The sequence below is a fragment of the Equus caballus genome, chromosome 15 (genome assembly GCF_041296265.1).
Source record: "Equus caballus isolate H_3958 breed thoroughbred chromosome 15, TB-T2T, whole genome shotgun sequence".
Lineage (NCBI taxonomy): Eukaryota > Metazoa > Chordata > Mammalia > Perissodactyla > Equidae > Equus > Equus caballus.
In genome coordinates, this window is record NC_091698.1 from 90,751,320 (window position 1) to 90,822,651 (window position 71,332).

Genomic DNA, 71,332 nt, shown 5'->3' on the forward strand with positions numbered 1-71,332 from the left:
TCTGTGTAACCAGGCCCTGCTGGAAAGTCCCCATCTGCAAGGAGCCTGCCTGACCCTCTCAGCTCCGGGCTCCGGTCCTGGGGCCACTTCACATGCATGTGTCCCTGCTCCTCTGCTAGTCTCTTAGAGCTTGAAGGCAGTCATACCTCACACACCTCACCCCTTTGGTAGCCCTCCAGCACAGCTCAGCTTGGCATAGTGCTGGGCACACAGTGGGTCCCTGCACACAGAGAGGCAACTCTCTAATTTAGTCCAAAGGCTACTTAGAAAGAGAGGGCTGGAGGCTCAGGGTCTGACGGGCCCTGCTCTTTCCTATCCTCCTTTCCCTTGTCCCTTCTCTGCCCTCTGTGGCTTTTGCTGAGACCCTGTGTGCTTCACCATGCTGGTCACCATGCTGGGATAGGCAGGCCACACCTGGGTGAAAGGACCTCAGCCTCTCAGGCTCACAAACTGGGTGGGCTCACCTATGCTCCAGCAGCTCCAACACCAGGCACCCTGTGCCCGTGGCTTGTGCCCCTCTTGCAGAGGGCTCATGGTGAAAAGCCTTGTGTGTAGTTCCGGCTCTGCTGCTTACTGGCTGCGCACACTTCAGGTCCTTTTCCTTTTCCAGTGTGGCTTCCCATCTGTAAGTTAGGAGCAATTATTCCTGAGCAACCAGGTTCCCTGACACGAGGTAGGTGCTCCACCAACAGTTCTATTGTTGTTATTGAAAATCATGACAGCAGGGGACCAAAGACACCAGCATCCCTGGCTTCCTGGGGCTAGGATAGGGGAGGGGGACGGGTCCCAGAGCCCTGTGGAGATGTTTCATGGGCGTGCAGGCATCTTTGGCCCTTGGGAGAGGTCGGGGGTATTGGGAGGGAACCAGAGGCCAGGGTGCTCCTAGCCCCACTCAGGCCATGGCTGGGAGAGCCAGTGCCGCCTTAGCAAGGCTTCTGGTCAGGTGGAGGCTGGCTTGGGTGGTTATGTGAGGGTGCAGGAAATATCTGGAATCTATGGGAGTGGGAACTGAGGTCAGAGGTCACCTCAAATTAAAATTTAAAAAGCGCTCTGTGTGAAAGGAATCAAAGGAACTGAAGACATTTGCTCTTCCGGAGTCTCCTGAACGCAGATGTTAGCGGTTAAAATTCTTGTGGGGCCAGACTATGGACACCGAGAGCAGCTCTTGGGCCCCGGTGGGCAGGAGCTGCCCAGGAGACCGAGTGTGATTCCTCATGTCCCCTCTGAGGTAGTGACCCCAGGATTTATGGAGCAAAGCTGGGTGCTGTGGGTGGGGGGACAGGGCGCTCTCGAGTCTAGGGCCTCCAGGCCCCTCACTCTGGGCTGGCTGCTCCCTGGAATGAAATAGGATCCGGGATCCCACTCTGGTCTCAGCTAAGGCAGCTCATTAGCTGGAGGCTGGGCTCCTTCAGATTTATGGTCTGGAGGCCCTCATCTGAGGGCCAAGGTCTTTTGATCTGAGCCCAGGGTTAGGGGCAGGGGATTCCCGGGTCTTAATTGGCATCAGCCAGGCTGATGCTGACCAGGTCTCCATCCCAGCCCCCAGCCCCAGCCTCCATGACTGATGCTGATTGGGGCTGAGAGGGTCTGGGAGGAGGACTGAGGGTGTGCGAGTTTTTTCTGTTCTGTCGCCTCACAGGAGTAAGACCAGGAATTAACAGCTCCAAAGGAGCCCCTCTCTGTCGCCCCTCCTAGCCTTGACCCATCCCTGACCCTGACCTCTTCCCCTTCCCCCTCTGACCTCACCCTGACCAAATGCACATCCTTCTTGAGGGGTCGCTGTGTGCCTGGCCCTGTGCTGGGCACCGTGAGGATGCAAGGCGAGTCCAGGAGAAGAGCAAGCTATGTGGCCGGTTGGAAATAACAGAGGAAATAATAGGCTGTGCTTTGAAGTCTTTGACTTGCTCAGCCCAGGGGTGTCCGTTTGCATGAGGGTTTGATTATGTTTTGTTTCTGTCTTTTGTTTTCTGGCTGAAGGAGAAGGGAGGAGGCATATATGGGACACCGGAGACAGTAGAGGGAGACAGAAAGACGTTATGGAGAGGAAGGGGAGGGGAGAAGGAAGGAGGGAGGCACACTGAGGTGGAGAGGAGCAGAGAGGGAGACAGAAAGAGAAAAGGCTGCAAGAGGGAGATGGAGAGAGGACAGGCAGCTCTAGAGAGACTCCTGTCAATTTAAGGCCAATTGTTCTGTGATGCTCTGGTGTTGTATTTTGTCAAATCCTCCTTCATTTTCCCTGATCACTCAATGTCTTATCTCTGTTAAGTACTGGACACTTCTTAAGACTTCTCTAAGTAGAGAAATCTTTCCGTGTGTATATGGCTGGGCAAGATATAGGTTGCATCCCAGATCATATTTTCCAATGTGAAAATACAGTAAAATTCACCCATTTTCAGTGTACAGTTGGATTAGTTCTACCATACGGAACTAGCCGTATACTTATCACCAAACAAGATACTCAATAGTTTATCTGCTGTTAACGTTGCAATCAACCCCCAACTCCCCCTTCCACCTCAGGCAACTGCCAAGCTGCTCTCTGTAGCTACAGTGTTGCCTTTTCTGGGGTCGGCCACGGGACTCGCAGAGTGTGATGCCTTTTGTGTTTCCTTCTTTCATTTAGCTGCTACATGTTAGCAGGACGCTCTTGAGAGGCACTGTTGTTGGATGTATTGCTATTTCGTTCCTTTCTGTTGCCGAGCATCATGCGATTGTATGGGTGTGCCCCAGCCTGTCCACCTCCAGCTGATGAATGTTGTTTTCCCCCATTTTTCTGAGATGATGAATAAAGGAGCAGGAAGGCAAGTGTGTGTGTCTCTCACACTGAGGGGCCCTCTTCTCTCTCACTCACCCTGCTCAAGAGGGGTGGGGAGGGGCAAGGGCACAGCCTGAACCCACAGCATGGGACAGTGACAGCAGCTTGTGACCCCAAGGAAGGGCGGGGCCTTGGAACCTGAGGGTTGGGGCGTCGGAGAGACTTCTAGACATCTTTAGTAATAACAGCCCCCTTGATCAGAGGGCCTACTATGTGTGAGCATCTCCAGTCCTCACTGAGACCACGCAGGGAGGGGTATGGCCCACTTGACATCTTGAGAAATCTCACTCATAAAGCCCAGGTGACTTGAGATCACAAAGCTGTAGGTGGCCATTAGGATTCAGGCCTCAGTTTGTCAGCCTCCTGAACCTCCACCTCCCCATGCTGCCTTCCTGGAGGAGGTGGGCTTGTCCTGGGAGGGCAAAGGCAGTGAGACCAGCCAGGTTGGGGAGGCAGGGGAGGCCCTGTGAGGTTGGTGAGGGCCTGGTAAGCTGGGTGGTGGGAAGGCTGTCTGCAGAGGAGGGTGGGAAGCTCCCCCATCTCCTGAGGGCTTGGGGGGTGCTCTCCCGACTGTCCTGGGGTATCTGAGGTGAGCTCTGAATGGGGAGAGGCAGCTTGGGAGGAACTGTGGCACTGAAGAACGGGCAGGGGAGACGGGAACTGACCCTGTGGGGCCTCTCCAGTGCGCTGCTGGGCCACTGCCTTTCCCACGGGAGGCACAGCCTCAGGAGCCTGAGGAGCAAGGCCATTTCCCGTGGTCTGAGAGCCTCAGTTTATGACTCCTTCCCATGCTGTTCCATTGAGGCCAAGGGACAAGGATGGGCTGGGAGTCTAGAAATCTGAGTGAGGTCCCGGCTCTGCCACTATCTGACTTTGTGACTGCTCCCTTCCCCTTTCTGGGCCTCAGTTTCCCCATCTGTAGAAGGAAGCAGTTTTAGAGACCAGAGGATTCCGAGTCCTGCCACATCTGATTCTAGATCTTTGTGAAGTAAATGGTGACTCAAAGGAGCTGAGAGCAAGAGGACCCCCAAGGGAGGCACAGGATGCTGTCCCCTCTCTGGACACCCTGGGCCTCTCCTGGTACAGCCTCTCTAGCAAAGGGGCTTTTCTGGGGACCCCTCTGAGAACACCCCCTTTGCTCTCTTGCCATGGCTCCCAGGGGCCATGGTGAAGGCCGGCTCCTCCAGAAAGTGGGTGAGGAAGGGAGGGGAGAGGAGGCAGCAGAGCCAAGCTGTGCCAGAGCAGGAGCCGCTTCATCGAAACCAGGTCAGCCTCTACCAGTTCCCAACTACCATCCCAGCGAAACTGCGAGAGCACACACCTGGGGCCATTTGCTCAGTGTCCTGGTTTTACGATCAGCGCTCCTGAGCTGAGGAAAGAATGAGCTCATTCCCACTGCCCCCGCCTCTCTGAGCGCCAACCCCACGTGGCCCATGCCAGGCCCCACGGCCTCTGCAGCCTGGCCCGGGGGCACCACGTCCATGGAAAGCAAGAGGAGGAATCCAGCCCGCCCCACCTCAGCCTGTGGGGTGCGGTTAATGGGGAGAGGCTGCCAGCACCTTGTCCTGGTCTATTGTGGGCTGGGGAGGGCTGCCGAAGTGGAGGTAGACACGAGGGCAGAGCTGGTGCCCTCCCATCGTGTTGTCCCCAGGACCTGTCTCAGAGCTGGGACATGCAAGGCACTTTCTTTTGCAGACTGGACTTAAAGTTAGAAACCGGTCACAAGATGATTCCTACCTCTCCTCGTTTCTGGTACGTTCCTTTGGAAGTCCTTGAATACTTATAAAAGGTGGCTTTCCCTACCCAGTCTTCCTCTCTTTCTTGGGCTCTGACTCCCGGTTGTTGCATGAAAGCTCCCAGCCTGGTAGGACAGTGATGCCACAAGGACAGCTAGACTTCAGGGGAAGCAGTGCCAATAAGCTCTGTGCTCATCCTGGCCCTGTGGCCGCCCTCCTCTTGGGGACAGCTGTGTTTCTCTGACTTGTCTTCAGACCCAAGATGCTCTGTGGTGCACAGAAAGCCTTTCTCCCAAGCTGTACCCCAGCCTCGGCCAGCTGCTCCAGCATGACTGTCTTCAGCCTCCAGTTCCTCAGTCAGGACTTGGGAGAGGTTTCTGGGCCCTAAGACACAGGGAGTGGGGTGGGGGCAGCAGGGTGAGATGGCAGATGGTAGGACTGAGGCTGTGGTCCTGGTTCCGGGTGGTGAGAGGTGGCCGGTTGGATGAAGGGCGAGCAGGGCTGCAGGCACATGGAGCAGCTAGGGTCGTCTCAGAGCCATACTCCCAGGAGAGGAGATTGAATCCAGGCAGGATGTGAGGATGGGGAGTAGGGGCCCTTGTCCACCCTGCCCCGACCCCAGCCAGGACCCAGAGTCCATGAGTGGCCCAGCTCCCTCTTTCCTGGCTGCTGCCTTGGGCTTGAAAATAACTCCCTCTACCCAATCACCCCACTCTGTCCTTCCAAAAGTATGTGTTTGTCACATCCGTGGCCATCCTGCGTCTTTCATACACACTTCTTATGTCTGGAGAATTTTCCATTTTATGAGTCCCTCCTAGTCAAGGCGGAAGCCAGAACTCACTTTCTGCCTCCCGAGGGACAGTCCCTGTGACCAGGCTCTGTTGTTCACACGTCTGTGCATGAGTCTTGTAGGTGTCCTTCATGGGATAGCATGGTGGCATGGGGCTCTGGGCCTTCACGGCAGCAGTGGCAGTTTCTGGGGCCACCATTAGGGCGAGACTGTCTGTGGTGTGGTGGCGCCATTTTGCCTTCTCTGGGCGGCTCCTGCTGTGTGACTTGGCTATTGTTCTTGGCTCCACAGCATCCAAGTCTGACTCTTTGGCCTCCTGAGAGTTCTATGAGCCTCATAATATCTTTTAATAGCTTACCCTTCTGCATAATCCGGCTAGAGTGGATTGTATTGTTTGCAACTAGGATCCCTGACTGGTTTACCTTCCCTCTCACAAAGACCTTACCACTCTTAGAAAAACTCACCCCAGAAGGGGATGGAGAAGGAATCCCATCACTACTAACAGTTATTAACTCTCCAAACTACCTGGCACTCATAAAGCATGTCCATGTCCACCTCTTACTTGCTCCTGCGTAACCCATCTTTGAGTTGCTAGGGTGCCTCCAAATTCTCCAGGATTATAAGGTTAACCTTTTCTGTAATATTTAAGTGCATTGACTTGAGTCCCTATCCCACATAAGGTGAAGACCCCAGAATGTCTCCCCTCCCAATATCTTGGGGACACTTAGGTTTACTCTGGTCTCGTCTGTCTCCAACATTCTGCCTCTGCTTGAAGCCTCTGCTACTCTCCTCTCCTCCCTTTCTGTGCCGCATCATCCCTGCCTAGAACCCCCTGTTCCCCCTGGGGCCCTCTCTTTCCCCAAGGACCAGCAACACAAGGCGGAGGCCACCAGCACAAGGCTGTGGAGCAGAATTCGCTGAAATTTGGGAGCCAAAAAGGGGAGAAGACATCACAAAACAGAACAGTAGACAATCTCTTTTTCTTTTAATTTTTTTATTGGGAAATATATCATGCATGTAGAAAAATACATAACACATAAATATACACTTTAACAAATTATCATAAAGTCAACACCTATGTAACAATCACCCAGGTCAAGAAACAGGACATTGCCAGCCCTCCAGAAGCCTCTTTAAACAATCTTTATTGTGAAATATGTAAATAATCTTCATTGTGTAAATTGTGTAAACAATCTTTATTGTGAAATATGTTGTACATTCAGAAGAGTGTATAAAATAAATACAATTTGGAGAATAATTAAGTATATTATTTAATGTGACCACTAAGTATAGTATTACTCATGCCTTAGAAGTCTTTTGGGTGTCACTCCCTGATCGTATTGCTCTCCCTCCCGTCCACTTGCTTCCTTTTCCTTAGATTTTCTACACGTATATGGACCCCCTCAAATAGCACAGCAGTTAGTGTTTCTTGTGATATCACATGTCTGAAAGCGTCTTTGTTCCCGTACACAGTTGGTCTTTTGGTTGGATGGAGGGCTCTAGTTGGAGACCATTTCTCTCTACCATTCTAGTGTTCTTTCACTGTCTTCTCGTGTCCCAGCACTGCTGAGATCAAAGTCATTCTGATTCCTCATGCTTGCAATGTGACCTGATTTCTGCACCTCTTAGAATTTGTAGAATTCTATCTATGGCCCTGATTGTCTGACATTTGCAAAGATATACTTGATGTGGATCTATTTTTTTCCCTAATTTCTAGGAGATTTCCCCCACTTTACCTTCCAAGCCTTCTATTGCCACTATCATGTTTTTAATTTCCAAGAGTGTTTCGTTTTTGTTCTCAGTATATTCATTTTTTGTATCATCTAGGGTGCGGCTTGCCAACGCTTGTGTTCATTGGAGAGAGATCTGGGTGCTCCATTTCTCAGGGGATCCCCCAGATCAGGGGCTGAGGGAGGCAAAGAAGGAAGAGGAAAGGCAATGTCTGGTACAGCCACGGGCTGAGCACCAGGACACCAGGGTTCTAGTCCCAGCTTTGCCATTGGCTCACTGAGTGACCCTGGGCAAGATCCTCCCTGTTCTGGCCCTCTGTGAGAAGAGGCTGGGACAGCTCCCCTTTCATTTACTCTGCATCCCTGTTGCTCCTTTTCTGCTCCTTCCTCTCCCCTTCCTGGAGACTGCCTCCTCCATGCAGCCTTCCCTGACCTTTTCCTGCCTCTCTGGTTGATCTCCCTTGAGCCACAGCCTGAGCTCCTCTGGCAGCAGGACCTCAAGCTGCTCACTGTCTGCTCTGGGGCTCCCTGGGTAGGGTGGCTCCCCCAGGGCTGGGAGCATTTCTGAGGGGAGGATCACCTCTGCTTCCTTCCTGCCTGTCTCATAGGACCTCTGTAGCCCTACGTGAGGCCTGCACCCAGCGGGACAAAGAAGGCGGGAGCTGGAACACCCCAGAGGGGGTGTCTATCCTGAGAACAGAGGTGGTGGGGCCTGGGGAAGAGCAGGGCTGCAGGGGAAAGCTTCCAGTTCTGGGCTCAGATCTTGCTCAGGCAGACACACATTCCCAATGTCCTGTGGTCAGTGCTGGGATATGGAAAGTACAGGATAAAGTGGGAGCCCAGAGAAGGAGTGACTAAGGCTACTGGGAGTGTGGGTATGGAACAGGGGAGAGTCAGGGAAATGGCCTGGACTGAGCCCAGGCTTGAAGAATGAGTAGCTCTCGGTCAGGAGGGGAATGGGCGGAAGAGGGTCGGGGTTTCAGGCAGGGCCTCTGCTGGCCCATGTGGTACCTTTGTGTGAATTAGACAAAGGTGCCCCCTCTGGGTGGATGCAGCCCATGCCCGTACACACAGCTCGATGAGCAGAGCATGGCCTGGCTTGGAGCCCCAATGTGGCCTCCCAGTCAGCCATTGTTCTGCCTGCAGTGCCGAGGGGCCTGCATGTGCCAAAGCGCAGCGTGATCTGTGACAGGAAGAATAACGGCCCCCAAAGATGTCCGCGTCCTAATCCCTGCAAATATGCTGCCTTACATGGCACAGGGCGCTTTGCAGGAGTGATCCAATTAGGGATCTTGAGATGGGGAGATTCTCCTGCGTTACCTGGGTTGGCCCTACATGCAACCACAAAGGCCCTTACGGGCGGGAGGCAGGAGTGTCAGAGTCAGAGAGCGAAGATGTGACCAAGGAAACAGAGGTCAGAGAAAGCAAGATCGGAAGATGCTACACTGCTGGCTTTGAAGATTGAGGATGGGGCCACAAACCAAGGACTCAGGCGGCATTTTGAAGTTGGAAAATCTAAGGGAATGGATTCCTTCCTAGGGCCCCCAGAAGGAACACAGCCCTGCTGGCACCTTGATTTTAGCCCCTTAAGACTCATTTTTGGGCTCGGACTGCCTAAACTGGAAGATAATCAATCTGTGTGGTTTTGAGCCACCATGTTAGTGGCAGTTTCTTACAGCAGCCATAGGAACTAATGCATGAGCCCTGGTGCTGTCAGGGACCAGATGTGGGACATTGTGCCCCAAGCCCAGAGTGAGTGGGGAATGGGGACAGGCAAGGCTAGACAGGTCAGCCGGGATTCCAAAGGGCCTTCTAAGTCATAGAAAAGAGTTTGCCTCAGTCTGAAGGCGGCCCAGTGGAGCTATGCACAGGGGGGCGACATTTCAGGAGGATCCCTCTTATGGAAGATGGACTGGCAGGAAGTCGCTGGAGGCAGGGACAAGAGGCCTGCGGCAGGTGTGGGGACGATGACATGGCCTGGGCCTGGCTAGTGGCAGTTTGGGGAGGTACAGGCTGCTCCCCCAGAAGCCTGGAGACCTGAGACACAGCAGAGGGCAAATTCCTCTTCTCCCAGCCCTCGTCCTTTCCTTCCTGCCTCACCCAGGCTCCAAAGGGCCCCTGAGATAAGGTAATGACTTCAGAGGAATAGTAAATACTGGAGAACGTTCCTAAGGGCTCAGCCGGGGAAGGGTAACTGGTTTCCTGTGTGTGCACATGTGTGCACACCAGGACAGGTTCTGGCACGCCCGTGGCCTGTCTCCCGTCGGCCTTCTCACAGGGCCTGGCGAGGCGGCTCTCCCTCGGCAGTCGCAGGGCCCCAGGTGTGGCCCCGCGGGGCTTGAGGGATGCCAGGCCTCCAAAGGTCACCGCCTTTTGGGCAACCAGGCTGAGAAGCCAGGGCGTGCGTGGGTCTCAGAGGTCTGAGCGCAGGGTGGAGATGCACGGGGGCCGGGGGTGGGGGGCAGGAAGCTGATTGTGCAGTCACACCCTTGCTCACTGCTCCGGTGAGACTCTGGCCACTTCATCTGAAAGATCAGGATGAATCCGATTAATCACAAAGCCAGCACCTGTGTGCACACACCCGGCCCTCGTCACTCAACCTCTCGAGCGAAGCCCCAGCTGCTGGGAACCACGTCAGCGCTCAGAAAGCTGCCTGCTTCCTCCCCTCTGCAGACGTCTGGCTCTGCTTCTGTCTGGGCGCCTACCCCTTCCTGGTGGGCCTGGTTAACCCCTCTCGGCCCTCCAGGTGTCGCACGCATAAACAGCCGCTCCCTTAGGATCCCCTCAGCCTGCCCCCGGGTCAGGCTCTCCCACGACCAGCCTGCATCAGGCAGGCTCTTCTGGAGCCCGTGACAGAAAGCCCACCCCAAGCCAGGGTGAGCAAAGATGCCACAGCTTGGCTTCTGAACCTGCACAACCCAAGGCTGGACCTGCTACTGGCAAGACTCTCTCCAGGATCCCAAGGAGGGCACCAGGGCCAGGTTCCCGCCCTCCCTGCTCAGGTAGACTCTGCCCCATGGCAGCTGCACGTGGTGCCTGACCACACTCGCCCCTGCTGAACTTTACATTTACATTTAAGTTATTTATATAAACATATTTGTATTTGCATTATTAAGCGTATTACTAAATGCTGTTTATATTTTAAATACAAATTTAATACACGAACATGAAATTTGTATATATCTGTATATTAAATTTATACTTATACTTAGATAGAAGAAAAGAAGCATTTTAAAAGGAAGTGCTACCTTTTTTCTCCTCCTTGGCCCGCCTAGGTTTTCTGGCCACGACAGAAGTGAGTTCTGGTAGGAGATTAGAGGAAAAGCTTTATAAAGCTTGGTGGTATGTTTTTAAGAACTAGACATTAGATGGAGGGCAGTTAAAATTTTAAGTGCACTTACCCTTGACCGAGCAATTCCACTTCTACGAATTTATCCTATAAATATTTGACACTTGTTCAAAATAACGTATATACAAGTTTATTTATTGTAGCATTATTTGTAATAGTGAAGTATTAGAAGAAACATAAACAGCCATTAATAGGTGATTGCTTAAACAAAGTATAGTACATTCCTACAACGGCAAACTGTGACTCTGCACAGTCATTAGCCAGGGATGAAAGCTCTCTACACGGACACGGAATGAGCCCCAAGATATGTTCAATGAAGAAAAAGATGCAGAATATTGTGCAACCATTTACGTAAAAGCCGTGCGTGTGTGTGCATGTGTGCACATGCACATGCAGACGTATTATGCATAAAATATAGTATATCTGGAAGGCACAAAATACGGGGAAGGGCGTGTTCCTCTGGGAAGGCTCAGAGGGCAGCATTGGCACTTTTGGGATTTTGTACAGTTTGTCTTTACTTTCCTATTCTAAAATAATAATAGTTTACTCTTTTAAGCACTTCAAAATAATGAAAATAGAAATAGAAATAAACGAAATGCTTAGAGCCGAGCCTGGCATCTGAGAATCACTAGTGAATTTTATCTGTAGCCCCTCCTCCCAGGCCCACTGTTCTCACTGCATTGTGTACACTCCTCCCTCCTAGCATGATGTGATTGTGCAATAATTGCCTATTCCCATGCCTGTCTGTCCAACTGGACCAAACGTGACTCCAGGGCGGGGATAATACTTTTTCGCTTTATGTCCCTGCACCAAACAGATATTGGCACATAGTGGATTGTTGAGTGAATGAATGACTGAATGAACTTACTAATGGAATGTGTTAGAGGGAAAAATGAAGCTGTAGTCCTTGCTCTCGAGAACCTCATGGGCTAGTAGTGGGATAAGAGTCACTCCTGACACGTTTCAGTGAATGCAGTCCCCATATGACTATGATCTTGTGATCCTGGAGATCTTGGGGAAAGAGAAGGAAAGATTCCCTAGAGCAGAGAAGTGATTACAGTTGCAGGGGTGGCGTTTGGGCCTGCAAAAGATGGGAGTCAAGAAAGAGCTGGTCCAGGACAGATGAAGCAGAGGGATCAGGTCTGAGGTGGTGGGAAATGTGAGGGGGACCTAAGCGTGACCAAGACAGCAGAGCTATGCTCAGTTGGCCTACTTCCCTGTGGGCCAGGCTGGGAGGTGGCTCAACCATCCTGTTTCGCCATACCACAGCCTTCAATCTCAGAGCCGTGCGAGCGCATCTGAATGGCATCTGAGCCTCACCATCTGCTTCTCTGGGCCAGCACTCAGAGATGGAGCTGGGGAGCCAGCCAGTTCCCCTGCCTTGGTCTCCAGCCCTGTGGGAACTGGATTGGGTCTTTTGAAAGCTCAGTTCTGGAATTGACAGCATGTGTGCATCCCTTCCCATACTAAAAACTGGCCCGCCTGCTTGGTATAGATATTAACTTGAGTATTCACTTGCTTGTTAACCAAGCCCTGACTTAACCATGTCAGGTCTTGGGGGCTGGGAGGAAGGTGGTACAAGACTCAGGAATACCAGCCAATCTCTCAACCGGAAGACTGTTTTTGTTATCTGTCACTGCATAACAAACCAGTCCAAAACTCAGCGGCTTTAAAACAACCACTATTTTATTCTCTCTCCTGGGTCAGTGGGTGGACTGGGTTCAGCTTGCTGGTTCTTCTGCTGGTCTGCTCGGGGTCTCTCACGTAGGTGCATCCAGATAAAGGCTGGGGCTGGAGTCATCTGGAGGCTGAACTAAGATGCTGAGTCATCAGCTGGGCCTCTCTTCCTCTCCACATGGCCTTTTCCCATGGTCCCATGAGCAGGGGTGTCAGACATCTTACACGGTGACTCAGGGATCTCAGAAGTGAAGCTTCTAAGAAAGAGGAAGTAGAAGTTGCCATTTCTCTTAAAAGCTAAGGCTGGAACTGGCATGGAATCACTTCTGCCACATTCTATGGAGTAATGTGTGTCACAGGCCAGCCTAGATTCAGCGTGGGAGGGGACTATATCATGACACGAATACCAGGAGGTGTGCATCATCGGGGGCCATCTTCGGAGACCATCTTACCCAGCCCTGCTGAGTGTTAGAGGAGGCAGCTGAGGCACCGAGGAGAGAAGTGATCAGTGGTCAGTGATAGATAGTGATCTGAAGGTCCTCTGAGCTGGGCTGAGGAGGTCCTGGGCTGATCTCAGCTCTCCTTTGCACAGAGGAGCCAAGCCCAGGCAGATGTCCTTGCATACAGCACTGCCCCTACCCCAACCCACTCCCATCCTGGCTGTGCCCAGAGCTTTGGTCCCACTGTCCTCTGAACACATGCCCCTTGACTGGCCACTTTAGCATAGAAGGTAAAGAGGCTCTCGGCGTGGCAGTAGGTGTCTGGTCATTGCAGGGGGAGGCTCCAGTCTCATGCCCAGCTCCTTCCTGGGCTGTTCCACTTGGGTGTCCCAGAGGCTCCTCAAACTTAGTGTGTCAAGAACTGATCCCTAACCTCCCATGCCCACCTCCCCCTGCTGAGAGAGGCTTTGCCCGGGAGCTCCAAGGTCATTTGTCCTTCTAGACAAGTTGGCCCAAGGGACTCCAAGTTGATTCTCTGGCTTCTATTAGAGTAGAGCAGAAAAATCCAGTTCCATGTCTGGAAGTGCTCTTGCTCTATAGGAAAATGAGGATGGTAACCATGCCTGGCTCAAGATTGATCCTGAGCAGCAGACTGGATAAATTATGTGGAAGCGTTAAAAAATGTAGAGCGCTATAACCCAGGGAGGGGCTGCTGTTTAAGGCAGGGGCATTTGACTTCTGTTGATTTATCTGTCTAGTACCTGTTCCCTGTTCTTCTGATAACAGAGCCCCTTTTCCTCTCAGGAAACCCATTCCATGTGGTTTGGATGGGTTGGCCTCCTAGAGAGGTAGGTACATGGCTCAGGCTTAGCCAATCAGAGAAGTCTATATCTCTGACTGTGAGGATCGGTTCAGAAGTGGGCATGTGACCTCAGATGAGACCAATCAGAGTCCTCCAAGCCTTTCCTGCTGGAGCTCTTGGGAGAGATGGTTTCTGTCTGCTTGAATTCCTAGGGTCAGTCTGGCCTTCCGTGTGGCGAGAACCCAGTTGGGTAATATATGTAGAGAAAGACAGAGCCCTGTTGACATCATTCTAAGCCTCTGGATCCAACACTGCCTGAAGCCAGACCAACGCTGACTTTTCAGTTCCATGAGTCAATCAATACATTATCTTTTCTGCAGCCTGAAGAACCTGATTAATTCAGTGTCTTAAAAAAATGTACACATGAAAAACCAAACTCTTTTCTCTTCATTTTCACTATTCCATGACTTTCTTCAAGAACTAGCTCAAGTTCCCCTCTTCCAAGAAGCCTGCTTGAATTACTCCATCATATGGTACATATAGTGCAGTTTACACCTTGTACTGGTTTGTCTGTAACGTTATAAATGTTTTGGGGAGGGAGTGTTTCTGGAACCTACATGGTCCTCCCAAACAGCACGGGAGCTTCCAGAGGGCAGGAGTACCTTGTGCAGGCTGTGAGCATCTGCACGCTGGGGTCACTGCCTCCGGTGGGAGGGTGAGTGTGTGAGGACGGAGGTGCCTGTGCGAGGTCAGGAGGTCAGGTGTGGGTGTGTGCATGTGACCAGAGCAGAGATGATGTGCATGCCTGCGTGTGTGGTGAGCAAGTGTGTCAGCGTGTGAACAGAAAGACAGGCAGCAAGATCCATTCAGAGACAAGTCCCTGCAGGACTGGCAGGAGTGTGTCTGCTTCAGGTCTCACGGTGTGGCCTTGGGCTGAAGCTTCCTTGACCTTCATAGCTCGGCTTTGCCTCTTAGACCACAGAGGCCTGAGCCTTTTCACTGCTGCCTCCCCAGCGCCCAGCACAGGTCCTAGCCTGCATTCAGAGCCCAGTGGTTAGTGTCAAAGGAATGAATGAGGGAATGAATGCTCTGGATCTAGATGATGGTCTCCCCTCCTCCAAACAACCCAGGGAGGAAGGAGGCGAGCCCTTCTGCCCTCGGGCAGGCCGGATGGTCTGCAGGTGCGGTTTTCAGAACGCCCTCACTATGCTCTCACGCCCTCTGGCTCTTTGTATGGTCAGGTGTCCCCGCCTGAGCTGAGATGGCCGCCTCCTCTGCACCTGCCTACTGTCCGTTAAGTCTCAACTTGGACATGACCTCCCCAGGAAGCCTGTCCCTGCACACGCTCGCACACATTCTGGTAGGTGCCCTTCCAAGGGGCTCCACAGCACCGGTCCTGGCATTTGTGGATGTGCTTATCACATTGCATTATAAATGCCAATTAGTCTCCATCGATCCATATATGAGCCCCCAGGGGCTGGGATCACGTCAGATCCTGTTTTAGTTTTATCTCTGTTGCCTGGTCTCCATTTGTTCATTTATTCAACAGCTATTTATTGAACACCGCTAATGCACCAGGCACTGTCCTAGACACAGGAGATCTGGCAGAGACCATGATAGAGAAGACCCCTGCTCTCGTGGAGCTTCCACCTCAGTCCAGTGGGGGAGACAACCAACAAGCAAGGAAACCAACACTCAGAACCGGTCATTTCCATGATGATACGTGCTCGAAATCAAACAATCAGGGGGATGTGGCCCAGAGAGCCGGGGCTCAGAGATGCCTCTTCAAGGAGGTGATGTTTGAGCTGAGACAGGCAAAGCCCTGGGGCAGCGTATTCTAAGCAGAGGGAAGAGCTGAAGAGCTCTCCCTAAGGTGGCACTGTGCCCACTCCCCAAGTTTAGCAACAGGATGAAGGCTGATGCACAGGAGGAGCGGGGACAGTTGAGTCGGAGAGGCAGGTAGGGGCCCTCTTTTGTATGGAATTGCAGGCCATAGCAAGGAACCTAGGTTTTATGCAACTAACAATAGGGGGGACATTATCTTATTTAAAAGCTTCAAAGCTTGCTCTGGCTGTGTGGTTAGAGCGGACCGTAGGGGACCAGAGGAGGCTCCAACAGTCATGTGGGCGAGACAAGGCATTAATGGAGGTGGAGGAGAAAGGATGTGCTGAGTGGGGTTTACAGGACCTGGAGATGAATCCCATGAGTTGAGTTCACAGGTCTTGGTGATGAATGCCATGTGGCTAGGAAGAGAAAGGGGGGAATCCAGGGTGCCTTCCAGTCTGGAGAGACGGAGTGTGTGCTGGTTCCAGTTATCAAGATGGGAAAGACCAGACTGGGGTGGGGACAGAAATCAAATTTTTGTTTTGCCTATGTTAATTTTGAAATGCCTGATAGGTATGCAAATGGAGATGACAAGTAGACAGGAGCCCATAGCTCAGTGGAGAGGTCAGAGTTGAAGATGCAAGCGTAGGAGGCATCAACACACCAGTGGTTTTAAAACCTTGATTAGATCATCTAGGTAGAGTGTCTGGAGAATAGCAGAAGGTCTGTGACCAGGCTCTGACACAGACGACATTTAGAGGTTGACTGAAACCAAGAGAGGAGCCTGAGACCGGCAGAGAGAGAGAGATTGAGAGAAAGGGGGAGGGGTTTTTTGCTGAAGACAAGAGGGGAGACATAGCCAACCACCCCAGCACTGCTGATAGGTGCAACAGGTTGGCAGAGAAGTGACCACTGGCTTCCTCAATGTGAAGGTTGCTGGAGACCTTGACAAGAGCAGTTTTAGTGGAGTGGTGGTAAAGGAAGCCCAGCGGGGTCGGTATGGAGAGAATGGGAGTGGAGGAGTGAGAGCGGCAGGTAGAGAGCGCTTCTTGAAGTTTCACTGGGTTGGAGAGCAAATAATCAGAGGGGTAGGTGCTGCAGGGGGAGGGCATCAAGGGGCAAATTTTTTGTTTGTTTTTGTTTTGATTTTTGTTTTTAAAGAGACGGGAGCTCCTAGAGCATTTATGTATGTCCATGGGAAAGATCCTGTAGAGAGGGGGAAATTATGCTAAAGAAGGGAAGATAATAAGATACTTTCATGAGCAAAGGTCTTGGGAAGGCAAGAAGGCTGGGACCCAGAACTTTAGATAGGAATTGGGATGGCGGCAGGCAGATGGGTACACATGCAAACGGTTATAGTTTTGGTGGTGGGAAAGTGAAGGGATTCTTTCCAATATTTTCTATTTTCTCAGTGTAATATGATCAACAAAATGATCAGCTGAGGGACAAGTGGCATTAGAAGACAGAGAAGAAGGTAGAGTGAAAATGCCAGGGACATATAGGCGAATGCCATGTTGGGTGCCCATTTGAGAATTCTGTTAGTTGGGTGAGATCCGTCAGCCTCATGTGTGTTTCTCTCCAGCCACATTCAACCACACAGGTACAGGCGTACAGGAGGCAGATGGTTAAGACACATGGCCTTTGGGCAACCCAGAACTTGGGCCTGACCAAGAGGATGAAATGTCCAATGATAACATGGCGACTCAGACCCTAGGCCAGGGCTTCCCTGCCTTCCAGGCGCAGACACCCACACTTCTGCCTGTGCCTGCTGATCCTGGCCTCACCAACAGAGAAGACTGTCCCTCCACTGCCACCCCTGGGCGCGTCCAGCACTCAAGGAACATCAGCTCTTTCCGTGGCTGGGGGAACTACCTGGGGGTGGGATGGAGGGAAGGCTCATCCCTGCAGGCCCCACCCTCCTCACATGCCCCCTCCAGCATGCCATAGAGTAACCACCCCCACATGGTGGACCCGTGAACACAAAGGAAACACAGTGTGGGGCTGGATCCTGGCCCTGACAAACAGGCTGCCCCGGGACCCAGCCCTGCCACAAAGAGCTCTCAGAGTAGTTTTATTAGGGTGCCTATGTGTGTCTCTCCTTCGCTGTCAGGTGCCCACTTGCCCCCAGAGAAAGGGCTCCTTCATCCTTCATGTTAGTCATCTGTCCTTGCACAAACAACAGGTCCTTTCCACAGCTTTCTCACCTACCCTCACCAGAGCCTAGCACAGCGGCTGGCACAGAAGATGCTTCGTCAATCCTTATTGAACAAATGAATGAGTGGACACATCAAGGCGCCCATCTGTCCAAGGGAAGGGAACCCTTGCCTTCGACCTGGCTGGACTGAGCAGCCCCTCTCTCCTCTCTTCCCTGCAGTGTAGCTGGATAATCAAGACCAGCTTGGGCAGAGCCAGGAGGTCTCCAGGTTCACAGAAGTTCCTCCCGGGAGGGGAGGGCAGAGAAAGTCCTTGGGGGCTGAGAAAAGAAAACAAGCCCGTTCTTTCCTTGAGTTGGTACAAAAGAGCCTGGTGTCAGTTTGGTTCTGGACACCATGGCGGGCACCAGCTTGACTGCCTTCTCTCATGACCTCCTGGTCCTGACCCCTCAGTGCCATGAGCAGCCTCTGGCACACAGGCCTCAGCTCCTCACCAGCAGTCGTGAGGCTCCTGACCTCTGGCTGAGGGCCCTCTGAGCAGAATGGTCACCTCAGAATGGCTGGTCAGGGGTCATGCGCAAAGGTGTTGCCATTTCCAGCAGGGCTCGTAGTTCTGGGATGGGCTGGGAGGAGTGCTGACGGAGACTTCCTCCAGGGGGTCCAGGCCTGAAGGCACATGAGCCATCATGCCCTTCCTCCTGCTCCTCTCTCTGTTCCCACCTCTCCTTTGTCTCCAGGAGTCTCCTGAACACTCTGGTCAGCTAGATGAGGAATGGGAACCATAGTTGGATTTCTGGAAGAAGTCTGAGAGGCCAACCTCAGGGAATATTAACTGAGCCCTCCTGAAGGGTTCTCAATCTGGCCGGGAGCTAGAAGAAAGAATAAAGCCAAGAGGGCTGAGGGCCCAGCAGCGGTGCAGATGAGGGGTGCCCACACCCAGCTCCGGGCTCCTGCTGAGGGGCTGACAAGGCCCTGCCGGGCAGGCGCAGGCCACAGCTGCCAGGCTGCCAACCAAAGAGAGGCCCTGAGTGCCAGGGACGCTTGAGAGGGCTGACAGCCTGTCTGGGGCTGGCCAGGACAGAGCCACGCTCCAGCAGATGGTGAGGGTGACCCTACCCCAAATGTGAGGGCTGGGAGAAGGGCATGCCCCTGCCCAGCAGATCCTAGGTCCAAGGAAATACCCCCCATGAGGAGGCCTTGAGAGGAGCTTCCGGGACAAGCAAGGCGGCCTATGGTTGAGCCCAGTGACCTCCTTAGTAACTGTGATAGGGTCCTAGGGCCACCGTAACAGAACACCACAGACTGGGGAGCTTAAATGACACAAATTTATTTTCTGACAGTTCTGGAGGCTGGAAGTCCAAGGTTTAGTTTCTCCTGAGGCCTCTCTCCTTGGCTTGCAGACGGCTGCCTTCTCACTGTGTGCGCACATGGCCTTTCCTAGTGTCTCTCCCTCTTTCTCTAAGGGCATCAGTCAAATGGTATCAGGGCCACCCATACGACCTCATTTAACCTTAATCACTTCCTTAAAGGCCCTGTCTCCAAATCCAGTCAGAGGCTGAGGTACTGGGGGTTAGGGCTTCAATGTATGAATTTTGGGGGACAGAGTTTAGCCCCTAACAGTGACCATGGATATGTTATCCTGATTGTGACTGTGCATGTTACAGAGCAGTTGACTGCTGGGCCCAAATAATAATAACAGCAACAACAGGAGCGACAGTTCCTCCCAGAGCCTCAGAGAAGGACAGGCATTATTGGCCCATTTTACGGATAAACTGAAGGAAGTTGCCCATGTCACACAGAAGGCAAGAAGCAGCCCTGAGATCTCTGCCCAGGCTGCCTGGTGTCCTGGGTGCTCCCTGCCCCCTGTCCCACGCTTTCCAGCAAGGTGGTGTCCGAGGATCTCACTGCCCACCTGGAGGAACCCCCAGCATTCAGCTGTGTGTTCTCCACCCCTGTGCTGTAGGAGGACCTGAGGTCGCAGCCTGCTCCCTGGAGGTGAGGTGCTCCATGAGGCCTGTCATTTACTGGCTGATGCAGTAAAGGGTCTTATCTCCCTGCCTCACTTGATTTTCAGGCTCTGGAAAGCTCAGTGATTTGCCCAGGGTCTGACGGGTGCCTGCACCCATAGGTCAGGGCTCCATCGCTGCTGGGCTCAAACCCCCTAGAGGCCCTGTGCAGGCTTCTGGAGGCCTTCCCTGAGCTGGCCTGGACCAGGTCCCTCCTGGCAGAGCACATCTGGCCTTGACTCCACCCTGACAGCCTTAGTCCTGCTCTCTGGGAGACCTTGCCCCTCCTAATCCTGTGCCCCCTTGGCTCACCCTTGTCCCTCCACTTGGATGTGGAGAGGCTCAGCTCCCCAGGAGCCTCCTGTGGAATGATAAGGGCCAGGGCAGGCAAGGTGGGGTGTGGAGGGCAGCCAGGAGGCTGGGATGCCCAGTCTCCAGGACACTGGCAGTGTCTCCTGGAGGCCATGGAAGCTCTTCTTTGAGTTGGCCTCGCCTGATCCCACCTAGTAGGAGAGCCTTGACCAGCTGCCTTCGCCCACTGGCTGAGACCTTGCTTAGGTTTCCTGTTGGAAAGCTTCATCTAGACACTTCCAAGGTGCTCAAGCTCTCCATGCCTGCCCCCATGACCATGGCGGATGGGAGGCCAGAAGGCAAGTCCTAACCTGGCCGTGGCAGATGAGAGGTCCATGGTGGGAGGGCCACGGCCTGGAGATCCACTCATCTTTGACTGTGAGCTTCTTCCAGCAAGGCAGTCTCTTAAGGGGCTAGAGCAGGAGCCCTGGAATGTCCTCATCTGCAATTTTGGGTCTAATCCTGACTGCTGTGACCTCTCCTGCCTGGCCGTGGTTGCCTGTGAGTGGATCAATGGCCACAAGGGCACAGCCCCTGTGACAGTCAGATGGCTTGAGCTATTTAGGATCTCTTTTAATCAGCCCCAGCGTTCAGGCCCGTCCTAGTCCAGTCTCCAGCAGAGGCCAGGACACAGTGACCAAGAAGCACGCACTGCTCTGTCCAGCCCTCTCATTGACAGGGTGGAAAATGGGACCGGACAACTCACTTGCTCATGTGAGATCCCCAGGGCTCTGCAGGGTTTGTCTCGTTCGCTGCCATGTCCCACGTCAACACAGTGCCCGGAAGGTGGTGGACATTCAAGCATACTTGTATCTGTTGAAGGAATGAACAAATTCAGGTCCCCAGGTAGTTCAAATCTCCCTCCCCCAAGCCCACCCCCCAGGGGTCACGGTCAAGGACTCGAGATTTGGTTCATCAGGGCAGGTGGGTAGGAGGCACCTCTGCATCTTCACAGGAGCCCCAGGGGGTTGCCTGGATGGGAAGAGACTGCAGGTCTATCCCGGCTGTTGCCCTGAGCATGTGGCTTTTCAGGAAATAAAGAGGCATTGATTGTGGGAGCCCTCTCCACAGGTAATTGGAACTGACTGATTCCCCTCAGACCAGACCCTGCGGTGCTCCGGGCTCTGAGCCGGGCAGCCGTGAAAGGCGCTGACTGAGGCCTGGCCTGGCTCCAGCAGGAGCGGCGTGGGAACGTGGCCTTCAGCCCCTGCTGGGCCCTGCGTCTGGGGAGGCGGCCGTGGGGGGCTCTCTAAGGCCAAACACTAGGGCGGTCTCTGATGGACTCTTCTGGGTAAACCAGGCCTCAAATGGCCCCAAGCAGCCACTTCTGTGTCATTCATCCCTTTCTATGAGGGATCCCAAGACTCTGTCTTTCGATGGCTGGGGCTTACAGGATTCCCACATTCCCTTGAGTGGACGTGGGCTGTGTTGCCGCCACTCCTCACAGGGACAGTGCATGGCCCATCTGGAGAAGCCGTGATCGCTAGAGTGGAGTAAGACCAGAGAAGGATGGTGGGAGAACTCTGGATCCAACAGTCCCATCCTTCTTTCCTCCACGTCTTTGGGAGAAGGTAGTTTCCTCCGTTTTGACACATCAGTGACTAAGCAAGTGGGGGATGAGGAGTCACGGGGGGAGTGTCTTGTCTAAGGGCTGTGAAGAGTTGCTGCTACTCTGTGAGTGACAGCCCCGGTGGGCGGGTGGCCGCAGCAAACGGGGCTGCTCTGCCGGAAATTCTTGGTCTGGCCCAGCTGCTCCAGAGCCCCAGGCCTGCGGGGAAACCTGCCTTTCCTGTCCTGCGCTCCCGACCCTTGTCAGGCACCCTGGGTGAGGGCAGGGCGCGCTCACTGGTTCTCATACGAAGCTCTCTTGGGTTGGGTTCCCAGCAAACAAGGTCCTGCCCCATCGGGCCCACTCACTTTTTCCTTCTTCCTCTCTGCCTGGTGCAATGGAAAGTGGTAGAGAGTCTTGCATTCAAATCCCGGCTCTGGCCCTTCCTGACTGAGGCCTGGGACAAAGCCACTTATTGTCTCTAAGCCTGATTTCCTCATCTGGGAAACCTGGATGGTGCTTGTGAGAATTACCTGAGAAGAGGTAGGCCAGAACAACCAGCACATCAGAGCCAGTCCCTGGTCCCTAGTACCCATCCCTCCACGCCCCCAATCCCCAGAGTCCTGAGCCCTGAGGCTGCTTGTGCTCTTGGCCTGACCCTGCCAGACCCTCTCCTTGCCCAGAGTCCGGCATGGGCTTTCCAAGCCCTTTTTCTTGTCATCCTGCTCCTCCAGCCAGCTGCCCGTGAACTCCCCTCGGAGGCTGCTGGGCTACACCCCACCTCCCAGCCTCATGCTGGCATTGGACCCTCCTGCAGTGTGGCCGCCCTGCCTCCTTCCCTTCCCCTGCACCCATCCTTCCAGCTCCTGCAGGCCCCTCTCCCCCTCCTCACCTATTCAAACCTCATCAGGACACCCCCCTGAAATGGCGGCTGCTCGCTGCTGGCGGAGGAGTGTCAGTCCTGTGCACCAGCAAGCCCAGGGGGCCCCATCAGGGAGCCCCAACCATGCCCACACTGGAAATCTTGCTGAGCATGCAGGGTCTTCGTAGAGCAGTCCTCCACACTCTCACCTGGGCTTAATCAACTTGACCACAGTGTCCTGCCTCCCATGTGCAGGGATTCATGCTCAAGATCTTGAATCCTCCCAACAACACTGTCAAATGGGTATTATTAACCCTACTTGCAGAGGAGAAAACTGAGGCTCAGAGAGGTGAAGTGACTTTCCTGAGGTCACACAGCTAATCAGTGGCCGATTAGAGACTTGACCCTAAAGTGCATGCACTTTCCACCTAAAGTACTTCCTGGAGGGAAGGAGAGGGCAAGGAGCTTTCTCAGAGGCAGTCATGAAGAGGGGCCCTTCTGAGGGCCAGCTAAGCTGTCAAAATAGACAGCAGCACCCCCAGCCTTGTGGAGTCATCTTCGGAAACCCCCTCGCATCTTTGGGCCTTTAGCATCTGAGGCCGGACTTCTCTCCACAACAGCTAGTGTCAGAGAAGCACCCAGCCTCCACTGGGCACCCACGGTGGGGAGCCCCTTCCCTGACTAGCCAAAGCTGCCAGCCTGCCTGCCACTCTCCCCGTCCTCCCCTCGCCCCAGCCCCACTGATTTGGGTTCTGCCCCATGCAAAGGGGACTGAGGACAGCGTGGGAGGGGCCCAGGTTAGGATACTTATGGACTCAGGGGCCACTTGCCAAGGCCTAGGGTACGTCAGAAACACTTCATGACTTCTAATAAGGAGTTTGCAAACAGACAGATCTGGATTCATACAGTGACTCCGACATTTACTGGTGTGACACCATGAGAAATATGTTTTACCTTCTATCAGCCTCAGATTTCTCATCTGTAAGTGGGTAAGGATTAAATACTGAGAAAGCATTTGCTATTGTGCTTGGCATATAGTAAATGCTGAATAAATGGGGGTGGTTGTAATTAACATTTCTCTAGACCTGGATATTCCAGGTGGAGCCACCCACCCAGGAGTTTAGGGAACTTGTGGATTTCATCGTTGCTCTGCACTGAGAGTTCACAGGTGGGGAGCTGAGATCAGGGCCAATTCACTCGATAGGGGAACCCTCTGCGGGGTCAGGAAGGCCCACAGGGGCACGAGCTTCTGCAGGGGCCAGAGAGGCAGCCCAGAGGCAGTGAAAGCACATCCTGGGCCAGTTGCACCAGCCCACCTCCCGCAGCGGCCCAGAATGCTGCCCCGTCCTTGGACCCCTGCTTGCGTGCAGCCTTACTCCACGGCCCCAGTGAGCAGTAAGGTCTCCTGAGAGTGAGAGCCTCGAGGACCGATGCCAGCAAGCTCTGCTCTGCAGCCTTTGTGGAAGGCCAGCCCAGCCTCTCCCTGCCCAGGGTGACACCAGGTTGGTCTGCATGGGAGGGCCTGTGACAACGATAGGGTTAGCAGGAGGCTATGCTTCCTGTCACAGGGGCAGGGAGCCGGAGAGAGAACCCAGAGGGAAGCCAGCAGCTGGGGGCCAGGGAGCCGTGGGGAAATGGATGGGACTGGCTGGAGTAGGTCTTTCCCCCACCCTGCGGCTTGTGGTCCACATCTTAGGAGCCATCCCTCCTTGCAGGGCCTGCCAGACTGGATTGTGGATGGATACTGAGCTCCCCTGGAGGCGGGACATAGGTCCCCTGGGAGCCAGGCCCCAGCACACTGTGCCCTCCCAGCCTTGGGACTGGGGCCTCAGGGAGCCCAGCTCAGGGAAGACGGAGGACATTTCTTGTGGCTCTGGCTGACTTTGGAACTTCTAAAGCAAAATCACCTCCAGCTTTTTTCTGCATAAAAAAGCTGGTAAGGGGAGGATGTAAGATCTGTCTGCTGGTGGACGGGGTCAAGGGCCTGCAACATTTCCAGCAAACAGCCTGACCCAGAGGTGACCAGGCACTTCCACTCACGTGCCCCAGCAGCTTTGTTGGTCACAGCATGGCTGCAAATTACACGTTATTAGAACAGTCCAGATGATGAAGTCACTGCAGCCTAATCCTATTTATTTCAATGACAGCTTTGGCAGGGCTGTAAATCTTGCTGCCGATCATGTCTCTTGTGGCCAGTTCCCCAAAGAAGCTATCATCAGATGTGACTACAGGAGAGGTTCTTGTTAGAGGCACAATTTGCCACTTGTCACCTTTTTCCTTCAAATGGAAAGTTCTTCCAGGAAAGCCTGCCATGTGGCAGATTGTATTTTGCAACGATGGCCTCCATGGTGTATCCCATCTTACATGTTCTTCTTCACACTCTCCCATTGAGTAGTGGTCTGTGTCCCGTCTCCTTGAACCTGAGTGGGACTTTGTGACTGCCTTGATGAACAGAAGTCACTGCAGAAGTGACACTATGTGACTTCCAAAGCAGGGTCAGAAAACTGCCGTGCCCTTCCACTCTATTTTCTGGGGACTGTTGCTCTTGGAATCTGGCCACCACGCAGTGAGGAAGCCCAGGCCACACGGAGAGGCCACATGGAGGAGTTTTGGCCAATAGCTCCTACTACCCTGGCTGACCACCAGCATCAGCCACTAGCCAGTGAGCAGACTTTCCAGATGATTCCAGCCCCAGCTGGCAGCTGACTGCAAGTGCATGAAGGACCCTGAGTGCGAACTACCTGGCTCAGCCTGGCCAACCTCCAGAATGGTGAGAGATAACAACACAATGATTATAGTTGCTTCAAGCCACTAAGATTTGAGGTGATTGATTACGAAGCAAGGGATCACCAGAACACCCACGAATGATGACAACGGACAATCTTGGCCTCTCGGCTTCTCTGCTATTGAAAAATGGAAGCACCCTCCTTCCTCTCAAACTTTCCGTCTTAGGTTCTAGAACTTTGTAATATCTGGGTGATTCCATGTCTCAAAGCAGGATTTGAAAGCGAGAACTGCAGATTTCAGGAGCTGTAGGACTGCTCTTTTAGTCACTTTCCCAAGGAAGTTCTTCTCTTGAGCATTTCTCCTGACAGAGGCAGACACAATGTCGTGGAAAGATCGTGACTCAAATGTCAGGTCGACCCGGCGTCTTAGTCTGTTCAGGATAATATGACAAAATGCCAGCGACAGAGTGGCTGATAAACAGCAAACATTTATCTCTCACAGTTGTGGAGGCTGAAAAGCCCAAGATGGTGGCACCGGCAGATGTGGTGTCTGGTGAGGGCCCATGTTCTGGTTCATAGCTGTGCCTTCTATCTGTGGTCTCACATGGCGGAGGGACTAGCTAGCTCGTGGGGGTCTCTTTCCTAAGGGCACTAATCCAAATTGTGAGGATTCTGCCTTCATGACCTAATCACTTCCCAAAGGCCTCACCTCCTAATACCCCACTTGGGGGGCCACAAGCATTCAGACCATGGCACCCAGATACAAACCCCAGTTCTGCCACCTCCCAGCACTCTGGCCTCGAATCAGTCACTTCACTTCTTTGTGCTTTAGGAGCCTCAGCTACAAAATGGGAAAACTCATACCCACCTTACTGGATTGGTATGACAATTCAAGATTCTTTATAACCAGTCTTATTCTAAAAGAAGTATTTGGGACAGGTTATGGAGTGATCCGTGTAAATTACCTTGTGTTAACAAGAACTACTGACATTTGTCAAATGCTTACTAAGTGCCAGGCACAATTTTAAGCACATATTACCTGATTTGACGGCCACGACAACCCTGTGAGTTAAACATTATTATTATCTGCATTTTACTGATGGGGAAACCAAGGCACAGAGAGATTAAGTAACTTTCCCAAGGCTACACAGGTAGTAGGTAGCAGAGCTGGCATTTTGCCCCTAGAGCCCGCCCTGCCACACTGCCTCTGAGTGACTGGCTCACTCTGGGTTAGGGGTGCTGATGGCATGACTGTCCAGCCCACCCCCTTCCTGAAGACCCAGTCTGGAGAGATCCAGAGTTTGAACCAAAGTGACATCTGTGGCGGATGCTTAGCGCTGAGTTATACTGATGGGGGAGACAGAGTGCAGGTGAAAGTCACACCCAGCAGCCCCAGGCCTGAGGGGGTAGGAGGGGGTGCGTGTGTGTGTGTGTGTGTGTGTGTGTGTGTGTGTGTGTGTGACAGACCAGGAGGGAAGGAAACAGCTGAGGAAGAGGACACTTTGCAACACCAGGACAATAACACCCATCTGGAGCCCTCAGGGGCCTGAGTCATTCCTGGAGAGAGGCAGCTGTGGGGAAGTGGAGCTGGTGGAAGTGTCAAGGACACTTGACATTGAGACTTGCTCTTTTACGTAGGCCATGGGACCCTCAGTGAGTCACCTGCCTCATCTCTATAATGATAATAAATTGTGCAGCCTCCCCGATGAAAGTGTGTGCACAAAGTGCTTGGGAAGCCAGAAATGACAGCCACCACTCAGTTTTCTAGTTAGCAAAGAATGTATTCTTTTAAGCTTAAGTAAATTTTAACTATTTTGGAGGGAAACTTACTTAAACTGAATAATGTGCTTCCTTAACTACTTCAACAGAGTCTTGAACATCGCATAGCTTTTCTCTGTGACTCAGGGTTAATCATTACGGGCACCCGTTTCCATATTGAGCTGCAAAGTGATGACAGGCTTAGAGGGCACTCCTCGTCTAGGTGTGGCTCTGTGCCCCGCGCCAGATGGCCCCGGGCTGCTGGGCTCTCTGGGCCTTACGATAGGCCTTTGTAGATCATCAGACTCATCCCTCACTAAGGCTGTCAGCTGTCACCTCTCTGTGCTGTCAGAATGTTGGCCCAAAGCAGTTTAACAACACTTTGATTTGTTGCTCCTAATCTGTTGTGGGTTTACGAACCAGATGCCTGCATTTGTTAGAAATGTTCATAAAAACAGGAATTCCTGAGTGCGTAGAACCGAGGGGTTCAACTCAGGGTACAGTGCATGAGCTTTACTGTATGGAGATTGTGACATCAATCTTGGCTACTCACAGACACTTTCTGCTCCCTTCATGGATTTCAACAGCTCCAGGTGGGGGTGTGTGTGTGTGTGTGTGTGTGTGTGATTATAGCTGGTGACCTCTCTGTGACCCTCTTCATTTACTTATTTATTACATAGAACTGTTTCTCTTCCTTCCTGCAATTGGTGTTTATTATCCACAGTAACTTCAGGGCCATCACTGCTCCACCAGTCCCAGAGCCTCAGTCCATGCCCCGCTCACATCCAACCTGGACCCAGTCTCCTTAGGCTACACCTGGCAAGCATTTTCTAAGTGCCCCTATGTGCCTGGCACCCGGCCAGGCCCTCGGTAGGGATGGCTAGGGCAGGCCAAGCCGGGGCCCTGCCTTCCGGGAGCTCACAGTCTGGCTGAGGAGGCAAAGTCGAAGCCCAGGAATAGTGAGGGAACCCACGGGAGGGCCAGAAGTAGAGGCTGGCTGGCTGTAGCCCCAGGGGCCAGTATGTTAGCGCAATGGGCCATCTGGAGGGAAGGCTGTGATGACACCTGCAGTGACACATGCTGAGGGACACCTAATACTTAGCAATACTCAGGTTCCAAAACATGCTGCAGGTGTGAAGCCAGCCCAGGCCCCCTGAGAGCAATGAGGAGTGGAGGGGCGGGGAAGCACGCTGAAGCCCCTCAGGATTACTGGCTGATGGAGAGATCATGGGCCTCCCTCCTGGAGATTTGGGTTGGGGATGAAGTGGGGAGAACACCAGGAAACAGACAGCAAGAGTGGAGGAGGGCGAGGGAGGCTGGGAGCCCTGGGAGGTCAGAGTCCAGGCCAGGAGAGCCGCAGTGTGAAGGGGGCATGGGAGGAAGGGAGGCGGGACAGTGCCGAGCTCCCCCAGCATCCCTGGGAGTCTGCCCAGGCTGAGCTCAGACAGAGCTCCTTCAAAGCCCAGGGGAGCCTGCAGACACCCAGCTTCTCCGGGGTTCTGGCTGCGGTGGTAATAGGCAATTATCAAAATGAAATGTAAACAGGAAGCCTCTTATTTGATCACCTTGAAATTGGTTTCAAGCAATATTAACTGAAACGCGCACACTCCCTCCCTCACACACCTCTTGCACACACATAAGAGAAAGTTTCTTTTCAAATTTACAACCGGTGGGGAGCATCCTGCACATGCGCAGGGAGGGCGGAGAGGCCCCTCCTCCCACCGCCCGCGGCCCTCCTCCCCCAACAAAGCAACCTGCTTTGAGGGCAGAGATGTCCCAGGAAATATGGTACTCAAAGGTCCTAAGGAAGGCCTTGGAAGGGTTTCAGGAGGTGCCTTGTGTGTTCGCTGACATTGTTGGAACTCAGATAATCAGCGCATAATCCGTGCCCATCCTGAGGCCTGGCCTTGCCCCAACATGCCCGGCTCCCCGCCCCACAGTGCTCTCAGGGCTAGGAGGCAACGCGCTGCTCTTGCAGGGTCGTGGTCCTAGTAGGGATTCTGGCGAGGGCAAGGTCAGCGGGGAATACTGGCCCTTGCTCCAGAGACCCCAGGAGTGAAGAAGGGGCGACCGTGTGCCCGCAATGCACCTTGCACACCCCTTGTCTTCTATTAAATCCTCTTGGTAGACAGCCGCATCTCAACTTTGTTTAGATGAGGCCACCCAGGCCCAGAATGGTGCAGCCACTCATCCGGGGTCACACAGCTGCTAAGTGACAAAGCACAGACTCACTGCAGCTTTCAGGCCCAAGATGACAGTGAGAGGCCGCCGGGGTGGAGGAGTGGGGTGGGCGGGACGCTGATAGTGATTCTCAATTTGGACCCCATGTTCCAGAAGGCGTCGACAGGAGGTAAGGGTCTCTGGTCATCCCGCACGTCCCCAGCTAGATCCCACCCAAGGAGGACCCCCGCCCCAGGGGCTCTACTTCCTCCCAGGATCCTGTTGGCTCAGGCCGGCCCCTTCCCAGAGGGAGGCGCCCCATGGCTGGGCGGGAAGCGCCGAGAATTCAGCGGGTACCGGGGGCAGGGCGGGCCAGCCGTGGGCCCGACCAGACGCCCCCCCGTGCGGCCTGAGCGGGAACTGCGGGCGCGTCCTCGCCGGCCGGCCGGGCTCCTCAGCGTCCGGCCGCGGACCTCCCATACTGTCTTCACGGAGCATCACCCGCGTGCTGAGGCCCCCGGCTGCCCCCCGGCTGCGCGCCCTCCGACAGGGGCGCAAACCAGGAGTCAAGCGACAGAACGGGCAGCACAGTGACCAATGCCAAATAGGAGCAGGGGCAGAGAGGAGTGCTCCGGAGGGAAGGACACCAGAGACCCAGCAGGACCCATCCCCATGGGACAGAAGCTTTCCAGGGGGAAAGAAGAGCAAGAATGGGACCAAGGTTGGAGGGGAGGTCGCGGCACCAGGGCCATGGGCAGGGCGGGTCAGGGGCCCTTCAGCGCCCGGCCACCCCACCCCGCCTCCGCTGAGAAGCGGGGACTTTTCCTGGAGGTTGTTGCTTCTGAAAGGAAAGGAGGGTGGCACCCCGCTTCCAGAGGCATTTGATGATGTGCAAGGAAATTCAGAAGTCCCAGGATAAACGTCACTCGCCTTCCTTGAGTTGCTTGAAAGTACATAATTAAATACATAAATTTAAAATTTTAAAGTGGATATCTTATGGAACCTACAACACAAAATCCCCTGCATTTAAAGCTAAAACAGGAGACTTTGATTCCATCTGAGCTGTGGTGGGCTCTTCAGGATGTGCCCCCAGGTAAGGGACACTATTCTCTCCACCATGCCCTGAGAACGCCTGGCAAATGCTGGCAAAGCCCTAGGAGGGACTGGAGGAGAGGAGGTCAGGAGCATTGGATAAAGATCATGGGCTGCCCCAAGGGAGCAGGGCCAGGAGTCAAGGAAAGGAGTTAGGGGGCTGCTGCCAGGGTCGGGGAAGAGGTGAGCTGCCATGAGTTCTCTGTTTTGAGGTCAGGGCTCCCTGAAAAGGGTGTTGAGAGCTGCTGAGTTAAGAATAGGGTTGTATGAGCCACAGGCCCAGGCACAGAGCTGGAACCTAACTTGGTTTTTAAATAGCTGTCTTTGGAGCTCAGGTTCCCTTTTCTTTGCTCATCCAAAGAATCTACATTGCACTGAGCTGGGCAGGGTTGGTGCTCCTGTGATGTTCTGTCTGCTAAATCAGGAGACTGGAACAGGATTCATGCTCATTATGTGAGATAATTCGTCAAACGCAGGCAGACAAATACATCTACAGATACAATTGTGCTTTCATTTAAAAGTCATTTTCCAACACAGGGACATAAACAAAGTTATGGGACATTAGAGCTAGTAGGCCCCTGAAAATTCTAGTGCAACTCTCTCATTTGAAAGATGGAGAAGTTATAGCCCAGATAATCCAATTCAACCCAGTTCAACAAACATTGAAAACCTATGATGTGGAGAGTAAAAATAATGCCAGGGGTTGAGGGACGGCATGTTCTTTTAAATAGGGTGTCCAGGGGAAGGCTCTCTGAAAGGTGACTTTTGAGCAAAGGCCTGAGGGAAATGAGGAAACAAGTCATGTGTTGTTTGGAGGAGAGGGTTCGGGCAGAGGGAACAGCAAGTGCAAAGGTCCTGAGGTCAGAGGACACCTGGCATGTTGAAGACACAGGAGAAGACCAGTGTGGCTGGAATATAGACAGTGGAGAGAGGTAGGAAGTGAGGTCAGAGAGGGGACAGGGCAGATCCTGTAGGGCCTACAAGGCCATTGCAAGGACTTGAGTTTTGTTCTGAATGAGATGGGAAGCCAGTAGAGGGTTTTAAGCAGAGCCATCACATAACCTGACTTAGAAATTAATTCCAGTCACTGCATGGAGAGTGGACCAGGGTTGGAGGGCTGGGCCAGAAGCAGAGAGATGAGCAGGAGGCTGCCGCCTTAATTCAGGTGAAAGACGAGCATGGCTGGGGCAAGAGTGATAAGAGAACAGAAGTGAGAAGTGGTCAGGCTCTAGAAACGTTTTGAAGGTCAAGTCCTCCTAAAAGGAACTTGCCCAGGTCACGCACAATTAGGAAATGATGCGGCTGGGGCTTCGGGGCTCCTGAGTCCCTGGCCAGCACCTCAGTGCTTGGCACGTATTATCTGTAAGTCTGACCCCAACTGGGGATGCGGGTACGATAAGTCCAGTTTTACAGATGAGGAAACTGAAGTTGAGATGGACAAAGAGATCTTCCCAAGGTCACACAACTAGTGAGTGGCTGTCTCAGGACCACTCCAGAGCCCCATTTGCCAAGGCCGGGCATCACTACTGACCACCTCCTTCCTGGAAATTTCAGTCGACACAGCAGCCAACTCTGGGGGGCGAGGACTGCTGTGAACACCTCCCAAAATCTCCTGCCCTAAGATGCCCCCTTGGGTGGCTCTTCCACTTGTCTGAAATCCCCATCTAGAGATTTCTCTGAGGGTTAAGGCATTGCAGGCATTGCCTATTACATGAAAAGAGTGATTAAATCCTCATGAAGCTTAGGGTGCGAGGAGTCGAGCAGGGAGCTAGGGTAGCAGAAAGCAGAGACCCCCAGAACGTCACAGGGGCACGACCCTCGCCCACCTCAGTGCCATCTCTGGATAGCAAAGCAAAGGGAGCCTGAACGTCAAAGACAGCCATTAAAGAAAAATTAGGTCCAGATCCGTACCCACGTCTGTGGCTCACGTGACCATATTCTTACTTCAGCAGTTCTCAAAGTGGTCTGGGGGCCTCTGGGGGTTCCCAAGACCCTTTCATGGAGTCTCGAGGTCAAAACTGTTTTCATAAAAATACTATGATGTTATTTGCCCTTTTCACTTTCCTTCTCTCACGAGTGTACAATGGAGTTTTCCAGAGGCTACGTGACATGTGACATGTCAAGAGACTGAATGGACGCAAATGTAAGAATCTAGCTCTCTCACACTGAGCCAGACATCCAAGAGATTTGCAAAAGTGTAAACCAATGCCACTCTTCTTACTCTTTTTGTCTCAAAATGTCTAGTTATTTTTCATTAAAATGTGTTAATATGAGTTTATTATTGCTATTTTAAAAGAATTAGTAACTATTTTAAAATTCTCAGCTTTAGTTTCTTACGTGGTATAAATCAACAGATACAACCCACATAAACATACTGGGACGCTCGATAATTTTTAAGAGTGTGAACGTATGTCGAGCGTAAAGGGTTAAAACGTTCGGTCTGGTGACAGAAGCACTCACACTCAGACGCCCGGCCGCTGCACTCCCAGCGGGAGAAGCCCCCTGAAGCCCGTCGAGTTTCAGAGCCCACAAAGGGGTCTGCCAGGCAAACGGGAGGAGAGGAACCCAGGGAGGGGACGGAGGCTGGGAGGAGACGAGGCAGGGAGGAATTACTCGGGCTGCTGCGGAGACCAAGCTGACATTACACCGAAGTGACACATGAGGGCGCTCTTACCAACCAGTAGATTTCTTGTAGCTCTGGATATTGGGATGACCGGTGGAAACATCAGTTTCATTCACCACATTAACAAAAATCTAGTCTCTTGTTAATGACGATGTGGTGTTTACCTCTCTCGGGCTTCCCTGGCTCAACGTGTGTTCCAAATAAACTCGCACTGCCTGGCTGTTTATCGACTCCACACTGGGGAGTCTGGGAATTGTCCTGTCCTGGTCAGCCACCTCCTGGTCACATCCCTTCTGGCCCCTCCGGAGGGTGACTCGGAAAGGCACGACATCATGCATCTGGCACTGCACCTCCTGAAGTGGCTGCCTAATGCCAGCCTCCCATGGGGTCCTGGAGAGGACGGAAGGACACTTTACTACGTGGAGCCCCCACAGAAGCCACAGTGTTTTGGCAGCCACCCTAGTCACTAGGACTGACGTTTAACACTTGGCTTTGTGACGCCACAGGCTGTCTTCCCTGGGTTTTATCTCTGTCCCGTTCTTGGGGTTATCCATACTTGAGACTGGTTCCTAACAACAAATTAGACCTCGTCTTTGGAGGGGTGCAGCCGGCGGAGGGGGACTGACTGGCTTCCACACATGCCTCCTTGAGCCCTCAGACACTCATGGGTCCACTGGCCAGAGGTTCTCACCTTTCCTGCCTGGGTCAGAGGGCTGTTATGGGACTCAGATGGCACAACCATGTGACAGGCATTGTCAAGGATAAGATATTAACAGATAAAGTGTGGATGTTTATGGAATTCTCTTATCTCTCCTCCTTTGGGGGTGGGCAATGACAAGGTTCTAGTAGGGAAAGGACAGGGTCTATTTTGTGTCTTAGATTTCTCTGGTAGCTGGTGGGGAGGATATTTTGGAGGACAACAAAGGTGGAGGGACACGAGTTAAGAAGCAGTTCTTAGAGGCGAGGCAGCACATGAGGAAAGCCATGCTAGGGAGGTGATAGGGATCGGGGGCAGGGGCAGGTGGTGAGAAACCTCAGAAACAGAATGGAGGTGTCCTAGTAACTTCGATGGGAGTGAGGAACGGGCTAAGATAGGATTAGGCTGAGACAAGTCCCAGGGTGTCTGGAGGGGAAGGAGGAACGTGTTCTTGGGGATGGAGGTCATTTTTTTCAACCCTCTCACTTTAAAGATGGAGAAATTGTAACTCAGATACTCCAATTCGACTCAATTCAACAAACACTGAGCACCTATGATGTGGTGAGTAAAGTCAAGCAGAGTTGGATGCCTGGCACTGAGGGCTGGGGTGTGCAGTGGTCTGAATGTCTGTGTCCACCCCCCAACCCAGTTCATATGTTGAAATCTTGACCCCCCAAGGCAATGGTATTGGGAGGTGGGCCTTTGGGAGGTGATTAGGTCATGAGAGTGGAGCCCTCATGAATGGAATCAGCATTCTTATAAAAAGGACCTCAGAGAGCTCTCTGGCCCCTTCCAACATGTGAGGACACAGCAAGAAGTTGGCAGTCTGCAACCCGGAAGAGGACTCTCACCAGAACCCGACGATGCCGGCACGGTGATCTTGGACTTCCAGCCTCCAGAACCGTGAGAAATAGATGTTTATTGTTTATAAGCTTCCCAGTTTATATAGCAGCCCAAATGGACTAAGATAGGGTGTTACCTTAGATAGGCCGCAGGGGGAAGCCTCTCTGATGAGGTGGGACTTACAGGTGGGATCCCAGGCCCCTCACCACCATGAAGGACCTCAGGAGGCGCTGGAAGCAGACCACGGAACTCCCTGTCCACAGTAAGCGTAGGCTTCAACTCCTACTCCAGACAGACTTAACTAGATGTCTTGGCTCATACTTCTCCCATAACTCACTTCTTTGGTTACATTCTAGGACCACAAGATCTGGTTACATTCTGGGAGAAAGGATATTTCCATCTATATTTAGAGGGTGGGAAAAAATACCTACTGACAGAGAAAATCATCAATGAAATATTTCAAGAAAATTTCCCAGAGCTGAAGGAAAAGTTTCCACATCAAAAGGGACCACTCCAGCACAGTGCATGGAAAGAGACCCACAGCAAGGCAAGTCATTGTGAAATTTCAAAACACTGGGGACACACACAACAAAAATATTAAAAAGAAAAGTCCTCTTGCGTACAAAGGAAGCAGAAATCAAAAGGGTTTCATATTTCTCAACAGCAACATTTTTTTAAGGCAATGGAGCAATATTTTCAAAACTCTAGAGGAAAATATCTCCAACCTAGAATTCTGTATTCAGCCAGACAATCAATCAACTGCAAGGGTTGAAAAAAGACTTTTCCAGATATTCAAGAGTCAGAAAATGTACCTTGAATGCACTTTCTCTAAGGAAGCTACTGGGGGATGTGCTCCACCAAAATATGGGGGTGACACTAACCCAGGAGAGGGGTGGAGGGATCTCCCACTGATGCGTGTGCTCGGGCCTTCTGGGGAGTCATCCAGACAGGAGCAGGGCTGAAGGACGGACTTCCCAGGAAGACAAAATTGGTAGGTCGCCGTGCGTCTGAATATCTTGAAAGGAGATTCATAAGATACTTGACAAAAACTTTGGGGTTTAGATAGTGATAAGTCATTAGAAACCCAAAGAAATTAAAACAAACAAAAGACGATAATTAATTTCAGGAAAAACACAAAAATAAGCAAAGAAGAAAAAGTTACTATAATATACTATATAATTCAGCTGTGAGTATCATTGATCCAGTAATAATGTATATGCAAAGTATTGATCTAACTAAAATTATAATGAAACTACATTTCCAGGGATAGGAAATATGTTTATGTATAGGTGGAAGGAGTGAAATCCCATCTTCCATAGTAGAAAGTCAATGAATGACACTCAAAATTGGATAATCCAATAGCAGTAATGTAAGTGTAACATTTAGAGCAGCGCAGGTAAATACTAAAAGAACTAGCTGGAAGCTTGCGGGGGGAGGAGAAGGTGAGAGCTGGGGCTGGGGACAAGGACCTTTAAATTGTAAGCATGTAGACTGATAAAAATGCCAACTGAAGTTGAACGCACACCCCTCTGTCAGCCATTCAGTGATCTTTGTGACTGGGTCACAGGCTGGTTTACTAAACTTATTTTCCACTGCTCTTCCCCCTACCCACATAGCTGTGATGTCTCTCCCTTCCAGAAGCTGTCACCTCTGTCTAGGATGCATTCTCCCATCTGTCTCCTGTCAGCTTCCTAACAAAAGTCAGCTTAAACCCAACCTCATCCAGGAGGCCGTCTAAGATCCCATAGACCCCGCCCCCACCCCGCAAGCTGGAATCAACTTTTTAGGCTTCTTTGTCCGAATATCAGGCGCCCTGACTGAGGCTATCCTGCTTATCACAGTCTATGAATCAGCACACGAGGCCACCTCCCCGCCAGGTCTTGGGGTCCTGAGATCCTGATCCTTGTCCGTCTGTCCTACATGGCCCAGCACCACTGCATCTGGCCCCCTCTGGACTTGTTGAATCTCAGTTCTTGGTGTCAGAGCCAGACACATACATATGTGGGGTGATCCCTGGAGCTCTAGAAACCCAAACTCTGGCCTGTAAGGGTAACTGACTGTGACTTCCTCCTGCCCTCAGGACCAAGACAGCCGTCGTTCCCCTGCTGGGCTGGCCAACAGGCTTCCTCCAAGACGGCTCACTCAATGGCCAATCCCAGCACCACCCCTCACAGCTCTGTCCCTCTGCCTCTAGACTCTCACTGTTCTTAGAAGGCAGGTCGGGACAGGAGGAGTCAGATTTCCTAGAAAAGATGAAGGGACAATTCACTGAGATATTAATACGTGTTCTCTCGCTGTTTCTCCTCCCCATTACAAGCAGGTAGCCAGACCTGGCTATGTTCTTGCCTGAGGGAATTTTGCAAAGCAGGTCTTGAGGAGTCTCCGGGAAGAGCTGGTTGATGTCCTGCAGGGGGCACCTCTGAGAGTAGCACTGAAAAGAGATTTTATCCCCTAGCCTGTGGGAGCTCACAGTGAGGCCTGTGAAGAGGCCCGTCCCTGGGTGCGCCTGGGCCTCCTGGACCCTAGAACCTGGGGCTTCCAGTCTTGCTAGATATTCCTGCACTGGAGATATTGTACAGAAAGCACAGAACCACCTGACGTGAAGGGTCCATGTCAGACTAAGTCATTGGGAGTCCAAGTGGTATTTGGGGGCGGCCAATGACTGATGACAGGAGGAAACTCCGAAAGTTTCCACACAGTTCTAGTAGGGGTGTGAGAGCACTAGGGTAGATTAAAGTTGATTTAGAAGAATTAAAGGTATATGAATTAATGGAGCCATTCGAACCAGGTGCATGTCAGGGCCTCCCTGGAGCTGACCACACGGGGTTTGGGCTCTGTGTTGGGAAGACTTTTGCTCCTGGGTGGCCATTCCCAAGAGGATGGCCAGGCCAGACCAGACACTGGTGCCCAAGAGGTGCCAAGACCACTGGCAAGAAGAAGGAATTTCCACGAATGGTTTAAACTAGTTGAGATTCATCTCTCTAGGCTGGGAAGGGGACCTTGAGTTTGTGGCCATCAGGTCTGGACCAAGACAGAAAGGTGGACAGAGAAGGCTGTTGGGTAGGAAGCGGCCATGTCTGCTCACACCTACGCTCTACCTTGAGAATTTCTGAAGTCTGTTGGATGTTGCCATTTAATCTGAAAGGAAAGAAGGTGGAAAAGAAGACCAACCTGTTCTTTCTGATAATAAAAGTAACACTGGGAGGAGCAGCAGCATGGCTGTCCCTGAGCTGGGGGCAGACGTGTGTGGGTCTGTCTGGGTCACTGGTGGGGAAGAAATCTGTCTGCCTGGGGGTCAAAGGAACCCCCGGGGAAGCATCCACATCAGAGGCAGAGCGTACCCTCAAGGAGAGATCCCAACATGGTGAGTCTGAAGCAGTATGAAGCCTCGGCCCTCAGCGAGGAGGACCGACTGGAGATCAGCGAGTGCTGTCCCACAGACTGTCCCCTTGCCCGGCACCCCTATGTCCTCAACAGCTCCGTGAAGCCCAGAGTTAGGCTAAAATAGAATGCTGGGCTGTGGCAAAGCCCTGACTGATTGCAGCTCCGGCTTTGAAACCATGAGGCAACGTGTAGCGATTTTCCTGGAATGATGTGGCTTTGAGGATCCCAGAGGCTATGGTGCCGCTGTGGGACCCTTTGCAGAGCCCTGATCACCAGCACAGTGGGGTCCCGAAGTGACGACAGTGCTGCCCAGCAGGCAGGCTGCCCAGCAAAGGCGGCTGAGACCCCAGGGACTGACAGCACAGCCCGAGGGTAAAGGCGACAGCACCAGGTCTCTTCGCCTGGACTTGCTCCCTGGTGAATCCCAGCCTGGCTCCCGCGGGCACACACAGGGCTGTGTGGGAATTAGACACAGGCGCCCGGCTGGGCAGACAAATCACGAAAAGGCGGCCCTCCTCTGCTCTGAAGCGGGGCTTGACAGACGGGGCTCAGGCTGAATTTCGGCCTCACCTCGCGGCCAGGCACTTCTGGACAATGACTCTGGACATCCACGAAACACCAGTGGAGTGGCAGATGTGCAGAGAAGGGGATGGGAGCTGTCATGAAAGTGTGTGTGTCGGGGTGGGGGTGGTAAAATACTCTGATTAGAACAAAATGTTTTTAAAACCCAGAAGAGTATAAAGAAGAAAGTTGAAATCACCCCAGTCTCAATCTTTGATGTTCAAGCCTCAGAAAATTTGATGCAGAGAGAAATCAGATCCAGAGGATCCTTTAAAGCCCTTCCTTTGATGTTGCTGTTGAGTCTTGCGCCAAACCAGGGCCTTTGTGGGATGCCGGACCCAGCCGCTCCCTCAGCAGCCTGGGCTGGGGGCCCTGCTGACATACAAGTTATGCCGAACAAAGTTATTGCTTCCTCTGCAGCCGAGACTTGGGAATTCCATTTCTCTTCGTAAGACCCAGTGTGTTGGATTCCTGGGGCTCACAGCCCCTGGGAACCCCCCAACCTCTGGAAAACCATTGATTCATTCTCTTTCAAGAATATTTCCTGAGCACCTCCTCTGCCCCATTTTTACCCTCAGGAAAAAAAATCACAGTGTGTAGAAAGGAACGGTTGGGTCCCTCCCCCTCTGCCTGCGTGGCCAGCTGTTGATTCCTTGCAGCTGTTCCTCCTGCTCAGAGCCTGGCCTCCCTTGGGCGGCGCCCCCACGAGACAATCACACTGCATGCCAGAGATCCGTTTTATGTTGTTTCTCTCCAGCGGTCAGTCCCAGTACTCGTCCCATAATACTCCTGTGCTGTGTTCTGCCTTTTGCAACATCCTTTATACTGGCTCAGGACTAGATTCTGCCATTACCCTAAAGGTCCCAGCAGATGACAGAAAGTGATTGCAGTAGACGGAAGGAAAATGTCAGACAAAGCTCCAAGGAGGAGGTGGGTTGGAAGGACTATGAGGTTTTCAAAACGTGAAAATGGCAGAGGAAGGCTATTTTAGGCACAGATGGCAGCGTGGGCAGAGCATCCTGGGGATATGCCAATGTAACCCAGCACACTGTTTCAGCACATGCAAACCTCACATGAAGGCTGACATCACACACCTGCACGCTCACACCTGTACACAGGCTTCTAACTAAGGCTGAACCCTAAGAGCTTTAATGCCGCCATAGTGGGGAAGGGTGGCGAGTAGCTTCTGATGCCAGAGGTGGAAGCTTCAATTAGCCTTGAGGGCAGATCCTTCCTTCCCCTCCTCCCTTTCCTTCCTATCTTCCTTCTTTCCTGCCTCCTGCCTTCTTTTCTTCATCACCAAAAAGGGCCCTCGGGTCCCACAAATATAATGTGACCATTGTTCTTGGGGAAAACTGTTAAGTGATTAACTCGTAAAGGACTGTGTGTGCATGCGGCTGAGCTATGTTATCAAAGCTGCTGGCAGTGTGCTGGTGGTGGTGCTGGGGAGCAGGAGGGCGGGACGGGCAAAGCTTCTGCAAGTGTGCAGGTTGGATGACAGCACTGTACCTCCGCTGTCGCTCGTTCCTAAGGAAATAGATGATGGCTGAAATAGAAAATAGGGGACAGATTGCGCCAGATTGTTTTAAAAGCTGTTTCTTCAGAAATATGAAAATTCGGAATACATAGACACCGCAAACACGCTAACAGATAACTGCATAACGTTGTTTCGAAGTCAAAGAACTGTTTCTAAAAAATAATATCATAGAAGCTGCACTATCAACGAGCATAAATGAACAGTTGATGTGTGTGCAGATATATTGTCAATAACCTCTAGACCTTTCCCACCTCCCCAAGCTGGTGCTCTAGCACATTGTGGGGACATCTGGCCACCCTGAGTGGAGAGGGCTCTCGGGGACGTGCGAGCCGAGCTGAGGAAGAGGCCGAGGGGCTGCAGGCAACACCAAACACGACGTTCTCTGCTCTTTAGAAGACCTCACAGACTCCTTGAAACCCATCCAGGGACCACAAGTTAAGAACAACAAACACTAGCGAAAACTCTTTCTCCCATGGAAAAAGCACCACAAATCATTTGAATCGAGTCCTTGCAAGAAAAAAACATGAAAAAGATGTTTGGTAATCTTGATTTTAATTAAAAAATTAAACTTTATATTAAAAAGTTAATCTTGTTAAAAAGTTCTCACGGAGCCAGCCTGGTGGTGTAGTGTTCAAGTCGCTTGCTCCTCGTTTGTTGGTGGCCCAGGGTTCACGGGTTTGGATCCTGGGTGTGGACCCACATGCCATTTATCAAGCCATGCTGTGGCAGCATCCCACATAGAAGAACTAGAAGGACTTACAACTAGGATGTACAACCATGTACTGGGGCTCTGGGGAGGAAAAAAAAAAGGAGGAAGATTGGCAACAGATGTTAGCTCAGGGCCAATCTTCCTCACACACAAAAAAGCTCTTGTGTCCTGGAGGAAGTGGCGCAGACAGCAAATGGAGTGTCCTCACTCTACCAAGAAGGACCCTGCATCCCCGATCCTGTGGGACACTTCCAGCTGAAATAAGCACTTCTTTCACCAGAGTAAACTCAGCAAAGATTTATTGAAAAAAAAAAATGTAAACAAACCCAGATTATCTGATTCCAAAGCCTGTGTGCTTTTTTTTCATTGTACCGCGAGTACCAAATTAGGCAGATCTTTAGTTATTTAATAACTATGATTAAACTGTTGAACTATAATCAAAGGATGTAATTTAAAAAGAAAATCATTGCGTTCACATTCCCAGCACTGGGCTGAGGGCAAACTTAGAAAAAGACCCTTGTATTCTGGTGAGGGAGAAGCAACATGGAGACGGGCAGCAAGGAGGGACCGGGCAGCCCGGAAGAAGGGGAGAGAACCCCAGCGGCAGGTCCGAGGGTGCCAGCAGCCCTCCAGGACTTCCTGGCGGACACAGTGGTTGGGCCTTAAAGACCAGGGAGGGTTGGCTGGGCAGAGAAGTAGCTTTAAGTGCGTCCTTCCCCTGTTTCCTGTTTTGCCCAGAAGGGGGTGAGGACAGATTCCCCTGAGGGCCTTTCCAGTTCTAAATTCCTTGACTGCCCAAGGGAACAGCAAGAGCAAAGGCCCTGAGGCTGGATTATCCACAATGAATTCACTGTTCTCCCTGGATTCCTGCCTGCTCAGAGCACTGGGTGCTTCAGGGGAGCAGAGGGATAGACTCCTGAACGCTGAAGAGATTGAACTTGCTGCTGTAGGCAGTGGGAGCCATGGTGGGTCCTAGAGGAGGGAAGTAGTACTACATTTAGTCCAAATCGCTAAGGACGCAGTGAGGAGAGGATAGAAGTCTGCATGTGAGTTGTGTTGGATATTTTTCTGTTTGTCTCTCTGCTCAGAGCCATTCTCTGCCCTCCTCTGTGCCAAGGACCCCCTGAGGACTGCATCAAGGGCCTCCCTTGTTGAAGAGAGATCCAGCAGGAGATCAGAGGCGGGGAGAGAGTGAGATGGGGGTACTTATTCTGCCCCTCCTCACCCCTCTGCTCATTCCCTCTCTGCCTTGCTGAGTTCTGGTGCTGGCTCTGTTCCTCTGCCCTTGGAGAGCTCTAGATCCACCGGGTCCCTGGGGGCAGTTCCCTCCCATCACCTTCCCAGCTGAGCTGCCCGTTGTAGGTAGTCCACAAGTGTCCCTAACTTCCTATTGCCAGAAGAAAATACGGGATGCCCAGTTAGACTTGTATTTCAGATAAATAATGAGTAATTTTTCAGTATAAGTATGTCCTAAGTATTATAGCTATAAGTATTTATCAAAAAATTATTTATTGTTTATATAAAATCCAAATTTAACTGGGCATCCTGTGTTTTTATGTGCTAAATCTGGTAATCCTGTTTTCATCTCCCTGATCCTGCCTACACTCTGCCCACAATGGTCCTTTCATCAAACCTTTACAGGGGAACCCATTTCCTGGTGTTTCCGACGCACACGCAAGCCATTTGCTTTCTGCTGTGGTTCTCGGTGGAAGCAGCAGGCCCTGCCCCACATGGAGGCTGAGCTTTGCCAGGCCTTGAACCCCTGGTGTCCAGATCTGCCAGCGAGCACCCCTTCTCTTGCTGCTGCCTCCTGCAGTGCACGATACACGGAGGCCTAAGGGAGCCCCTCAGGTGAATCAAGGGGAGCCAGTTACCTGCACAGGGCAGGGCCCATACGGGCCTGTGCCTGAGAACGACAGCTGAACAGACTCAGCCTCTGCCACAGGCCTGGGCGTCTGGGAGGAGACCCTCCTGATGCCCGAAGCGTTGTGGCTACAGGTGGCGCAGGGCCGTGGATCAGACGAGCGGCCGTACACTTGAATCCGGGCTCTGCCACTTATTGGCTGGGTGGTCCTGACTGCTCTGAGCTTCAGTTTCCCCATCAATAACTTGGAGATATACTCACCCCAGGCTCATCGGGAGGAATAGAGATCATGTACGTAACAACTGGGCACATAGAAGGCATTTCAAAATAGCAATTCTTCTCATTATCATTGGTTGTGTATGCCTGTCTCCCCTGTGAGACTGTGAGCCCCTCGTGTATTATCCACTTCTGTCTCCTCGGCATCTGCTCAGGGCCTGGCAGAGGGCAGCTGGGAAATGTCAATGGAGTGTGAGTTAAGCTGCGTTAACCATCTGCCAAAGGTCACAGAATGGGCAACAGAGAGCCACTGCCATGTATCGGGCTTCTGAGCAGGGAGAGGTCAGTGTGAGGGACCACGTTCAGACCTTTACAGGCCCTGAGGCCTAACTGTAAAGTACAACAGAGTTGGCATCACCGTTTTGATGATTTTTCTCAGCTATCAAGACCCCCTACCACCACCTTTTTTGGGTATGTGATCCAGCTTTGCTAATGTATTAAGTACAAGCTTTATCCATTTATTATGTGATCCAGTGCTGGGAGGTGGGGCTAGGGCAGGGGGCCTCCCGCCAGACGATAGTCAGGCCCTCCTGCAGCCCTCTGCCACCCTCCACTCCTCAGGAGAGCCAGGATTTCTCCTCCAGGCCACAGCCCGGCAGAGTCAGCCTGATCTTGGCTGGTTTCTCCTGGGCCACAGCCCACTCATCAGCTCTGGGAGTCCTGGGCCAGAAGCCCAGGGGTTTTGGGTGGATTGTAGAGGGAGTGGCATGAAAGGGCCCAGTTAGGAAGCCCAGAAGTGCAGCTCAGACACCCCTACCCCCAGGGGACAATGGGGCTTCTGAGCACCCTGGGTCTGCCCTGGGACCAGCTGACTCCTGGTTTGATGTCGGGCTGGGTGTGGGTTCGTCACAGACCACCCAGCTCAGACCTCATCTGGGCTGTGCAAAATAAACACAGTGAGCAACACCTGGCTGCACAAAGGCCAGACCCCCTCCTGGACTCAGACCTCCCCAGGTCCCTACCACACTGAAATCCTATTCTTGGAGCCAGGCCAGGCCAGGCCAGAGGCAAACCAGCGGAGTCCACGGAGGGTCAGAGCCACCTCACAGATGTGAGAGCCCATCTCTCTGCCATGGGGGCACAAGCCACAGACCCACCCACCCAGATCCCAGATCCCACTCAGCAGAGGCAAGAGCAGGGGATGGAGAGCTGACACTGAGCTGCCCGAGTGACAAGGATGAGAGCAATAATGTAAACTAACGCATGATGAAGTCTCTGAAATGGAGTAAGGGTATTTTGCTTTTCTTTCTGCTCAGTGGTTAGTACTAGGTTAGGAAGATTGGATCTACCCTGTACAAAATTTAAAAAGCTGTTTTCTCTGCAATCTGAGCTGTGGTGTAGATCACCCCGAACCCTGTGGCAATGGAGGAAGTGTTTCAATAAAGTGAAGAATTACAGGGTCAAGGGGCCATTGAGGGGTGTGTTGAGGACACTTTTGAGGCTGACATCCAGGGCTGCACACTTTCACATCTGTTATAGGGTGGACATGAGCTGTGACAAGGAGATCTTCTCAGTTCTCCCTGTTTGGTCGTTTAACTCACAAGCTGTCTCTGCGGCCACAAGTCAGTGGCGGAGGAGCAGGGCTCAGGGTGTGATTGCAGGTGGCTGCAGCTCTGAGGACGACGGCAACTGTGTGTGGCTACAGAACTGTTGCAGAGCTGGGGGGGTTTCTGCTGACCGTGGCTAGAACAGCCCCCACGACCAGCCCGCCCCTGAAGTGCGTCATCCTGGACCCATTTATGTGTCTGGCGGGATCTTTGAAAGATGTTTCCTTCTTTTTCAAAGGATGGCAGGGAGCCTCGCACAGCGCCCTGGACTTGTTTTATTAAGGACCTTGGAGATCATGTAGTCTCTCTCTCCCCACCAATTTATAAGCTTCTCCTCCCAACCCATGCTCTCACACTGGGGCTGCTGGTTATGTTCCATTTGCCCTGATCTGCCTTGGGAGGCTGACACCTAGGGGCTGCATCACCTGTATGGCCCTGCTCTCTGGCTTCCGCTTGGGTTTGGTTAACGAGAGGCACCAGCAGAAGATGGGAGGGCAGGAGGAGAGAAAGGGCTGGGTATTCATCTCCATCTCTACACGCACGCGCACACACACACACATATACTCCCCTTCCTTGCAGGTAACACAGCTCCTTCTCCTGGTCCCTTCACGCTTCCTCTGATGCTGGTCCTAGGGTGATTTGACATTGCCCTAGCTCCCTTAAACCTGTATGAGTTCCTGCCAGGAAGACAGCCTCAGAGGGCTTCTCACTGCTCATCTAAAATACTAAACACCCCAGGGCCTCTATAGTGGTTCTGGAAAAGCCCCAAGCTAAGGACTAGGTCTCAGCTGTTGGGCAATGTTGATGCATTCTGTCACATTTCTCAGATTCCCCTCCTCGACCGCCTTGGGATGGTTTGTGGAAGTCTGATGATCTGAGAAGGTTTGGAAGTTGCTGCCTCCGTCCGGGCCTGTCTGTAGAGAGGAGTCACCTTCTGTCTCATTCTAAGACTTTCTAGCTACTGGATGCTTTGCAAAATCATTGCAACCTTTCTAAGAGATCCACTGAATCTCTCCTAGGACTCTGGGAAGATACCGCATCAACTTTACCGCCACTATCACCACCGCTACCTCAAAAATATGATCAGAATAGCACTGGGGTCAAATTTGGGTCACACGTGGCAGAGGCTGGGGTGAGCCAGGCTCCAGAAGAACCAAGGGAACTTTACACCTCGGGCACCTGCAAACTGGAAGAGTCTGCTCACTCCCCACCTGACAAAATGGTTCTAGATCCAGCCCATTTCTCAAATGTCACCTCCTCAGTGAGGTCTCTTTTCCTCAGCAGAATCAATTATGGATCATGCTCCCGTGGTGTTTGGGGACATCACATTGTGTAAGTTAGTGCTCTCCTCTAACCCACAGCCATCCCCAAGGAGACTGAGAGCTCTTCAAAGGCAGGCCTCAGCTCATTCATTGCTTAATAGCAGTGGAACGAAAGAATGAGGGCATGAACACTTTCCACTAATTAGACTGAAAGACTAAACCATGGATAGGTTGGATCAGGCAAGTCAATGTTTTCTAGATGTTCCCTGAATTTGCCTCAAATTTAATTTGCCCGAGGTCAAGGCCAAGAAATTCACTGTCAGTTTCATTTGCCTTTCTTGAAGACCAGTGGGGACCATAAACATCCTAGAATTTCCAATGGTTGGAAAACTCGCTCACTTCACAGGCTTCTTTGCTGCTGAGATTAATAAGTGGAAGAAGCACTTGACCTCAAGTCCAGAGACCTGGGCCGAAATCCAACTCCACCGCTTGCAGCTGGGTGACCCTCAGCAGTTGACCGCAGCTCTCTGCCTAGCAATTTCCTCACCTGTGAGAAGAACTGAAAACAATAATGGGTGCAGAAAACCTCTGGAGTTGGAGAGCACGCTCCCATCAGGACTCTGGGTAAGGACAGGAGTCCAGCTAAGTGAGCCCTAGTGTTGCAAATCCCGCAGACGCTGTATGGCTAGAAGGGAGTGGTGGCCCTCTGAGAATGTGTTTGACAAAACAGTAAATGCACTGTTGGGTTCAGCTTTGGATTTCCTGAGTGGAGAACACAAGTGGCCCAGGATCTGGGGAGGGTGGATTTGCAGAGGGGCTGGAACTTTTTGATTTGAGATGGAAAAAGAGGAGATGTGGGAAGGAGAGAGAAAGAAGGAGGAGTTGCTCTAAGGGAGAAGAACATGGAGGCAAGAATAGATTTATAGTAAGCTTGTCTGAGTGAGAGCTGAATAACATCTTGGCTTCCCATAAAATCCTCAGTAAGATCTACCCTGTGCGCCAGGGCCTTGGTGGTGGATGTATGACTTAAGGGGCTACAGTAATCAGCTGAGATTGGTCATGAGGCAAATGCGATGAAGAGCATGGCTGTCACAAAAGACCTGGTCACGTTGGACTGCACAGAGCCCAGCTGATTTGAAAAGGAGTATAGCAGGTGGGTAATAGAGGTGTGACAGCCCTCCCCATGTAGTCAACGCCTGGGCCATTCAACCCCCCTCTTCCCTGAAGTGTGGCTGCAGAGTAGGTGTCTTGTAGACATCTAGACTTTTGTCCACCAGGACATCCTGCTCCAGTCAATTAGGAATGACCTTTCAGGTATAGGATTGAGACGCAACACACACGTGACTCCTTCCTATCTGAGAGTACAGGTGGTAAAAAGTTGCTACAGAAACAAAAGAAGCTGCTTCAGAAAAAAAAAAAATAGAGCTAATCCAAGATCAATTAAACTTTGTAGGTCTAGGAGGAGAGAGGATGAAGAAATGTCATGTTCTCAGAAGGTCCTTAAAACATAAGTTTATAATGATTTAATAAACCAGATTATTGCTGATCCGAGCTATCAGAAAATGGTTAATAATATAGGTTTAATTTCCATAGGACCTTAGGAGAGTGTCTCAGTGTTTGAATATAAGTACACAATATTTGTGGAAAGGGTCTTGCCTCAGCTCAAATAACGAAGTCCCACAGTGTAGGACCAACACAGAAGGGGCTGTTCTATATCCTGTAGCCCCTGTGCTCCTGTTTCATGCTCGAGATGGACAGAACCATCTCTCAGATGGTTTTAACACACGTTTATGATTTCTGTTCACCTGGTTCATGTCTTCCCGGAGGCTGCTGACTGCTCGAGGAAGGAAGAGGAACAGGAGAGCTTGAGGGAAGTGAGAAGTAGCATTTATTGACTGTCTTTCATGTGGAAGGCAATGTGCTAGGTAATTTGTACATATTCCATGTGCTGCTTCAGAAGATGGTGTATTGTCTGAAGTTGGGTGCAAGAGTCTGCATATCAAGAACTGTGAAGGGTCTAATATTTTATCCTACTTGAAATTTAGTAGCTAAGCCTGCTACAGTTTCATGGATGCTGACAGAAGACACGAGACTCTTGGATCAGAGGCAAAGGGCTTTATTACTCATGGCATAGCAGGCAGCATGGGCTTCACGGTTGCCTGATTCTCCTTGCCCCACAAGTCCCACGAGGGTGATATGGAGGGGCCCAGGTGGATGCTGGACATGCAGTGGGTTTGTTTCACAGCTGAGGAACCCCAAGCTTGGGAAGCCTCCAATTTCTATGATGGACTGAAAGCAAACCTGCTCAAACTTTTCCTTGGAGGGAGATGTTTATCTTTATTATACAGGACAATGAACAATTTTCCTCTGCTCTGGAGAGAGACATTATCTCTATATTCCAAGCCTGTTCACTACACAAGCATCCTTGAACATCCTTGAACAGATATCTGAAACAAAAGCTGCACTCCCAAGGAGTGCAGAAGTGTGAGAGACCGATGGAGAAGTGTCTCCCAATACTATGTAAGCATATTGTCACAGTTGTTAATCACTTTGTCAAATCTTTCTAATTTTTTTTTGTGTGCTTGATGTATGAATACTTGATGGAGGTATGTAAAAATCCCTCACAATTATGGTGAATTTGTTAACTTCTTCCTGGAGTCCTCTTATTTTTGCTTTATATATTTTAAGGCAATTTAAATCAGTGGCATACAGGTTTAGAATTGTTATATCTTCCTGGTAAATCGAACATTTTGGCACTATGTTGTGATCTTCTTTATTCCTAACAATGTTTTTTGTCTTAAAAATCTATTTTGTCTGACATCAACTTTCTTTTGGTTACTGTTTGCCTGACCTATCTTTTCCCATTCTTTGATTTTCAACATCCTTATTTCCAGGTGTGTCCCATGTAAAGAACATATAGCTGAATTTTTTTATCCAAGCTGATAAGCGCAATCTTTCAAATGCAAAATTAAGAACAACTAAATTTATTACTCTTTTCGGTACATTTGGTCTTGGTTTTAACCATCTTACTTTGTGCTGACTGCCCCATTGTTCTGTTTTTTTTTCCCCTCTCCTGTCTTGCCTTTGATGGATTCTTTATATATGGATAGAGATTAGAAAGAAAATCCCAAAGGAGGATTGGAGTAAAGAGAAATAAGCTATAACGTTCTCCAAGGAGAAGAAAACAATACTTATTCTACTAAACCCCTGCACTAAGCAGGCCAAATAACTGGTTTTCATTTGATCCACCAAAATAAGCATTTGTCTCAAAAAATTGAATCTGCTTATTCACTATTCTTCTTTAGTAAAATAAGAAAAAGAAAAGAGGAAAGACTAAAATTGCAAAAAATTGCAGTCAGCCAGGCAACGACTATTGAGCACCAGCTTTGTGTAAAGCTCTGAGCTGGAGTCTGGGAGCTTCTATGCTAAGGAGAGGCAGACAATAGACAAGTACACAGGCAGGCAAATTTCCCCATGTGAAAATTACCATGAGTAAATTAAAGAGAGTGGTATCAGAGCAAGGGACTGCAGTCAGGATGGGAGGAGCTACTCTAAAGGGGACAGTTTCTCTGAGCTGAGATCTGCAGGAGGGGACGAGGTAGCCTTGGGGAGGTTCAGGAGGAAGAGAAGAAGGAGGAGCAGGCAGAAGGAACAACAGGCCACAGCTTGAGAGACAGGAGTAAACTTGGTCTGTTGAGGGCAGACTGGAGGCAGGGTGGCTGATAGGAAGGAGGGAGGCTGAGAGTGGTCCAGGAGCAGGAGGTGAGGAGAGAGGGGGGCGAGATCCAGATCACAAAGGGCTTAGAGGCCATGGTTAGGAATCTGGATATCAATAAGGGATGTAACATGATCTGATTTTTTTTAATTTACCATTTTGTAGAAGGAATTTTGAAGAGGATGAACAACTCATCCCAGACAGCCTTTTAGTACTAAAAAGTCCAATGTCCTGGGAACCCCCTCAGGCCTGAGCAAACTGGGGTGGCTGGTCACCCTAAGTGTATCATAGGGATGAATCCTGGTCTATATTCAGGTCTTCATGAAACATTGCTTTATTTCCAGTAGCTCAGTCTAATTTTTCTCTAAGCCCCTTCCTTCCTGGCAGGTCATTACTGAGACCTCTCGCCCTTTCAGGACCACAAGGGAATCATTAGGCACTCAGAAAACTGGGCAAGGGCGTCTACCTGGCACGGTTACAGCAGGTACCCTGACTGTTCAAGATTAGAATGGGCCCCTCAATGACTCTGCCCCAGCCGTGGGTAAAATCCCCCTTCCTTGGTGTCCCAGGCTGCCAAGCTGTCTGATCGGGTTGCCTCCTTCCCCGGAGCCTTGGCTGGGCTCCTCACTGCTCTCAGCGCTCACAGAACTCTCTCTTCCAAGTTTGGGAAAAATCTCATCTCTGGCTCTGTTGCTGGGTCCAGACATACTCTCTCCCCACACTTTCCAGGGCATCTAGCAAAAAGGAATCTGATTCAAGCTTCTACAAATACACACACATCATTAGGCCTTTCTATAATTCCAGGACCACGAGATTATAAAGTCTGTCTACCTTGAAAAATGAAGTGGAGGAGGCAGAGAGCGAAGCAAAGAAGGGGAAAATACAGAGAGAACTTTTCGATCAGTTTTTCTCCCACAAGCAAAAGCAGAGAGGCAAGCTAGGAAGCGATTGGATATTCCAGGTGACAGAAGGTGGTCGCTTGGATGAGAGTGACGGCAGTTGAGGTGGAGAGAAGGGAATAGGTGTAAAACATATTTCGCACATGGGAGATGAGGAGACAGGGCGCTCAGGGATCATATCTTGAGTCATCCTTTTGGCTTGAGCATTTGGCATAAATAACTTCTGGTTTGGAGACTAGGGGCGTGTGCCCACACACCAGATAAGAATGCATGGCAGGCACTGCACTTCTTCCTCAGGTGGGCAAGCTGTGGCAGGGGATGCGGAATGGCTGTCTCTCTAGGGACAGCCCTGTCACAGGAGGGCAGCGGCTACAGCATCATGAATGAGCCGCGGGTGGCAGTTGTACCTCGGAAGATCTGAGAGGCCTTTGTTCTGCATGTCTTTTGGAATGTGGCACCAGACACACACGATGCCGGAGAGTGAAGAGATAAGCTGTGCTTTTCTCAAGAATGCACCAAAATGTGCTCAAACCTCTTAAAAGGGTTCAGAAAGTAAATAGGATTTTTGTTACATTGAAAAAAAACGCTTATATTTTTAAAGACAGCTAGACCAGTGGGGCAAACTCCTTTTTTAACTTTCTCCCTCTGATTTTATTGGGACTTTACAGTTCATTCTTCAGTGGGTCCTGAGTCATGAAGTGCTAGCTTTCTGGAAAGAAGGGAAAGGAAAAGAAGGAAAAAGAATCTATTAAAGAATGCCCTCCCTTTGCCCCCCAAAATAAACTCCAACAAAACAAACAAAACACCAAAGGTCTGCTTTAGAACGTGCAAGTGGGTCAACTCGGTGAGAGGCAGTCACGGCCGGGGTTCTGTTCCCTGTTTTGTTGCTTTGAAAACATCCGACAAAGGAGCGAGGAGGGGAAGTGGGAAATCAAGTCAGCCTAGAGTCTGGGGGGAAAATTAGGAGAAGTGGGAGGGGGGCGTTAGCGAGGTGGGAGCTTGGGAAAGAGGGAGGAATACTGTGGGCATTTGGAATTACCCAGCATATGACAGAATCTGTTAACCGGGACTGTGTTCTTCACGAAGTGGCAACATAGGCTGGTTTTTGGGGGACGGGGGCAAGGAGAGCAGAGCCCTTTTATTGTAGAGTCTGAATCTTAAAGAGCCGGCAAAGCAGGTTTCCCTGTCCGGCCCATGCAGGGATTTCCTCCGTAGGACCCCAGGGAGGAGGGGGTCTCTTTACACAGACGTGTAAACCCAAAAATGTCAGAGCACAGGCTAGTCTGTAACCAGAAAGAGATTTCCTCTGGGTGGGGCTGAAGGCCCGTGGGACCTGTGTCATCTTTTCCGTCCTCGGACCAAAGAAGCGAGTAGGCCAGACTTCACTGCAAAGCGAAAAGCACTGCTTGGTGGAGCCATGGTGCTCCTTGGCTGAGGCAGCCGCATCCCGGCTCTCGCAGGCCCCCACGACTCCAGCCCTGTCTTCCCCATTCCCCGGCCTGGGCTGTCCGCCCCACAGCAAAAGGATGGGCTGCACTCTGCAATCCTGTCCATGTGCTCCGAGCACACTCTGGCCTCCATCCCTGCCCCTTGCCCTTGCCAGCACTTTTGCTCTAAAGTTGCTGCCCCTGTGCCTGCAGCCCTCAAGGGGGAAGGCTGCGACACATCTCTGATGAATGTGGCTGGGATTCAAAGCCAAAGCTTCTTCTGCACATGCCATAAAATATCAAAAAGACAAAAGGATGCAGAGTGAAATAAAAAATGTCTCCTTTCTTCCCTATTCCCTGGCCACTCAGTTCCCCTCTTCAGAGGTAACCTCCTCCTCCCCCATACCAATGTCTTGCATGTCCTTTATGATATATACATATACATCTACAATCATAACCACATATATTATTAAAAATTTTTAATAATGGTAACATGTTTTACATACTTTCTACATCTGGCTCTTTTCACTTAATATATCTTGGAGATACATTCATTTCAGTACATATAGAACCGCCTTTCCTTTTTAATGGCTGCATAGTATTCCTTTCATACCTGTGATGATTAATTTTATACGTCATCTTGGCTGGGCCATGGGGTGCCCAGATATTTGGTCAGACATTATTCTGGAGGTTTCTTTGAGGGTGTTTTTGGATGAGATTTACATTTCAATTGGTATACTTTGAGTAAGCAGATTTTCATCCATATTGTGGGTGGACCTCATCCAATCAGTTGAAGGCCTGAATAGAACAAAAAGCTGACCTTCCCTGAGCAAGAGAGAATTCTGCAAGCAGACTTTTGGACTTGAACTGCAACATCGGCTCCTTCCTGGGTCTCCAGCCTCACTGCCTTTGGACTTGAACTGAAACTCTTTTCCGAGTCTCCCACCTGCTGGCCTCCTTCATCATATTTTGTACTCACTTCCACAGTCACATAAGCCAATTCCTCAAAATAAATCTCTTTCTATATATACATACATCCTGTGGTTCTGTTTCTCTGGTGAACCTGACTAATACAATGCTATAATCTATTTGACCAGGCCTCTATTCATGAACCTAATGTTTTTCATTTTTCTGCTATTACAAGCAATGCTAAGATGAATATTTTTCTATGTATGCCGTTAGGCACATGCCACACCCATGTCTTAACCACTATGATACTTTGCTTCAGTATAAAGGAATTCAGAAAATCCTCTCCCCAAGCAATAGCCAGGCCAGCTTGGGAAACGCCTTGCTATAAATCTCATTCTGAATGTCATTAGTCATTTGGGAAATACAAATTGCAACCACAGTGAAATACTGCTGTACACCCACTAGAATGGCTAAAATGGCAGACTGGCCGTGTTAAGTGTTGGTGAGGAGGTAGAACAACTGGAACTCTCACACCCAGCTAGTGGGAGGAAGAAATACTACAGCTACTTTGTACAACAATTTGGCAGTTTCTTAAGAAGTTGAAAAGCCACCAATGTTATGACCCAGCCGGTCCATTCCTAGGTATTTTCCCAAGAGAAATGCAAGCATATGTCCACACAAAGACTTGTACACAAATGTTTACAGCAGCTTTATTTGTAACAGCCAAAGACTGGAAACAACCAAATGCCCATCAATGGGTGAACCTATTGCGGGATATCCATACTATAGAATATTACTTAGCAATAAAAGGAGTGACCTGCTGATTCATGCAACAACAAAGATAAGCCCCAAAATAATTATGCAGAGGGAAAGAAACCAGACAAAACAGGGGTAAATACTGTATGATTTCATATACCTAAAATTATGGAAAGGCAAATTAATCTATAGTGACAGAAAGCAAATCAGGAGTTGCCTGGGAACTGAGTGGGGGACCAAGAAAACTTTTGGGGGTGACGGGTATGTTCCGTGTCTTGATTGCGATGACCATTTCACAGAAATATGTGTGTGTTACGTGCCGTCAAGTTGACTTCGACTTCTGGTGACCCTATGAATGAGTGATGTCCACAACGTCCTGTCCTCAGCAGCCCTACTCTGCTCCTGTGGACTCATGCCTATGGCTTCGTTTATGGAGCCAATCCATCTCAGATTTGGGCTTCCTCTTTTCCTGCTGCCTTCTACTTTTCCCAGCATTACTTCTTTTCTAAAGGATCCTGACTTCCCATGATGTGCCCGAATTAGGACAGCCTTAGTGTTATCATTTTTGCCTCCAGCGATAGTTCAGGCCTAATTTGCTCTAGGCCCCACTTGTTCGTCTTTCTGGCAGTCCAGGGCATCCATAGAGCTCTCCTCCAACTCTATATTTCAAATGAATTAATTTCTTTCCCATCAGCCTTCTTCACTGTCCAGCTTTCACACCCGCACATGGTAACTGGGAATACAAGGATTTGGATAATCTTGGCCTTGGTCTCTAATGACATTTCCTTACACTTGATTTACATATATGTCAAAACTCATTAGATTGAACACCGAATTGAATATGTGCAGTTGTTGTATTTCAACAAAACTATAAGAATCTTATTTTGAAAGTCAAAAGGTGAATGTTAATACTTTCTTTTTTCTTTATTCCTTTTGGGACAACCTTAATCTCCCCCATGTAAATGAGTGCCTCTAGGCAGACTAGAGAATGTCGCATACTCAGAAAGGCAAAAGAGAAAAGCGCATGAATATTTTTCTAAAATATCACTCCAGTTACAAGCTTATATTGTGAGTATGCCCCCTAGCCCTACTCTGCTCTTCAGCCCCGTCTCCTATCACACTCAAAAGGCCAAGTAAACTACACCATACTGAACTGTCCGTTCCCCACATACACCAGCTGTGGTCACTGTGACCTGTTGAGCAGACAAAGCTGAAAGCAGCTGCAGAGTCTCCAGAGCAGGAGCTCACTCCAGCCTTGAGGGCAGAAGCCGGAGGGTGTCCAAGGGGCTGATGCCCTTCCCTGCTCTGAGCTGGGCTCTCCTTGCCTGGCTCCAAGCTGTAGGAGGAGAGATGAGTCAGCGCCACAGTGTGGCAAGATGCCAGCTGAGAGGCCGGGGCACTCCTCACTGCTTGGCAGCCTGTGCAGATGCCCTCCTGCCAGGCCCAGACAGGCCCTCAGCAGCTGCCCCAGATACAGGGCTGGATGCTGGATGAGCAATCGGAAGCTCCTATTATGAAGCAGCCTGTCCCTCTTACATGTCAGCACAGGCAAGAAGCAAGAGAATGGATGCACCGAGTGGAGGAGGAAGAGCTTCAAGGCTGCGTACTAGAGGGGGCCAGGAGCTTTTCCAAAGTCTCTTGGTCACTGTGGTCCAGCAAGCCCTAAACCCATGGCCTAGGATTGTCCAGAAACTTTGCTTGTCTTCTATGTAAGTTTCACTGATGTCTATTGTTGGTGCAAGGGACCCCCTCACTCCACATCCCAGCCCAATCCTAGTCCCCTACCTCCTGACAGAAGGATCTGCTGGGCTCATTTTGTTTCTCTTGGACTACAGAGGACAATACTCTCCATTTGAGGAACTGTACAAAAAAGGTCAACACTTCCTGCTGACCCCCTGCTCACCCAGTGGGACAAACATGAGTGGAATCTGCATAATTTATTACTTTTAAAAATTATAGTCTAGGTGTTTGGCAAGTTCATCTTTCTAGGTTCTTTGGTTTCACTGGCCCTAAAGCCATTTCTGGCCCATGATTCTGCAGACTGTCCTAATTTGGGGGATTGCTTTAGCTCACGGACACAGGACCCTTGGACTCCCAGGAGACTCACATGCCTGGTTACACTTGGCTATTTGTCTTCATTTCGTATGTTCAAGAATAGCTGTTAAGTTGAATGGTGAGGGTGGTAGAATATTCCATTCTCAGTAAGATGCATTCAGAAGATTCTACCGTTAAGAGTAACATCAAGTAAATGAAATGTACAAAGAATCCCAAGATCAAGAACTTGCGAAGTATTAAAAAACCATCAAAGGCAAAAGAGTTCAAGAGCCTCATTTTACCTCAGCCAGAATGAGGGTAGGAGGTCAAGTTATGTTGCCCACATAGGAAATGTTTGACATGTATTGTCAAGGTTGAGGGCCTGGACTAGACAACTAGGGCTCCCTGTGTTATATTTTCCAAAACAACCTGGAGACTGCAGGTCAGAGTACAGGTAGTATAGAACAGTGTGTTGGTCAGGGTTCATCCAGAGAAGCAGAATGAGTGGGAAATATATATCAAGAGATTTATTGCAAAGAATTGGCTTATGTGGTTGTGGGGGCTGGTTGGCCAAATTTGAAATCTGAAGGGAAGGCCATCAGGTAGGGTGGGCTCAGGGGCATGGACAGAAGCTACTGTCCACAGGTAGATTTCTTCATCTTCAGGGAAACTCAATTCTGCTTTTGAGGCTTTTCACTTGATTGCATCAGGCCCACCCAGATTATCTAGGACAATCCATCTTACTTAAAGTCAACCGATTATGGACTTTAATCATATCTATAAACTATCTTTACTGTAACACCTAGATTAGTGTTTGATTGAATAAGTGGAGACTGTTAATCAAGCTGACACATAAAAAAACCATCACAACAGATTCTGCCTGTGGCCTCAGGCTAAACCATTTCCATAGAGTCCTCCTGAGAAGTCTGGTGGACCAGCAGGTGAGTGACAGCTGGACATCTGAAGGATGAGCTCCCCTGTGGTGGGCGAATGGAGGGGCCCCAGCCCAGATTATCCAGCACCACCCGCCGTTCACCATCTGGGACTTTATACCACAGAATACCAGGGAGACCAGAGCATGAGAGCTGCGTGAGCCTTTAGTCAAACTCCCCATTGTCCACTGAGAAAACTGTGGCCCAGATCAGTGAAATAGGCAAGACCAGCTGGAAAAAGAATCATGTTCTCCCATCTGCCAGAATGGGGGAAAGAATTAGAGACTGAGAGGATAAGGAAAGAAGGAAGGAAGGGAAAAGGCCTGATGGAAAAATAAAGGCAAATAGAGCCTCAGAGCTCAGAGCTGAAAGGGCCCCTGGGGATCCCAGAGTCCACCCCCTCATTGCACAGATGGGGAACCTGAGGCCCTAAGAGGGGAAGGGACTTCCTCAAGGTCACTCTGTGAGTTGAGGGTAGAACTGGAACCAAAGCCAGGCCCATGCCTCCTGGGACAGTGCTGGATCACCACTGCCCACCTGGCCCTCTGCCCTCCCAGGGAGCTGCAGACACTAAAGGCTGCCCCTCTCATCCTCAGGCATTTGGATTTTCGCATTCTTGGAAAAGAAGGATCAATTCATTAATCTAGATAATTAGTTAGGACCCAGAGGGCTTGGGGACTATGCCATGAGAACAATTCCAAACTCAGTCTCTGTTCTGAAAAAATATGACACCTCCTGTGTCCACAGGTGACATCCTAACCTCAGCCGTCCATGCCAAGGGCACCAGGGAAAGGCTGGCTGGCTCCGTGCAGGCCACCTCCATCCCACCCTCCTCAGTTCTCAGCCCCAGAGGGACACGTGCCTCAGAACAGGCGTCCTCTGGATGGCGGGCAGACACAACCTCCTCTTGTGCTTCTCGTGCATCTTGCAAATGGCAACATGGAGCACAGAGAAATAATTGGGTCAAGGTCATCCAACAAGCTGCTGACTAAAAACTCCAGTCCTCCAATTCGCAGTTCGGGGTCTTTGTTTTTGGTTTGTTCCCGCACCTCTATTTTTCACTCGTTTCACTCATTTGATTCCAGCAGGGCAGCCCAGCACATAGACAATGCCGTCAAAGGGCCCGAAAATGTCTTACTGCGTGTTAGTGGCCAGATGGAAGGCAGGCAGGCTCGAGAGGGCTCAACAAGGTATAATTTAGCTACTCAAACTCTTACATCAGAGGAGAAGTATCCAAGTATGATTTTGAGGTCTCATGCTTCAAAAACAATCACACAGAGAAATGCCATGAGCCTCTGAGGGAAATCTGAGAGTCGGCCTGCTCGGAGGCTGCGTAAACAGTGGTCACGACCGTGACTAATCTAAACCCCATTCTGGACTTTTCAGAGTACGTCAGTTCTCCCTGTGGCTTGTGAAATCCCTCCTCAAAATGGGACCCTTTCAGGGAGTAGGAAACCGACACTAGTAGCAGGGGCAGAAAGCCACAGTGGGTCACACCACACTGCTGCTGGGAGACACCCTGTGTCATGAAAGGTCACATTTCCGAATGACTAATGCTAGCACCAGATGCCAAAGCTGGGCAGATTCAGGTTTGCAGAGCTCCAAAATAGATGCTCTTACCAGTTTAATGGTCCATTTATCTGAGATCCAGGGTCAATGACCCCATTTCTACATTGCCCATCCATCAGCAAATATTTATTAAGCTGGGTTTAGTGCTAGGTGGTTTGGTGTATAAAAAGATTTATAAACATGTCCCAGCTTGCCAGGAGCTGTCTAGCTGAGATAGTAAGACAAACTCATACGCAGGAACTGAATAAAACCAGTCCCGTGTGCACTTGGAACGCCACATGAGTGGTGCCCTCAGGAGTTGGCATCATGGCAGCCCTGGCCACTGTGGTCAAGGCTGAGAGCTCAGAGGAGGGGCGGATCCTGTTGGGCTGGGCCGGTCAGGGAATATGGCTGTTCAATGACCTCATCCTTCCTCTTCCTTTCTCCCGCTGGCAGTCACTGGCTGGGCCTTTTGTCAATGACAGAGGTCGGAGGCCTGGTTATAGTCTGGTGAAGCACTGGACAAAGGAGGGCACCAGCCTGACAGGGGGAGGACCACTGGCAAGCCACACTCGGCATTTGTGCAGATTTCCTTGTTATCCGCAGCGTCACTTCATCACAGCCAGCCAGCCAGCCTTCAGTCCACTCCACTGGCCCCTTGGCAAGTGCCCACGTGCAGGTTTACCAGGGCCAGCTCTCCACCATGCTCACAGAAACCCCTTGCCATTTCCCATTTCTCTCACCAATCAGGTGATATAAGGGGCAAAAGTAAGATGCTAGCCTTCCCACGTACCCCCTTAATGCCTTCCAGAGGGGAAGTTTTACCTAAAAATTTTACTGAAATTTTACCATTATAGCTTAATTCTGGTGGGATTAAGGGGCATCGTCTCTAACCTTCTGTTCTGAAACACCAACAAGAAGGTGGGGGGAGGGAAGTCACTGTTACCTTGGGGTGAATCATTTGTTCAGATTTGCTGTATCAATAGAAACATGGTCTCCAGAAAAGGCAGGGGGCCACCCCGTTGGGTCTCTCTGCTCTGGATCACACTGGGAAGGGCACCTTCCAAGGGATGTTGAGCCGCTGCCCTATAGCAAAAAGGAGAAAACGAGGGCGGTGGGGAGACTTGAAATCTTATCCTCTGAGTACAGGCTGAAGAAAACTTGTTTTATTTTTGAGCCAGGTGTGAATATATTTCCTGATTAAAAAAATTATGCTTGAAACTGTTTTGAGAAAAAAGGTGTTGTTATAATCCCATGATGTTGTAATGACCGGAACCGTCAGACCAAATCGGGCACTTCACAGGGGCTGGCAGAGAAGAGAGGCAGATGATGCCACAGAGGCAGGACAGTGGAGCTGCACAGCAGGACCGGTGCATGTCTACATCCTGTCACAGTGAGATGTACACAGGAGAAGGATGACGAAGGGAAAGGCACAACCCTATCAGAAAGCTACTCCCAGAATGAGTTTCCCCTCTTCTGGTCCACCAGAGACATGCTTGGGTCTGGCGGGACTCTGGTTCCCTCAGTCTCCTGTCCATTCCAACAGGTGGATTCAACACCATGAGGACCTGGCAGCAGATGATGTGCGTGTGGGTGGCCGTGGCCCAGCTTCTCTAGATGGTGCGTCTCCCCGAGATCAGAGGCTCCCCAGGGCCTGACTGTCACAGCTTGGAGGAATCTGATTCCGCTTGTGTGAGGCAAGTTTTGTAACGTCGAGCTTTTATGACATTACATCTGCTTCTTGATGGACTTAGAAGCAGCCAGATCACATCCAGTTGCTTGCTCTTCCAAAAGAAAGTCTAGAATCAGGTGCTAACTAATACACTGAAAAAATAAGCTTCCCAACTTTTTACATTTTTGATTAGGTAATACATTCACATGGCTCAACAATCAAAACACTACAAAAAGCGCTCAATGAAAAGTCTTCCTCCCACGCTTGCTCCTGAGGCACCCAGTACCCTATGCTCCACCCGTCCCAGGTTATTACTTGTTAGTTTTGTATAGTTTCTTCCAGAATATATTTATGCAAATATACATAAACATGAATATGTTTTATTCCTCCTCATTTTTTTGCTTACAGAATGATATGTATACATTGCTCTGTACCTTTTTTCTAATATCTTAGAGATCTTACTGTTCCTATTTATACAGAAATCTTCTTCATTCTTTCCATTAAAAGGACAGAGCATTGTTTATTAAACCAGTCTCTAGTGATGACAATCTAAATCTCTTTGGACAATCTCCAAACTTTTGCTGTTACTAACACCACTATGATGAATAACATTGTTCATACATCATTTCACACATGTGCAAATGCATTTGTACTATAAATTCCTGGAAGCTCGATTGCTGGGCCAAAAGGTGTGAATACATTTGAAATTTGATGAATTTTGTCAATGTGCCTTCCACAGGGGTTGCACCAGTTTACACTCCCACTGGCAACATATGAGAGGGACTATTTTCCCACAGCCTTGTCAAGAGTATGTATTACCAAACTTTTGGATTTTGGCCAAGGTATTAAGTCAAAAATGGATTTCAGCTCAATTTTTTGGGGGGTAACTTTTAATTTTGATACAATTTAAAACTGTCAAAATGTGTAAGAATATACAAAGACTTTCTATATATTCTTGGTTGAGCTTTAATCTGCATTTTTTCTAATTAATAGTGAAGTTGTGAGAAAAGCCAAAGAACTGACTGATGACATCAGCAGCAAAGCTCGATGCCAGGTGCTCCTATGGACGCCAAAATGCAAGCAGATGGGACAAATTACTGAGAGCAGCAAGACCTGCATGGTATCAGTTTCGGTGCAGGGGAAATCAGGGCAAAGGCGGGGGACTGTTGAGGGCCCTGCAAGCTGGCGACCCTACACTTGCCAACAGATACTCTCAGGAGGCTCAGCAGGCCACCCCGAGGACAGCACACAAACTGGGAGGGTCCCTGAGGCTCCAGTTTGTGGGTAAGTGCAGCTACAGGTGGCTCGCGTGGTTGGCCGGTGCTGAGACAACCCCATGAACTCCCAAACTCGTCCACCCAAGATCTCTTCCAAGATGAAGCCCCGCGTTAAAAAGCACTGCTTAGATATTATCCAAACGGAACAAAACAGGAACACGACGCGCAGGTGAGGCAAGAGGTCCGGTGAAGCGGGGAAGCAGAGCCAGCAGAAAGTCTGAGGAGGTACTTTTTAACACTTGGCGATAATAGAGAAGAGGGAGCCCAAAGACATACTGGCAAAGACACAAAAATATGTCTGCAAGAATATTAACTGTTGCTCTATTTGTAACAGCAAAAACTGAAAACAAACCAAAGATCCATCAATAAGTGACAGGTTGAATAAACCACGGCGCATCCACGCGATGAACTCCTCCGCAGCTAGAAAACGGAAGGAGCGAGATCTGTGTTTATTGCTAAGGGGTGATCTTTGGGAGATATTGTTACCTGAGAAAAGCAAGACAGAGACAAGTTGAGTTCGCAACTATTTGTTGAATAAATGGGGGTGACAGGGACATAAGTACGTATATGCTTAGATTAACATTCCTTTTTAATTTTAAAAATATCCATGTAAGAGAGGGGGACAATGTATGGGAGACAGGGGTAAAACTGTATACTTAGGAATATATTTTCTTTTGTAGATTTGACCCTAGAAACAAGTCAGTTTTATTTAATTAAAAAAATAAGTTAAAATGAAAAAGCTGTTCTTAAAAGTTGAATAAACAGTCAAACAAATGTAGCTGTCTATCCAGTTGATGACAGAACCACACAGAGAGGAATTACTTCAAATTACGTTGAAACACAATAATTTGACTTGTGGGGTGAGGCCAAAGGTGGTCCTTCGGGTTTTACTGCCAGAAGGCTCTCTCTTCTGCTGTTGCAGCTGCAGAGTTCTTCCTGGATGTATGATGTTATGGGTTGAAAGATGTCACCCCCCAAAATTCGTATGTTGACGTCCTAACCCCCAGTATCTCAGAATGTGACCTTATTTGGAAATAAGGTCATTGCCGATGTAATAAGCTAAGTTAAGATGAGCTCATTAGGATGGGCCCTAATCCAAAGGGCTCTGTGTCCTTATGAAAAGTGGAACTTTGGACACAGAGATATGCACACAGGGAGAATGCCACATGAAGATGAAGACCCATCGGGGTGATGCTTCTACAAGCCAAGAAACGCCAAAGATTGCCAGCAAATCACCAGAAGCTAGCCAAGAGAAGTGGAATGGATACTCTCTCACAGCCCTCAGAAGGAACCAACCCTGCCGACACCTTGATCTCAAACTTCTGGCCACCAGAACTGGGAGACAATACATTTCTGTTGTTTAATCCACGCAGTTTGTGGTGCTTTGTTATGACAGCCCCAGCACACTAAAGCCTGTGGCTTCTCTCTTTAGTTATTTGCGTAGAGCACTTCCTCGGCTACTGTAAAATAAATCAGGTTCCAGAAGGACGGCTGCCACCAGTCCTGCGCACCGAAATCCGTTGACAAGAGGAGACACGCACCTCCCCTTCGAGGTGAGAACCTCACCTTAGGACGTTTATGCTTGTTGATGCTTTCTGGACTCCGCTGCTGCTTGGGCCTCATACCTCTTCACCTCTTCCTCCTTCATGGCTTCTGCCTAATCTCAGCCGCCCCTGGTGGCCCTGACTCGTATTCTGAGGGCTATGGATAGCTGCTCCCAATGATGCCGAATATCAAGTTCACCGAGTTGGTCATCCTGCTTGATGCTTTTGTATGATTTAAAGAAGAAGAAACAGAAAAATGCTAAACCTCTGCCACCACACTCATACCAGAAGTCTCAAAGGTTAAAATTTAATTCCGCAAGCCCAAGTAGTGATTTTAGCCAAGTGCATGGAAAGTAATTTTCCCATGGTGATAATTACACAGTACTTTTCATCTTCAAGGTACTTGGGCAACATGTACCAATTACTCCTTCCAATACCTAGGGGCAATTAAAAATAGAAGCCGCACATTTAATTTGGCTGAAGGAGATAATTACCAATATTAGCAGACAAGAAATACCTTGAGGGATTGGAGATGAGTAATTAAATCGTGGTAAAAATATTTCAAGTTCTGATTGCCTTCTGGGTTGATCAGAGTAAAGAAATGAAGGCTTCAGTAGGAAGCAAATCTTATTTCCATTTTGCAGGTGAAGAAACAGATTCAGGCCAGAAGCTCCTTGTTCGGGGTGGCACTGATTAGCCAATCATCTAAACTGAAGTAAATGTGAGTATAGTATAAGCTCACAGTATTAAGAATTTTTTAAATCCTAAATCCACTTTCCTCTTCTGTTAAAAAAAATCTGCTGAAGGCAGCTTTTAGTCCTCCAAAGTCCCCATTCTGAATATCAGTAACCCTTGTCTGCTGCGGTGGTTAGAAGGCTCAGGTGAGTGGTTCTCAAACTTTTTACTCTCAGAACACTTTCTACTCAAAATGACAGAAAACACCAAAAAACTTTTGTTGATCTAGTTTATAACTATTGCTATTTACCGTATTAGAAATTAAAACTGAGGAAAATTTAAAAAATATTTATAAACTAATTTTAAAAGGACAATATAAGTCCATTATATATTAACAAAGACAATATAATTTTATGAGAAATAACTATATTTTCCAAAATTTAAAAAATGTAGTGAGAGGTGTGGCGCCATTTTATATTTCGAAAATCTCTAATATTTGGCTGGATAGGAGGGAGCTGGATTCTCGTGTCTGCTTCTGCCTTCAGTGTGTTGTGACGTGTTCTTTGGGTGAAATATGTGAAGAAAATCCAGCTGCCCACAGAAATGTAGTTGGAAAAGGGAGGAGCATTTTAATAGCCCTTTTAGATAATTGTAGCCACAATTAATTCTTCTTTGATTCGACACCAACACTTAGTAAGTGGTAATTCCTTAAAGGTCAGTTGCAATGTAGAATGTGAAACTATATGAAGGAACTTTTCAAACCCTTACATGAAAAATTATTGGTCTACCATGTATTTTGACTGGCTCTTTTACTATGCATGATTTTGTAACACTATGCATTGTTTATCTGGGAAATGGTTCACTGAATTATGCAGCTATTCAAATGTCGACAACATTGTACAACATCAAAAAATTACATTTTTCTGTTTCACCTCCAGTCTCATCAGAAGAATCGTTAATTATTACTGTCAAGCTCATGGTCATGCATACAGGTCTTCCAAAATTCTAATTTTCCCCTTGAAAGCTCTAATTTTATCCTTGGCAACAAATATTCCAGTTAGGACAAGTTTACTTCATCATTTTCAGGAAAACGACTGCCAAATGCCCATATCTAAATATTAATATTTGCCTGTCAGTTGTTCTTTCAAGTGAAAATGGTGCTAAAAAAGCAGATAGTTCCATTCCCAAGTTAAACAATTGCAGAAGTGCTTTATGTGTACTTGCTATTTTTTACACGGAATGTTAGAAATATGTATTCTCAAGGGTCAATGTAGCAAAATTAATAATTTTCTGTTCATTGTCAGCATACTGAACCCAAACTAGCATTTTGTGTGTGTGTGAGTGAGGAAGATTGTCACTGAGCTAACATCTGTGCCAATATTCCTCTATTTTATGTGGGACGCTGCCACAGCATTGTTTGATAAGTGGTGCTAGGTCCGTGCTGGGGATCCGAACCTGTGAACCCCAAGCCACCAAAGCCGAGCACTCGAACTTAACCACTACACCACTGGACCAGCCTCCAAACTAGCATTTTTTAACTGCTGATGTGTGGCAATGAAGAATACCATGATGATCAGTACAATTTAGTCCCACTGTCTTGATTCATGCTAAGGCTTCAGCAGTTTCATCCACCATTGTTTTGCACGATCAGTGCAGATGTCAACAAGCTGAAAAAGATAAATACTATATTATTACGAAAATAATTTTGAACTCACAGATCCTCTGAAAGGGTCTGGGGGACCCATAGGGGTCAGTGGACCACACTTTGGGAACCACTGATTTAGGTAATTCACCTGAGTGAACACTGAGCACAGTCAGTATTTAAGAAATTGCCATTTGGAACCTTTCTGTAACGTGATCATTAGAAAAACCAAGAGAGAGACAGAAACACGGAGAGATGATGGATCTTCGAGTAGCTTCATCAGGATGAAAATCCAGTACAATTGCAGAGGACAGAAACAATGATACCCCTCAACATGTTTTTCTCTTGAGTCACAGCACTCCAGTCTGGACTGGTTGACCTCTGCCCCTGATGCACAGTTTTCATCTTGGGGTCTCCCTTCATCACATTTTGGAGTCTTCATTCACGTCTCACCTATATTGAATCTCTTGTTTTCTATCTCTCACATCTCCCCCTTTCATGGCTTCGTTTCATTTCGTTCTGATGGAGCACATCCTCTGGTGGCTTTCTGAGAAAAAGGTATTGTAGGAAGTAAATTTTTTGACACTCGCCTGAAAATGTATTTATTCTGTCCTCATACCTGATTGATAGTTTGGCTGTGTGTAGAATAGGACATAAGTTGGGAATAATTTTTTTCCTCAGAGTTTTGAAGGAAAACCTGTGTTGTTTTCGAGTTTCCAGGGTCACTGTTGAGAAGTTCAAGGCCACCTGGTGCGGATTCTTTCTATATGGCTTGTTTTTCTTCCCTTTCTCCGAAAGCTTGTGGAACCTTCTCTTTGTTCCCAGCGTCTTGACACCCCACTCTGAGGCACCTTTACAAGGACCTACTTTACGCCAGTGGTATGGTCACTCAGCAAGCCCTCCTTCTGCGAAATGTTATTGTAGTGATGGTTTCTTCACTTCTATTTCCTCCTTCTCTCTTTCAGGAATTCCTATTACTCACATATTGGGTATCTTGAACCAATCTTTGAATTTTCTTATTTTTTTCTGTCTTATTTTGTGTACCTTTGTCTTTTTCTCTGCTTTCTGGAAGATCTTCTGCACCTTATTTTCCAACCTATTAAGTTTTCATTTCTGCTCTCGTGTTTTTAATTTCTAAGAACTTTTTTGTCCTGTGAATCTTCATTGTTATGGCATCCTATTCTTGTTGCATGGATACAGTGTCTTCTCTCTTCTCTCCTGGGTTCTCTGGACACTTCTCTCCTTTCCTGGTTTCTATTTCCTCCTAGTCCCTGTTTCCTGATGGTTTGGCCTGTCTTCATGCTAGAGTCTTTCCTTACAGCCTGGTATCCCTCCATTATCTGTTCTATGTTAAGAGTGGGAACTTAAAAGGCTGATTGCGATCTCTGAACATATTGGTGGGATTTATCAACTTTGAGCTTCACTGTGTGTTAATCTGGGTGGCTCATTTATTGGGAAACTATCAATGTCATTATCCTTAGGTCATTCTCTTGGGCTAGATATGGGGTGAATTTGAGTTTTGTGAAGTAGAAACTTATACAAATGGGGGGACTTTTTAAGAAAAAGATTTCAAAATCAGAATATCAAAACTAAATACGAAAGTAAATATTTACTTAGAATAGATAGAAATCACAATGATTCACAAATTTTAAAAAGCTGACAACTACCACCACATGACAAAATATTTTTTAAAACACAATATTTAGATGAACTAAGTACTTAACACACATCTATCTATAATATTTTTTCCTTCATTTTTACAAACTCTTTTATTGCTTCTTTGTTTGACAATAATTTTGTAACATCCATAAATAAAGAAGAAAGAATTTAATCTTTCTTGTAGCATGGTTGATCATATTTCTTGTTGTTTTTTTATTGACAGTTTAAGAAAAGATTTTATCAACGTCATAATGTCATGTAAGTTTTTAGGATTGTTGTCTAATTTGGGAAAATTCCATCAAGAAAGTAGATTAGCGGTTGACTAAGGATAAGAGGGATGGAGGACTAGACTGTGATGGCTAAAGGCAAGGGCTTTGGCGGAGGCAATGAATAAAAATCTTCTGAAACTTATTGTAGTGATGGTTGCACAACTCTGTGCATATACTGAAAACTCACTGAATTGTATTCTTTAAATAAGTGAATTGTATGGTATGTGAATTATATCTCAATTAAGCTTGATAAAAAAAACTCCATCAATATGGTTTCTTTCAAAACTGGGAGATTTGAAGTATTTTGCAGGGACTAGTTTCTGGCTCTGAATACTTCAAACCTTGTTTCTCCTCCATGACCCGGGTAATTCCAAGGCCGGGTGCTGAAGGACAAGATCATAACGTAATGGTGTCTTTAGCCCTGTCTTTCATGGCGAAACACAAGGTAAATCAGCACAGCACGAATAAGAGCGGTCTTGGAAGCCATTCCCACAACAGGGAAACGCAACTGAGATGCATGAATATCCACTACACCCCAAATAATGAAACCCCTCTCCAACTTCTCCTTATTTGGATGCCCAAAATCCCCACAGCCACTAGGACACCAGCTGATAGGAGAGGAAGTGTTACAAAGGAGAAGCAGAAGTGGAAAGAGCCAGGGGTCTTACCCAATGTGGGTCAAAGTCTCTTAGGTTTTGCAAATTAAACAAAAACATATGATCATTTTTAACATACAGCAAGGTGCTTTTCTAGGCCTAAGAAAGAGAAGGATCGTGAAGCTGAAGCTTGTTAGATCAAAGTCTTAAACAATTTGTGAATTAGTAGACATAAAGCACTTTGAGAGCCTTAATTTAGAATCAGAATTCTAGATCCGAAATTGGACATCATTCAACTTAACCCACTAGTTTTTCCCATGAAGAAAATAGAGCCTATTGAACTATAGAATGTTGCCCAGGAAAGTGGTGTAATGTAAAACCCTCATGTGTAACAATAAAGAAATTTCAGCAATTGAGAGTGTTCCTCAGAATTACCCAGATAGGAGCTGAGCCAGCACCACAGAGTTCCCTACTAACTGACTTAGAATCTGGACAAGGAAAATCTTACTCCCACTGTAAAAATGATTTTAGGCAACTAACATGCTGATCACAATCAAGTGTATCTATTCATTAATTATGTACTAGAAAGAAATAAAGTTAGATTTTTCTTTTTTTTTAAAGATTGGCACCTGAGCTAACAACTGCTGCCAATCTTTTTTTTTTTTTCCTGCTTTTTTACTCCCCAGGTCCCCCCAGTATATAGCTGTATATTTTAGCTGTGGGTCCCTCTAGTTGTGGCATGTGGGACGCCGCCTCACCGTGGCCTGATGAGTGGTGCCATGTGCGCACCCAGGATCCGAACCGGCGAAACCCTGGGCTGCCGAAGTGAAGCATGCGAACTTAACCACTCAGCCATGGGGCCGGCCCCCTAGATTTCTTTTAAAACATTCTATAACTTGTTCTTTTCGCTAATTTGGACCCTTGGTAAGAATTTAGTGTGTTTTAAGGGTACCTGTTGTCTTATTATAAAATAAACTTCTTGAGCAACCAAACACACACACACGAGAATAGAAATAGAAAATAGATAAAAGGAATATGGTAAATCCATAATTTCTACTAGCTTAACAGCCACTGGTTTTCACTTTGATATATTTACTTCTGTTTTATATTTAGTGTTGCTATAAACATAGAATAGACAATTTTGTATTCTTTTTTCACTTAACATTATAACAAATATTTTTCCTTGTTTTACAATTTTAATAACATCATAACATCTCATCATGTAGGTATACCATAATTTACTAAACTATTCCTCTATCACTGGCCATTTAGGTCGTTTCTGATTTTTTAAATTATAAATAGTGCTGAGATAAAGGATCTCTTTGTGCGGATTCTTTTGTCATTTTTTAGACTTTTCTCTAAGAACAGATTTTTTCGAAATGGCATTATTAGGTTAGAGAATGTGAATTTATTATGGTTCTTCATACACGCTATCAAAGAGTTTTCCAAAATGGTTGTGCCAATTTACCATCCCACCAGTTATGTATAAAAGTGTTGACTGAAATAAAGAGTCTAGGTAAATAAAGGTTAAACGGAAGAGTGTATTTGACAATGAAAGTGAGGAACTCGCGTCTGGGGCAACAGTCCGACAGAGTATTCTGAGGAACTGCCTCAAGGCCTACAGGGCTGAGCGCAGTTTACACACTTTTTAACAAAGCAGTGTGTGTGCAGGAAGGGGCTCACACGTCTAATAGTCAGATACTTCAAGGATAACAAGAACTTTTGGTTATACATCAAACAAGGCTTGGAATGTTGGTGTTATCTATGCGTGGAGGGATACAGAGTTTTACTTCTTCCCTCAAACTTTAAGAAACGCAGCTGGGGCACGTGAGAGAGAGGTATCCTTTATCTTGCCCTGTTGTTGATCTTTTCAGTTGGCATCTTCAGTCATGAGCTAAGGGGTTCAAGGTCATTCTAACACAGGCTTAAGATGGCCTGCACGCCTGCTCCACAGTACAGCTTGAATTTTTGTACTGACGCTAAGCCTATGCAGCTTGCTTGCTAGATTTGCCTGTTCGACCGGGGAGGCGAGGGGGGTTGGGGGAGGGGGGTGGGGGGGGGGGGCGGTCCCAAAAGTTTGTTCACAAAGGTATTCATTTTATGATATCCTCACCAGATCAGGATATTATCTCTTCTTTTAAAGTTTTATTCATTTAATAAAGGGAGAGAAATAATCCTTCATTTATATTTAATTTCATTTCTTGGATTTATCATTTTCCTCCGTGTTTCTTAGGAAGTTTTGTTACTGGTTGTGAATGGTCAATTCACATCTTTTGCCCATTTATCTATTTCTGCTTTGATGTTTTATTTATGAATTTTGATGATTTCTTTAGACAGCAAAGCTATCAGTTAATTTGCTATAGATTATTTTTCACTGTTGTTTACCCTTAGTTTATTCATTTTCTTTGGCACTGTTCCTTATTCTAAAGCTTAGTTTTTGGGTGGGAGGTAAAATGAAATTGATTTAGAATATAGCTTAAATGTGCTACTCATTTTTACTAATAAACTATGAAGCAGAATTCAAAGTTCCAGATTTCTTTTTCTCTGCTAAGCTTCTTTCAGGTATATAACAAATTCTTTAAGTACAATCCATACTAACTTACAAGGAAATAACAATTCTATTGAACCCAAGCCTTTGGGCTGGCCGCTAAATTATTTCTACAAAAAGTCATGTTGTTTGGAAGCCTCCACCCTGTGTGATTAAAAAGGCAAATATTTCAACAAAATCATGAAATGTGCCAAGCAGGACTTTAAAAAAATCTACATGACATCAAGAATTTATAGGGAAAAACTATTTGAGGAGATGGTTGTGGGCATCTTTTGAACAAAGGAAATAAAGTTCTTTGTGAAATATTGCAATAGGACGTTAAAGGAAAGCAGCTGGGTTCTATTTTATTAAGGAGCATTTTCAGCCAAAACAATTTTTGCCTTATGAAGGGGATGGGGGAACAGATTAATATTCTTGAATATTTCATCCATATTTCCAGGTGCTTCACAACTGATAAGACAGTCTAATGAGGAGTCTAATAGAGATTTGAATTGATTTTTCACTAATCCTTTTATTTCTTGGAAGTAATGAATATATTATATTGCATTATAGATTCATTCATCTGCTATAAGTGCTTTTATTGGCAGGCAGATTTTCCAGAGTGTAAGTCTTTAAAAATTATCTTCTCCAACAGTGCTATAATTAAAGTTGATAAAGAAGGATAATATAGAAGAGCATATTTTAACCATAAATTGTGGTGTGAAAGGTCAAATGAAAATAACACGTAACGGAATAATATCAGTTGGGGTGGGAGTAGGGATGAGGTAGAAATAGGCTTATAAAAATCTGTGGGGAATCTTTTTCAGGGCATTGATATAATTTAAACAGTCTACATTAAAAATACATTAGATCTCTACCTTATACTATTTACACAAATAAATTTGAAATCAGTTATAGCTCATATTTATTGAGCGCTGACTATGTGGTAGGCCCTGTCGAAAGGCTTAATGTGAATAAACTCTTGAAATCTTCACAATCCTCCATCAGAAAAATAGTATTATTGTCCCTATTTTACAGTTGAGGAAGTAGAATCTGCTCATGTATCCTATTAATCTGTCTTGCTCATATTTTATCTCTTTGTCTCTGTGCACTGAGTTCTGGGTTAATTTATCAGTGCAATCTTCCTATTTACCAATTCTTTCTTAAAATGACTCAATAAAGACTTTCTCCAGTCTATTGAGATTTTTTTCTTTCACTACCTTTTCCTATTTCACCAGAGTTCCTCTTACTTATTTATTTGGTTTACTGAGTCCCTCCTTCTGTTGGGGCTGACCCTTCCATTTGTGCCGCGTAGCCCGTCCTCTCCTCCGTTTTTCCTCTCTCTGTCTCTCTCTTTCACAGTTTAGTGTGATATAATTCACAACCTACACGATTCACCCATCTAAAGTGTACAATTCAATGGTTTTGTATATTCACAGAATTGTGCAACCATCGGTGCAAACTAATTTTAGAACATTTCATCTTCAAAAAGAAATTCCGTTAAAAAAAAAGAAACTCTGTACCCTTTACCCTAAAAAAAAAAAAGGACTCTGTTCTCCCCCTCCCGGTCCCTATCATCCACTAATCCGCTTTCTGTGTCTACAGATTTGGCTATTCTGGACATTTCATAGAAATGTTTTTATGCAATATGTGGTCTATGACTGGTTTCTTTCACTTAGGATAATGTTTTTGAGGTGCATCCATTTTGTAGCATGTATTAATGCTCCATTCCTTTTTATTACTGAACTATATCCCATTTTATGGATATACTACCTTTTATTTTTCCATTCATCAGCTGATGGACATTTGGATTGGTTCCACTTTTTGTCTATTATGAGTGAGGCCGTTATGAACATTTGTGAGGAGCGTTTGTGTGCACACATATTTTCAATTCTCTCGGGTATATATGTAGGAGTAGAATTGGTGGATCTTATGGCAACTCTGTTTAACTTCTTGAGGAATTGTCAAACTTTTTCACAGCAGATGCATCACTTTAATTTTCAACAGCAGTGTTTGAGAGTTCCAATTTCTCCACATCCTTGAAAATACTTTTGATTGTCTTTTTTTATTTTAGCTATCTCGGTGGGTATGGAGCAGTATTTCAGGTGCTTCTGATTTGTGTTTCCCTGAT

At 48.8% G+C, this 71,332-nt stretch overlaps 2 long non-coding RNA genes across 5 annotated transcripts; one reads left to right on the forward strand and one right to left on the reverse strand.

The window, feature by feature from the left end:
- Positions 1–12,085: 12,085 nt before the first annotated feature.
- Positions 12,086–32,893, reverse strand: LOC102151020 (uncharacterized). Its single transcript, XR_288472.4, has 3 exons — positions 32,605–32,893; positions 20,377–20,483; positions 12,086–12,351 (listed from the first exon to the last, which is right to left on the reverse strand). It is a non-coding gene; the product is annotated as an uncharacterized lncRNA (long non-coding RNA).
- An 89-nt stretch (positions 32,894–32,982) lies between these two features.
- LOC111768144 (uncharacterized) lies at positions 32,983–40,061 on the forward strand. 4 transcript variants are annotated; one of them, XR_011426203.1, is made up of 5 exons: positions 32,983–33,123; positions 33,631–33,698; positions 33,949–34,040; positions 34,337–34,527; positions 39,723–40,061. It is a non-coding gene; the product is annotated as an uncharacterized lncRNA (long non-coding RNA). The 4 variants fall into 4 exon arrangements; XR_011426204.1 differs by having other exon boundaries at positions 32,984–33,123; positions 33,942–34,040; XR_002800284.2 differs by lacking the exon at positions 39,723–40,061 and having other exon boundaries at positions 32,984–33,123; positions 33,942–34,040; positions 34,337–34,610.
- Positions 40,062–71,332: the final 31,271 nt, after the last annotated feature.